This window comes from Bos javanicus, chromosome 7 (genome assembly GCF_032452875.1).
Source record: "Bos javanicus breed banteng chromosome 7, ARS-OSU_banteng_1.0, whole genome shotgun sequence".
Lineage (NCBI taxonomy): Eukaryota > Metazoa > Chordata > Mammalia > Artiodactyla > Bovidae > Bos > Bos javanicus.
In genome coordinates this window covers 45,162,783-45,233,145 of record NC_083874.1, presented here as the reverse complement: position 1 = coordinate 45,233,145, position 70,363 = coordinate 45,162,783, and the positions used below count along the sequence as shown (strand labels likewise).

Sequence of the window (70,363 nt, the reverse complement as noted above, 5' to 3'; positions counted from 1 at the left end):
ATGCGGGTCAACCGGTGAACTTGAGAAGCTTCTAAGAAGAAATGGACGAGACCTTCTCTGTCCTGTCTTGATTTGCTGAGGGAGATTGTGTGAATGGTCCAATTGGTACCCAGGGAGGAAGAGGAAAAAATGTCCCCCCTCCTGCAAAACACAGGATAAATTACAATAATATAAGTAGCGAGAATGAAAGAATTATATTTCTTGGAATGAGCGTTTCTTGTTCCTAGTTGTAGCGACCCCCATTTTCACCTTCTCACACAGTGCTGATTCATAAGAAATAGTGTAACCTTTACAAAAATTTCGTCTGAATGAGATATTTATTTGCAATGGTGTTTGAGTACTGTATTTTTTTTTTCCTGTGCATTAGGTTAGTGTCATAATATTGTCTTTATTTTAAGATAATATGCATGCTTTCCTGCCAAGGAACCTTTACACAGAAACAAACAAAAATTCCTTCATATTCTGAGAAAATGAGGCACAGCATGGAAAAGGAACAGGAAGGAGAAATCAGTCTCAACTTGGGTCACAGACATATGGCAGAAATGTCTGTAAAGTCAGTGTGCAAAGAAACAGTGGGCCTGGGTGAAGGGTCATGTTGGTAGGACCACTAAATAAAGAATAATCAAAAGATAAGGGGAAAAAAAGAGAAGGAAATGGAAGACCTTGGGAGAAAGTCATTCATGTGTAGAAGAAGGGGCACTCCTTCCCCTGTAATTGGGAGAACACCAAGAATTTCTCACTCTCCTTATTCTCCATTCCCTTTCATCTCTCCCCGCTGCCCAGAGGAGGGGGGATTCCTGGGAGGACTTGGAAGTGTAAATGGGGGCCTTTTCTCTAGCACATTCCCCAAAGGATTCACTGAAGAACTAAAGGGCTGAATAATTTAAAAGCAAACTGTACAACCAGTAGAAAATAGAATTATTAACTTTCTGGAAAGGGAAGATGTTTCAAAGATGGAAACAGTGGGTGAAAATGTAGACCAGTAGGTGGTGGATTGACTGGGTCTGAATTTCCATATGTAAACCAAAACCAAAACAAAACATAATTGAAGGGAAAACATGCCCGAAAGCTTTAAAAATGCACCATTTGAACCAGTAATTCAATTTCTGGGGAGTCTTTGCTAATGAATAGACATTACACATGGAATTTGGTTATGTATAAAGTTGTTTATTGTAGAATTATTTATGAAAGCAGGGGAAAAAAACAGAAAATAACCTGAATATGCTGTGATTGAGGAATAGCGCAGCCCATTGAAAAGAATATTGTGAAGTCATTTTAAAGGCTCTTTGTAAAAATGTTCTCTGAGAGGCAGTGATACAATGCATTTAGCAACACAGGCTTGGGGTCGACTGGACCTGGGTGAGAATTCAGGTGCTACCTGTGTAACCTTGGGCCTTAATCTCTCTCCCTAAGCCTTAGTTTATACATCTGTAAAATGGGGGATAATAATAGTAAACTACCTTAAGGGGTTATTGTGTCACATGAAACAATGTTGATAAAGTACTCAGCTCAGAGTAAGCCCTCAACTGTCACATATTATGATTATTATTACTTTTGTATAACATAGAAAAATGATCTCTGTTCACTCACCTTAATTCAGCAACTATTTATTGAGGTCCTATTTGTGCCAAATACCGTGCTACATACTGGAGCTATAGCAGTAAATAAATTAATGCTAAGTGAAGAGAAATCAGAAGGAAGGCATGCAGCATGAACACAAACATGTTAAAAAATAGAAGATGCCCAGGAGGAAAAAAAAAGATGAAAGAAAAATAAACCAAGGTGTTAGCTGAAATTTCTTTGGATAGTGAGGCCATTTGGTGGTCTGTCTTACTACCCATTTTTCTTTAATGGGTATGAATTTCTCTTATGAGTAGTGACAAAGTTCCTATGTTTTTAAAAAGTCAGAGAAAAATGATGGAGCACACTGATTAGCCTTTTACGGGCCAGTATCACACCATGAACTATGGAAATACTCAGTACTTTTGGTCACAAGACAGTGAGGAGGGAGCCTCGGGGGAGCGGCCTGGGAGGTCCTGATGTCTTTTCAGTCATGGAGTTCCCTGCTGCGGGGCTGAATGAGGACCTTGTGGCCTGGAGATGGGCAGGAGAGCATCTTTTCTTTCTCCAACAGGAATGGTCCTTGGAGGCCTGGCTCCACCCCCTGCCCTGGAAGCCTTCCCAGTCTCCTGGGAACCTCTCCTTACCCCATCCTAAACTTCTGTTTGGAGAGCGCTTGGCAGCTCCTCTGATGTCACCTCTCCCTTCCAGCTGTGGGACACTTACCGAATCTCTGGTGCCTCTGTGTGGGCAGCCCCCCGGGGGGCGGACCCCATGGACTTCTTTCCAGAGTCTGCAGTCAGGCAACATCCAGCTCTATGAATCGGGGTTTCTTCCCTGCACCAGCAGGTGGCTTTTCATGCAGAAAGCATCCGTTTGTTCCCTTTCTGAGACCCAGTTAGGTATCAAAGGCTTCCTTCCCTGGGGAGATGCCAAGAAAGTGGCCACCTCACTGCTCTGGGGAGGGGCTGGAGAGGGGCTCCAGGGGTCAAGGTCACTTCTTCAGTTGCCAGTCCTGCTGGGTGTGTGTGTGCCTCCTTCCCTCTCCTGGCCCTCACTTCATGCACTTCTAAATGGCATGAGTAGGGGGTGGGGCAGCTGGGATCACTACTGGGACTGGGACAGTTCAGTTCAGGCTCATTGTAAAGTCAACACGCCGTGGTGGCTCTCCTCATCACCCCACTTCACAGATGGGAAGACTGAAGTGCTGAGACATTAAGCTACATGTCCAAGGTCACCCCGTTAGTAGCTGGTGGAACTGGCATGAAAAGCAAACCAGGTGTGATGGGCCAGTCAGCGCAGCATATTTAAAGAGATTTAGCTTAGATTTTGGGGGCCAGCTTCTTTTACCTCTATCCTGAGGTGCTGCCCCAAAGGACATAGAACTGGGGCCCCGCAGCCTGAGTTCTGACCTTCACCAAACCCGTCAGACCTTGGGTAAGACCTTTCATTTCTGAGCATGGCAGGCAGGACAGTGTTTACCACCTGCCTAAAATGTCTGAGTCCTAGTCCCCAGAACCTGTGACTATGTTCCCTTACATGGCAAACGGGACTTGGCAGATGTGCTGAGTTAAAGATCTTGAGATGGGCCTGGATATCCCAGTGGGGCCAAAGTAGTCAGAAGGCTTCTTCAAGCAGAAGCCGGGAGAGTCTGTGGGAAGAGGGGACACACCAGAGCAGAGATGAGGGAGGTTAAAAGCCGCTACGCCCCAGGTGCTGGACGAGTTCAAGAGCCAAGGAAAGCTGGCTGCTTCTAGAAGCTGAAGAAGACAAGGAGCTGGATGAGTTCAAGAGCCAAGGAGAGCTGGCTGCTTCTAGAAGCTGAAGAAGGCAAGGAAATGATTCTTTCCTAGAGCCTCCTGAAGGAATGCAGGCATACTGACACGCTGATGTGTGGGCTTCTGACCTCCAGAGCTTAAAGATAATAATATTTGTGTTGTTTTGAGTCATTAAGGTTGTGGTAATTTGTTACAGCGGCAACAGGAAACAGATACACAGGGCCTCAGCTGTGCCCCTGTAAACAAGCCTGAGTGGCCAGGGGGCCAACACACTGCACTTTCTCCACAGGCGGCCCAGTCTCAGCCAGTGGGGCCTGGAGTTATTTGGACTGACTTTGTGGGTTTTCTTTGGGCTTCTTGATCCCTGGCTGCATTTCCTCATGGAAGGATCTGTTGCTTTGCCTCTTGTTCCCACTGGTTAGCCCTGTGATGAGGGCAGGGAGGAAAAGAGTGAGAGAGGCTTTGCAGGGTGGGCCTTGTTGGGGGTTGCTGGGCCCTGGCCTTGAGACCAGCCCCTCAAAGGTCAATACTGCCCTCTGGCTCCCATGCATAATTAGAGCCCTTGCTCTGGCCTCTCTCCCCAGACTGGCCTGGGTTGAGGGCACCTGTAGAGAGGGCTCTGCTCTCCATATGGCCCGGTTCTCTGTTGTGTTCCCAGCACGGGCGCAGCGACGCTCACGGAGCAGGTGGTCAAGAGTTGTTTGCTGAATGAGTGATACAGAGACACAGACACACAGCTCAGCAAGCCACACTGTCATCTCTGTACCTGGACACACACTAGGTACCTACATACAAGTGAGCACACAAACACACACCCAGGGAGGAAGGTGCACACACACACACATATAGGAATGTGTACACATGCACCTTAATTCAGCAAATATTTATTGAGGTCCTATTTGTGCCCAATACTGCACTACATACTGGAACTATAGCAGGAAATAAATCAATGCTAAATAAAGAAAAATAAGAAGGTAGGCATGCAACATGAACACAGACATGTTAAAACATAAAAGATGCTCAGGAGGAAAAAGAAGATGAGAAAAAAATAAAGGTGCTATCTGCAATTTCTTTGGATGGTGAGGCCATTGGGTGGTCTATCCTTACGACCCATATGCACACACACACATGTTGCTGAAATTCACATGTGTTGTTGAACTCCTCTACTTAAGGAAAAGGAATCTCTGTTTTGTGGAGACAGTTAGGATGCCAGCTAGCTTAGTGGGGCCTTGGAAGTTTTCATGAATCCACTTGTTGGGCCCAGCAGCTGAGGAGGACTAGGCAGGAAGGAGGGGGAAGATTTCCCATTGATAGTTGGTGGGTAGCCAGATGCTGGCTGCCGTTGGTGGGTACACACACCTGCACACCACGGGAGCTAGAGCTGGGTAAGAGGAGGGACCGGGACCCCCACAGATGTCTGAGTCCACTTTCCTCCAAGGGGAGATGAGCCCCTACAGGTTAGGCCTTCAATCATAACCCACCTGGGATCCTGGAGAAAGCCCAACATTAGGGCCTTTTCAATGTTGATATGATCTTTAAAGAGACAGGGCAGGGAGGCAGGGTACTGAACAGAAAAGAGCCTGCTTGGGATGGGGGAAAGGCTGGCTTTGAGTCCAGGCTGTCATTGACCAGCTGGGTGACCTTGGGCTGGTTGATGAGTGTCAGCTTCCTTATCTGTGAAATAGGCTGATGAAGGCACCAACTTATCAAGGGTAGAGGGAGGATTAAGAGTCAGTTGGTTAAGTTGTTGCCAAAGAACCAAAAAATGGTCATAGCTTAAGAAAATTGAGGCAATCAATACAAAATCTACTCAAGCCATCCTAGACCCAAATGACAGGGGAGGAGATGAGGAATCCCCACAGCCTAGAATCCTGCTCCAGGCAGGTTGAACCCTGGGAGGGGTATAACCCTCGCTGACCAGGTGCTGACTTGCTGTATGACCTTTAGTAAATTGCTTTGCCTCTCTGAATCCCAGCTGTCCCATTTGAGTTTATGAAGCTCAAATGAGACTGTGTATTTGAAACTTTTAGGATAAGCGAGGAATTCTCACTCAGCTGGGAGCATCTCTGGCCATCCTTGGATATTCATTATTTTTTTAAAAATTATTTTTTAAAAGTCTATTGAATTTATTACAATATTGTTTCTGTTTTATGTTTTGATTTTTTGGCCATGAAACATGCGGAATCTTAGCTCCCCGATTGACCAGGGATTGAACTCAAACCCCCTACCTTGGAAGGCAAAATCTTTAACCACTGGATTGCCCAGGAAGTCCCAGCCTTGCATTATTGATGATACCACTCTGCCAGGCCAGCTGACCCTTAGTCGCTGACCACAGTCCTCCTGCTGCCTTTCACAGCTGGCTCATGGTTGTTCACTGAGACTGTTGACAGGATCCAGTAGCACCAGCTGGGCCTCTGCAGGCCTGGCTTCAGTTGCTCCTATTTCCTCATCTAAACTCAGGAAGGCCCAGGAAGGGTCCCCAGCCAGCATGGCTCCCGGAGCCCACATGTTCTGGGTGTCAAGATGGGGAGTCCCCAGTCTCTTGGAACATCCTGGCTTCTGCCCTCTGTGAGCTCCCTCCTGGAGGTGGAAATATGGGGGAAATACAAGTCCTACAGGCAGATGAATCGGAGCCTGGCCAGACCCTCCCTGTGCCACCAGTGCTGAGGGGGTCTCACCTTCTGACCCTGTGCTCCCATGAGGCTGGGCTCCGGGCATGTTCACCTTCCTGGTTCCTCAGCGTGGCCTGTGGGTCTGTGGGCTGCTGAGACGGGAGTGGGTTGTCAGGTCCAGAGTCTCTGACCCGGTGTCCATTGCTGCGCCCTGTCTTCTCACCAGGCCTTGCTAAGCGAGGAGGCCCAACCCCCCAGGGCCTGGTCCCCTGCCAGGTCCGCACTGCCCAGGGTGATCGGGAAGGGTGGCTCCCGCCTTGCGCCGCGGTGATGGCTGTCCGACCTGGGTCACTGGTGCCGGGTCGGTGGGTAGCCTTGTCTCCGAGCCTGCCACGCCCTCCCTTGACTCATTCAGAGGCAGCACTTCCAGGAGGGTTTTTGGCCTCTGAATTCACCTTTGGTTTGGTTTCTGCTCGGGCAGCTCAGAGCAGTTTTGTTTTTAAGTGCAAACCCACAGAACTGCTTTCCCCTTTCTCTGATCCCCCAAAACAAACAAAGGATGTTGGTCTGCATTTTGGTTTGTTTTGAAGCTGAGGGAAATGGGTCACCTCAGGAGCTTCGAGGGTGGCCAGGCTGGTCAGGGAAGCGTGAGAGTGTCTGGTGAGGGCTGGGCGGGGGCCTCGGGTGGCGCCTCACTCCCTCCCAGGGCGGGCTGGCCAGCCCACCCCGTGTGGGCCCTGCTTCCAGAGGGTTTCCAATCACCAACAGGGATGCTTGGAGCTGGGGACTCCTCGTGGGGCCAGGAAGGGCCCCATGTTGACGGCAGGAGGCCTGGGTCTGAGGCATGCTTCTGAGGCCCCTTGCTGTGTGATGTTAGGCAAGGCCTGCCCCTCTGTGAACTTTCATATCCTCCCTGGTGAAACTGGAATTGGGCTCCACGTTGCACTCTGGGGAAGTGGGTAATTCAGAGAGAAATGCCTTCCTGGAGTCCCCTCCTTATTATTTTTGGAGTAGGCACTATTGGGTAACTGGGTTTTTCTCTAAAGGGCATTTGGAGGTGGAGAACTGGTGACTTCTCCTAAGGCATGAGCACTGTCTGCTTAGAGGGTTCTCTCTTGGTCATCAAAAGGGGAGGTAACTTTCTTGTGGACCCTGGGAACTAAGGCCCCACACCTGGTCCCAAGAGGGACCTATCTTGGTGTTCCTGGAGCTCCCTACCTACAGGGGGTGTGCTGGCACCCCTTGTTTTCTTAGTTGACCAGATCACAGGTGTGGGGGAATTTGCTTTGTATGTGTGTGACGGGGGCGCTCTTTTTGGGATCCCCTGCAGCCCACTAAGGTCCACATGGGCTCCAACCAGAAGCAATCTGAAAATATTGGGGAAATGTCTCTGGGCAGACACCCCACACTCTTACGGTGAAAAAAAAACAAACCATCTCTAGTGGCTGGAGGCTTGGAGAAGGCAATGGCGGCCCACTCCAGTACTCTCGCCTAGAAAATCCCATGGACGGAGGAGCCTGGTGGGCTGCAGTCCATGGGGTCGCTAGGAGTTGGACACAACTGAGCGACTTCACTTTCACTTTTCACTTTCATGCATTGGAGAAGGAAATGGCAACCCACTCCAGTGTTCTTGCCTGGAGGATCCCAGGGACGGGGAGCCTGGTGGGCTGCCATCTATGGGGTTGCACAGAGTCGGATACGACTGAAGCAACTTAGCAGCAGCAGCAGCAGTGGCTGGGGGCTAGTACCTTAATCCCTAGGATTTTGTCTCCTCCCTGCGACTCAGCAGCCCCTTTTGGCCCGATTCTATCGCCATCTGGTGGCCAATTTTCTGATAGCAACCGGGTCTCCACCAGGCTGTAGAAGGCTCTCAGCCCTGGCTGCATGGTAGAGTCACCAGAGATCTTTTCAAAATACTGGCCACCCCAGACCAATTAAATCATCATCTCTGGGGGTTGGGGCTGGCATTAGGGTTTGGTAGGGCTCTCTAGGTGATACCAATGTGACGCTGCGGTTGGATATTATTGTAGCACCAATAGTTTGTTTCCCTGGTCCTCAGCCCATCAGCTGGGAAGGGTGTGGGAAGAAATTCCAGACACTTTCTGAAGAACATGCTTCACTTCCCTTGTGTGGACTCACTCCAGTGCTCTGAATATTCAGAGGCAGGCAGATCAGTGAGTCATGACCAGGACCATGGAAAGTGTGGCAAATAAAGAATGTGTCTGTGACTGAGCCTTTACATCAGTGTCTGTTGACATTTTGCTGAGGGCCACAGGTTTTCTATGGGCATTTGTTCATTTTATGTCTTGTCTCAGTGATAATATTCACAAGTCAACATAGACATGTCTTGCATTACTTGGAGGGCTGTTAACTGACTCTCTGGTTGATTTTTGTTAATTTTGGGGGTATAAGAAATATTGCCATGGTTTTAAGACGCAGAATTATACAAAAAGATAAACTCAGAGAGAGAGCACTCCCTCATCATGACTTCTCTCCATTCCCCTTCCCTCCTCCTCATCATCCTTTCCCATCTTCCCTTGTAGGTAAGCAACCTAATTGATAATTAGTTTCTGCTTCCTCATTTTTTTTCCCAGAATGAGCAGATATACATATATTTTCTTATACTATCCTTATGATAGTCCAAAGTATCATACCATAGATACTCTTTTGCCTTTTTTTTTTTTTGCTTAGCATCTTTTGGGAATCAGTTTGTACTAATTTCCTCATTTTTGTTTATAGCTGCATACTATTCCGTCAAGTGGTCACATCAGAGTTTATTCAACTACTTTCCTATGCGTGAACACTTTGTGGTTTCCAGCGTTTTGCAATTACAAACAATTCCGCATCAAATAATCTTGCACGTGCGTATTTCACATTGGAGGTGTAGCTTCAGAGTAAATTCCTAGAAGTGGGCTGCTGGGTCAGAAGGAAGGTACACATGTAGTTTTGTTAGGCAATATATTAGTTTCCTAATGTTGCTGTAACAAGTTGCCACCATTTTGTGGCTTGTGAAGGTCTCTCAGTTGTGTCCAACTCTTTGCAACCCCATGGACTATACAGTCCCTGGAATTCTCCAGGCCAGAATACTGGAGTGGGTAGCCTTTCCCTTCTCCAGGTGATCTTCCCAACCCAGCGATAGAACCCAGGTCCCCCGCATTGCAGGAGGATTCTATACCATCTGAACCACCAGGGAAGCCTAAGAATACGGGAATGGGTAGCCTATCCCTTCCCCAGGGGATCTTTCTGACCCAGGTATTGAATTGGGGTCTCCTGAATTACAGGCAGATTCTTTACCAGCTGAGCTATCTGAGAAGCCCATGCTGTGGCTTAAAGCAGCATGAATTTACTATCTTAGAGTGTTCAGTTCAGTTCAGTTGCTCAGTCATGTCTAACTCTGCTACCCCATGGACTGCAGTAAAGTTCTAGAGGCCAAATATTGGAAATGATTTCGCTGAGCCCAAATCAATGTATTGTCAAGGTCATGTTCCCTCCGTTTCTAGGAGAGAGTCTGTCGCCTTGCTTTTTCCCGCCTCTAGACTAGACCTGCATCCTTCGGTTCCTGGCCTCTTTCTCCAGTCTTCAAAGCTAGCGTGTAGCGCTATTCAGTCTACTACAGGTAACGCATGCTTCCTTGAACTCAGTGGATTTGATCCTTACAGATTTATTCCAAGTCTTCATTTTCCCATCTATAAAAGGCAAGTATAAGACCAGAAGGTCTTTGAGGTTCTTCACTGTCTAAAATCCTATACCTGGGTTTAGTTCCCTCGTAATCAACTGGAATGGTCAGTAATGGCTGCTTCTAAATCTGACAAGGTGGTCATCCAGGGCTGCTTTGGGACACAGTGTGAGGTCCTTGTGGTCCATGTGAGGAATGACAAGTGGTGGTAATGAAAGAAGTGGTGGGTGACGAGGGCAGTCTTCCTGTGGGTCCCCTGGGCTCCCTAGGGGTGAGAACTTGTTCTAGAAAATCTGGGCCTACTTCATGATTCTAGCACAAATGGAGAGGTGAGGAGAAAACTCTTCTACCCCAAAACCTGCTGGCCTGAACTTTCTTCTTATTAGAGCTGCCAAACAGACCTTGAGAGGCTGTGAGTTCCCTGTCACCAGGAAGTTCTGAACAGAGGCCAAATGACTAGAAGATATTCCAGGAGGATCTGTGCATTGCTTAGGGCCTCACGGTCCAACATGTTAGGCACTAGCTACCTGTGCTATTTAATGCTTTATGCTTATCTCATATTTTAAAAAAACTTAAACTTTTTTGAAACAATTATAGATTTGCAGGAAGTTGCAAAAACACTGCAAAGAGGTCTCATGTACCCTTCACCCAGTTTCTTTCAATGGTTACATCTAATATTACTGTAGTACAATATCAAGACCAGGAAACTGATGTTGGTACAACGTGTGTGTAGTTCTATATCATTTGCTCACATGTGTAGATTTACGTAACCACTACCACAATCAAGATACAGAACTACTCCACGGCTGGGACTTCCCTGGTGGTCCAGTGGCCAAGACCCTGCACTCCCGATGCGGGAGACCCAGGTCCTGTTTGGGGATCTACATCCCACATGAGGCAACTGAAATGCCACAGCTAAGGGCTTCTCTGGTAGCTCAGTTGGTAAAGAAACTGCCTGCAGTGCAGGAGACCTGGGTTCAATCCCTGGTTCAGGAAGATCCCCTGGAGAAGGAAATGGCAACCCACTCCAGTACTCTTGTCTGGAAAATCCTATAGACTGTGGAGCCTGGCAGGCTACAGTCCATGGGGTTGTAAGAGTTGGACATGACTTAGTGACTAAACCACCAAGAACTGGCCTGGCGGAGGCAAAAAAAAAAAAGAAAGACCCAAACTACTCTATGGCTATGAACATCTCTCACAAGTTGCCATTTTATAGTCACACCCATCACTCTTTCCCCCACCATCCCTAACCTCTGGTAACTACTAACCTGCTTTCCAATCCATAATTTTGTCATTTTGAGAATGTTATATAAGTGAAATTATATATATATTATTATATATAATAATATATTATATATGATATTATATATATATGTAATCTTTAAAGTTGAATTCATTGAAATTTAAAAATCCAGTTCCCTGAATCTACCAGTCACATTTCTAAGCTCAGTAGCTACAACTGACTTGTGACTATCACGTTGGACAGCACAGATGCACCACTGTTTCCTCTTGCAGAAAGATCTATTGGAAGTGCTGCTTTAGGGAATAAGACCAGATCCATGGTTCACTCATGCTGATTCATAGCTCATGTCACCCAGGAGCATCATGAAATAAAGAGTCCTAAGCATATTGCTCATCTATTGCTGTTTAATAGATTGGCCCCAATGTAGTGACTTGAAACAACAGTCAGTACACTGGGACATAATAAACAACCTTTATTATCTTGCATAATTTCTGAAGGTCAGGAGTTAAAGAGTGACTCAGCCGTGTAAACAGGCTCAGAATCTTTCATGAAGTTGCAGTGAAATATTGATCAGGGCTGCGGTGGCAGGCCTGGGGCTGGAGAACTGGCTGGAAGGTGGTGCTGCCTGTTGGGGTGACTGGACTACTTGCCCAGGTCTAAGAAGTTTCCTGAGATGTGGGGTTTTAGTGTGAATTAATTCTAGGACTGTCCCAGACAAAAAGGAACAGTTGTAAGCAGGAGGACTCAGTTCCTCCCAATGTGGGCCTCTTTCAGGGCTACTTGAGTGTCCTTGTAACACAGCCATCTTCTCCCAGAGTGAGCAATACTAGGGAAACAGGGCAGAAGCTCTGAGGTTGTTTCTGAGATGCCTTGGAAGTCATATGGTATCACTTCTACTGCATTTTTTTTTTTTTTTCATGAGAAGCAAGTCACTAAATCCTCTGGTCCACATTCAAGGAGAGGAGAACTAAGATCCACCTTTTGAAGGGAGGACTATGAAAGAATAAGTTGATATATTTTAAATCCTCTGAAAAGTGAAAAAAAAGGGAAAGTATTAGTCAGTCATGTCTGACTCTGTCATCCTATGGACTGTAGCCCACCAGGCTCCTCTGTCCATGGAATTCTCCAGGCAAGCATCCTGGAGTGGGTAGCCATTCCCTTCTCCAGGGGATCTTCCTTACCCAGGGATCAAACCTGGCTTGGGTCTCCTGCATTGTAGGCAGATTCTTTACTGACTGAGCCACCAGGGAAACCCTTTTAAACCCTCTACACTGACCTATACTTGAGATCCACATTGGGCAAAGGGGGCAGAGCCCAGGAATCCATACTTTATCAAGGTTCCCTCTTGACCCCTGATATGAGGTCCCATTTGCCCATCTCAAGGTCCTGTCCCACCGTAAGATGGTGGGCATCCCACCTACCACAGTGGACACTCACAGGAGAGGAGAGGTGGAGGGCAACTCCAGGCTGGTGAGAGTAGTGAGCTGACTGTGATTCCAGAAACTCTTATTAGATTGCTAGGATGTCTTTTCCCATAGGATGAAAGAGCAACCAATGGGGAACCACTTAGAAAACTCTCACCACACTGAAACATTGAATGCTGTTACAAATAACCAACACCAAACTACACGGCAACAGGAAGAAAAAACTGGTGGCACGATATGTACATACTTGAGGGATGGCTGAAATGCTACAGCAGTTCAGGGTCAAGGTCTGGAGATGTATTTATTATATAAACAGGAACATAGCTGCAGTTACGGTAAGAGGGTGGGGACAGATGGTGAGTAATGCAAAGAAATGCGTGTTAGTATTACTTTCAATAAAAGAGGGTGGTTCCTTCTTCAGACTTCAACTGTCACCATTCAGAGGCCTTTCCAGTCTTCTTGGTTAAAGCTGGTTGAAGCCCCTCTAGTTTTTGGTATCTCAGTGTCTTGTTTGTGTCCACATAGCACTCGTTACATTTGAAAATATGCTATCTCTCCCTGCAGCCTCTGAGCTCTGTGAAAAAGGCAGGGAGCTTTCATCCCCTGCGGTCTCTCTGGGGCCAACACAGTGCCTAGGACATGCCTGCGGATCAGGAACTGTTGAGTGAGGTGTGAAAGAGGTGAGGTCTGTGAGGAGAGGGGAGACTGCAGGTGAGGGAAGCAACAGAGGCCTCTCATGGCTGCTGGGGGAGGGGAGGCTGGGAGTCAGCCTAGTCCAGTGGCCCCTGGTCTGTGGATGTCCGAGACCTCCTGGGGCACCCACTCCTGAGAATCTGATTAAACTGGTTTTCTGAGCTTCAGCACTGTTGCTCTTTTGGGATAGAAAACTCCCGCTGCGGGGGCTGTCCTGCGCAAGATGCTTGGCAGCGGCCTTGGCCTCTCTTCAGTATCCACCTGAAGCACATGCTCCCCTGTGGTGACAATTTAACATCTCTCCGGATGTTGCCAGATACTCCCTGGAGATTGCCCTTGGAGCTGGATGAGAAAACCAGCCCAGCACCCTAGAGGCCTGAAATCTTTGAAGATGAGCTGCCAGTGTAAATGCGGGAGAGTGATGCCTGTCTCACAGGAAAAGCTTCTTAGAGAATTTGTTGTTCAGAGGCCTCTTGGTGACCAGCATGACATGTGCTGCCACCTGTTGGTGGATGGCTGGGAGTGCACCCTTGGCTCAACCAGCCCTGGGACACAGGGAAGCAACTTGCCTACAGGTGGACTACAGCGGGGCTAGTTCAGGGCCTCTCCCTAAGGCTGGGCCAAAGTGAAGTGAAGTCGCTCAGTCGTGTCCGACTCTTTGCAACCCCATGGACAGTAGCCTATCAGACTCCTCTGTCCATGGGATTCTCCAGGCAAGAATACTGGAGTGGGTTGCCATTTCCTTCTCCAGGGGATCTTCCCAACCCAGGATCAAACCTGGGCAGATGCTTTACCCTCTGAGCCACCAGGGAAGCCCAAGGCTGAGCCAGGGAAGCCCCAAATGAGGCCAGCCAGGGTGTGTGGCAACCAGGGAAATTAGCGGGAATGGGACATTTTCCTATTATTTTGGTTAAATATTTAATGATGTAATTGTTAAAAAAAAATCAGGTCAACTTTATTGACTGCTCTCTGCTCTTCTCAGACTCTGCTCCCCCCATGCTGGTTGACGCCTCTAATAGTCAAACCCAAATTTGCTGTCTTTTCTATACCTGACCCTCCTCAGAGCTCCCAGCTCAGTACAGACAGCATCAGCCCCTTGATACACAGCCAGAAGGATCACCTCCATCACTGAGCCCTACAGGCTCATCTACCTTCTCCATTCTCCCCACCTTCACTGCTGTTCTCACCATTGTCTGAGCCACCCTCATCCGAGTGTGGCTAGGAGCCACACTGCCTCCTAGAAGTGGCTCAGCTAGGAGGTCCCTCTGTTCCATATTGTGTTGCCTGGGGTCATGCTTGTGATTGCATTTAGCTGGGAGCTTGGCAGAGCTGGAGATGGTTACTGGGGATGACAGTAGGGGTGGGAAGGCAGCTGGGCCTCTCTCTCCAGCAGGGTAGTTGCACTTCTTATTTGCAAGGGACCACCCTTTATGGCAGAAAGTGAAGAGGAACTAAAAAGCCTCTTGATGAAAGTGAAAGAGGAGAGTGAAAAAGTTGGCTTAAAGCTCAATATTCAGAAAACTTAAGATCATGGCATCTAGTCCCATCACTTCATGGGAAATAGATTGGGAAACAGTGTCAGACTTTATTTTTTTGGGCTCCAAAATCACTGCAGATGGTGACTGCAGCCATGAAATTAAAAGATGCTTACTCCTTGGAAGGAAAGTTATGACCCACCTAGATAGCATATTCAAAAGCAGAGACATTACTTTGCCAATAAAGGTCCGTCTAGTCACGGCTATGGTTTTTTCAGTGGTCATGTATGGATGTGAGAGTTGGACTGTGAAGAAAGCTGAGTGCTGAAGAATTGATGCTTTTGAACTGTGGTGTTGGAGGAGACTCTTGAGAGTCCCTTGGACTGCAAGGAGATCCAACCAGTACGTTCTAAAGGAGATCAGTCCTGGGTGTTCTTTGGAAGGAATGATGCTGAAGCTGAAACTCCAGTACTTTGGCCACCTCATGTGAAGAGTTGACTCATTGGAAAAGACTCTGATGCTGGGAGGGATTGGGGGCAGGAGGAGAAGAGGACGACAGAGGATGAGATGGCTGGATGGCACCACCGACTCGATGGACGTGAGTTTGAGTGAACTCCAGGAGTTGCTGATGGACAGGGAGGCCTGGCGTGCTGTGGTTCATGGGGTTGCAAAGAGTCGGACACAATTGAGCGACTGAACTGAACTGAACTGAGGCTATAAACTGTGCTGGGTCTTAGCTGCTGTGTGGGCTTTTCTCTAGTTGCAGCGAGTGGACACTGCCCTGGTCGCGGTGCATGGATTTCTCATTGTGGTGGCTTCTCTTACGGTGGAGCACAAGCTCTAGAGCACAGGCTTCAGTAGTTGTGGCGCGTGGGCTTAGTTGCTCCGTGGCGTGTGGAATCTTCCTGGACCAGGGGTTGAACCTGTATCTCCTGCATTGGCAGGCAGATTCTTTACCACTGAGCCACCAGGGAAGCCCAGATCCCCAGATTTTGGGCCAGTGTCTGGAATAGAGCAACTTGCAGTGAATACTGGCTGAATGAATGAGTGAGAGGGACAGGACGAGGGCAAAAAGTAAAGCATCTTCCTAGACAGTCATCCTTCTTTACAGCACATAGATCTTGATGAAGAGGGGTATTTAAAAATGTTCTGAATTGATTTTATTTAATACCTCAGGGAACTGGTGTCCAGAGCAGCCACACCCTGAATTTCTTCCTGTGAAGTTACGTAAGGTCACAGCCATTCTCTGAGGCTGCTGTTCCAGGATCACTCAGGGTGCTTGTGAAAAATGCAGCTGCTTTCCCCACCCCAGAAATGTTAACGAAGAAGCTCAAGGGGGAGGCCCAGCCACTGCACATCCCGCCAGCCCTCCAGGTGACCCTCACATGCACTACATTTTCAGAAGCATCACTTTTCCATTTCTGTGGACTAAGTTTGGATTTTCTTGGGCTGGTTTTTCCTTTAGGCCACCTGTGTGTCTTCTAAGACATTGGTGAGTTGATTTATTTATTTTCCCTGAAAGGCTTTGTGAATAAGCCATCCATCCCATAACCCCTGGAAAACAAAGTGTGTTTCCTTACCTTCTGCTGAGTGAGCCTGAGGCTCAGGGTCATGAGGAGGTCATGTCATCCAGTCCTCTGTGGTTGGGTAGGATGATGCTGAAATTACACCAGGCAGGGAGGAAGCCAAACTTGGTTCTCTTCTTCTTCAGATTTACTGTGGGTGGAATAATGAATTTTGCATTTGGGGCTTAGGGAAAGGAGGGGTGAGCTCCTTGGGTGGGGGTGGAGGGTTAGTACAGTTACGGGGAAGCAAGGATTTTCCCAGAAGTGAGGAGGAACTGGGGAGCAGTGAGAGAGGGAATAAAGGGCCTTATCTTCTTATGTAAGACTCATAGAGGAGCTGGTGTTAAAATACCAGAGTGGCAAGGATGCTAAGTTTAGATTTGAACCTGAAACTTCAAAACTTTGAGAGGCGTTGGAAGCTGCCGTCTTGGGCTGTGCTAGCTGAGGCCGGAACTTTGTGGCTCTGCAGTCCTTTTCTGGGTCGCTGGGGGAGCTGGTGGGCAGTGGAAGAAGGAGGGTCCTAACAAGTTTTAGGAAAGCTCAGGCATTTCCAGAGAAAACCCTTGCTGGTCAGTCCATCCTCCGCAGTCTCCTCTCCAGCAGACTAGAGTAGTCACAGAGGAGGAGACATGAGAGACTGGGGAGGGGACAACGGCAGGGCCACCTGGGCTTCTAGCCAACTTGGCTGCTGACTTGTCTACCTGTCACTGCCTACACGGGAAAGAAAGTTCTTTCCGGTGGCTGGGAAAGAGGAGTAGAGGAAGCAGCTACTCTCCAGCTCCTGGAGGAAGCCTTGGGGAATAAGAACCAGCAGACGGTGTGGTCCCAAGCAGGGCAGACACCTGGTCTGACAGCAGACCACAGTCAGCCAGGAGAAACCAGGATAGGCCGGTCCTCGGGCTGTGTGTGTGTGTGTGTATGTGTGTGCGTGCGTGCACGTGCAGGCGTGTGTGTGCGCATGCACATGGGGGGGTTCAGGGCATCTTGTGTGTGTGTACATGGTGGGGGGTTCAGGGCCGTGTGTGTGTGTGTGTGTGTGTGCGTGCACGTTGGGGGTTCAGGGCACTTTTTGTATGTACATGGTGGGGGCTTCAGGGGTGTGTGTGTATATGTGGTGGGGTTCAGGGCTCTGTGTGTGTGTATGTGTGTGTGTATGTAGTGGTGGGGTTCAGGGCACTCTGTGCGTGTGTGTGTGTGTGTGTGTGTATGTGTGTATGTAGTGGTGGGGTTCAGGGCACTCTGTGTGTGTATGTGATGGGGGGTTTAGGGTACTGTGTGTGTGCGTGTGTGTGTGTATGTGGTGGTGGGGCTCAGAGCACTGCGTGTGTGGGGGAGGGTTCAGAGCACTGTGTATGTGTGTGTGTGTGTGCACGTGTGTGTGTATGTGGTGGGGGGTTCAGAACACTGTGTGTGTGGGGGTTGGGGTGGCGGGGTTCAGGGCAGTGTGTGTGTATGTGGTGGGGATTTCAGGGTACTCTGTGTGTGTGTGTGTGTTGTGGTAGTGGGGTCCAGAGCACTGTGCATGTGTGTGTGTGCACATGTGTGTGTATGTGGTGGAGAGTTCAGGGCACTGTGTGTGTGTGTGTGTGCACGTGTGTGTGTGTGTGTGTGTGTGTGGTGGAGAGTTCAGGGCACTGTGTGTGTGTATGTGGTGGGGATTTCAGGGTACTCTGTGTGTGTGTGTGTGTGTGTGTGGTGGTGGGGCTCAGAGCACTGCATGTGTGTGTGTGCACGTGTGTGTGTATGTGGTGGAGAGTTCAGGGCACTGTGTGTGTGTGTGTGTGTGTGTATGTGGTGGGGATTTCAGGGTACTGTGTGTGTGTGTGTGTGGTGGTAGTGGGGTCCAGAGCACTGTGCGTGTGTGTGTGTGTGCACATGTGTGTGTATGTGGTGGAGAGTTCAGGGCACTGTGTGTGTGTGTGTGTGCACGTGTGTGTGTGTGTGTGTGATGGAGAGTTCAGGGCACTGTGTGTGTGTATGTGGTGGGGATTTCAGGGTACTCTGTGTGTGTGTGTGTGTGTGTGTGTGGTGGTGGGGCTCAGAGCACTGCATGTGTGTGTGTGCACGTGTGTGTGTATGTGGTGGAGAGTTCAGGGCACTGTGTGTGTGTGTGTGTGTGTGTGTATGTGGTGGGGGGTTCCAAACACTGTGTGTGTGGGGGGTGTGGTGGGGGGTTCATGACAGTGCAACATTAGATGGAGTACAGTCCACAGAATGATTCCCACTGTTGATACGAGTTGCAAGTTTGGGGCTCTAAGACAGTCTTTACATTTGATAATTCACTAGAAGAACTTGCAGAACTCACCGAGGGCCGTTAAACTTCCTGGTTGGTTACACAGAAAGAATACAGATTAAGATTAGCCAAAAGATGAGACACATGCATGGGGCAGAGTCCAGGAGGGCTGCAAACACAGAGTATCCAGCTGTCCTCTGCCGGTGGACTCCCGGACACCCTTAACTCCTCCAGCAGTGATGTGTGACAGTAACACATGGAATACTGCCAACTGGGGAAGTTCTCTCAAGCCTTGGTGTCCCAAGATTCACTGGGGCTCTGTAATCGACTGCCCACTCAGCTGAGAGCAGCCTCCAGTCCCTCTGAACGTCCAGCTGATATCGTGAGAGTCAAAGCCCTCACCCTAAATCACACTGCTAGCTTATCCTGCATGGCCAGTCCCCACCCTGAATCACATTGTTAGTTTATCCTGTGTGGCCACAGGATAAACCCTGTGGCCTAACCCTTGCCCTAAATAAAGATACTCCTATCTGGCATGACACTACAAGGGCTGAGATTTCTTTCCAGAAGTCTAGGGCAAAGGTCAGACCTTTCTTGGGTGCGGATTAAATGCTTAACTACATGGACAAATTAAGCAGTCCTAGCCTACTCCATGGCTGTGAGTCCATTCTTTCCAGAGGATTCTCGATACATGGAGCCTGATTCCTAGATGTCCAGCCATTAGGACAGAAAATAGCAGTCCCCAAGGTGTGCAACCTGCAAAGAGGGCTGGTAAGTGACTCCAATTCAGTCCCCTTTCTTTATGCCCCATATCCTTCAACACCTGCAATGTGACCGGCACTCATTCTAGTTGGGGAGGGGGGAGGACAGATAACAGAGAGCAAACCAACTATTAAGTCATTTTACTTAATTCAAATTTTTATTTTTATTTTTTTATTTGGCTGCACTGGGTCTTAGTTGCAGCACACAGGATCTTAGTTCTGGCACACATGATCTAATTCCCCAACCAGGGATTGAACCCAGGCCCCCTGCATTGGGAGCACGGAGTCTTAGCCACTGGACCTGCAAAGGTCTAGGGAAGTCCCCTATTAAGTCATTTAGAATGTGCAATGTGCTATGGAGGGGGAAAGGGCTGAGCTCCAAGGAAGGGTGGAGAGGAGAAAGGAAACTGCCTGAGCCTGTGGGTGGGCAAAGGCAGCTCTGAGAAGGCGCATGGAAGCTGAGGCCCAGAGAATGAGAAGCCACCCGCTGTGGGAAGAGCAGCAGACAATGCCTGGCAGAGGGATACATGTGCCTTAGCTGCCAGCTGACACATCCGAACAGATTGTGAAAAGTTGCCCAGAAGCAAAAACACAGGCCTTTCCTTGTGGTGGACATAGTCTTATCGGGACCCAAGGCTCCGTGAACTGTGCGTGGCTAGAATTTCAGCCCCACGTATCCCCATGGCTTGTGCATGTGCTTTGTGTAAACCACTCCTCCCTACGTGGCGGGCCTGGACAGGCAGTGCCTGGAAGCCAGCACCTCTGGGCAGCCCTACCAGGTTGGTGTCAGATACAAAACCATTTAAACTACATTTGACCTCATTCACGATTTAAATAAAAACAAAACCAAAAAGCAACCAAGTTGTGCCTGTTAGCAGAGTCTGTGATGTAGAAATTGCGGGACTTCCCTGGTGGTACAGTGGATAAGAATCTGCCTGCCAATGCAGGGAACACAGGTTCCATCCCTGGTCCGGGAAGATTCCACATCCTGTGGGGCAACTAAACCCATGCTACCGAGCCCTCGCACCCTGGAGCCTGTGCTCTGCAACAAGAGAAGCCACTGCAATGAGAAGCCCGCTCATCACAACTAGGGAAAGCCTATGCACAGTAACGAAGACCCAGCGCGACTAAAAGTAAATAAATAATTTTTTTTAAAAAAAGAAAGAGCAACGCTTGGTTTAAGTTGCTGGCACAGAGACTTCTCTCAAAAGAAAAAAAAAGAAACTGGAAATTCTTCATCAGGAAATTCTTCATCAAACCCCAGACCCTCTTTCAGTGAATGTAAGTATGCAAGCGCTGGGGAAGAGGCAGCTCCTTTTCTGCCTTTAGGGAAAAGCAGATGTGTCCACTCACTGGTGGGGTCTGGGAAAGGGTTTCCTAGCCCTTGCAATAAAAGAGGGCCCTAGCTGAATTCCCCCTGGTATTCTTCATCTCTCTAAGGGGCCAGCACACGCCGAGCAGAGGAGAAACTCTTGCTTCTCTTAGCTCAGAGGTCTCTGGTAGGATTCCAGGACACGTCCATCCTACTCACAACCCTCACTCCCACCCCCACAGCCCACACCCATGTGCACAGGCACACACACTGGTGTCCCTCGTAGGGGACTGGACAAGTACCAGCGCAGGGCCTGGATAGAGGCCTGGGTTGGCCACACAAGGGTAGGAAGGTCTGTGCTCCAAAGTGCAATTAGCTTTATATAGCAGGAGTCCCTGCCTCTTTTTATTGCTGTTTGATTTTTATATGTTTACCACATTGTTTAAAAGTTGGAAAGTAGAGAACGTAAAAGAGAAAGTCACTTGGAATCTTGCCATTTATTATGGACGGCATGTTTGTGCTCCATGCTCCCACCACCCCTGCCTCTGCCAATTCAGTTGTTGAAACCCTAATCACCAGTTTGAAAGGTCTTGGGGGGAGTGGCCTTAGAGAGGTGATTAGGTCAATAGGGTGGGCCCCCACAATGGGATTCATGCCCTGATGAAAAGGAGAGGAGACACAGGATCTTTGCTTCCGCATACCAAGGAACACCCTGCAGGGACATAACTAGGCAGAAGGCTCTTAGCAAGAACCTGGGCATGCTAACACCTCGATGTCAGATTTCCAGTCTCCAGAACTGTGAGGAGTAAATGGCTCTTGTTTAAGCCACCTGGTCTTCTGTTACATATAGCAGCCTGAGCTAAGACAGCATTCCGATAAATCATTTTTAATATGGTCTTCCAGGGGTTCATGCATTAGTCTCCTATTGCCATCATAACAAACTGTCATAGGTTTAGAGGCTTAAAATAATTGAGATTTATTATTTTACATTTCTAGAGGTCAGAAGTCCAAAATCAGTCTCACTGGCCTAAAGTTAAGGTATCAGCAGGGCTGGTTCCTTCTAGAGGTCCTAAGGGAAGAATCCATTTCCTTGCCTTTTCCAGCTTCTCCAGGCTGCCTGCATCACATGGCTCATGGCCTCCTCTTATATCTTCAAAGCCAGCCCTGTAGCATCTTCTGGCTTCTCTTTCTCATCGATCTCTGTTTCTATTGTTCTATCACCTTCTCTCACTCTGTTGTTGTTGCTGTTGTTCAGTGGCTATTAAAAAGCAGAGATATCACTTTGCTGACAAAGTCTGTACAATCAAAGCTATGGTTTTTCCAGTAGTCATGTATGGATGTTAGAGTTGGATCATAAAGAAGGCAGAGCACCAACGAATTGATGCTTTTGAACTGTGGTGCTGGGGAAGACCCTTGAGAGTCCCTTTGATTTCAAGGAGATCAAACCAGTCAATCCTGAAGGAAATCAAGACTGAATATTCTTTGGAAGGACTGATGCTGAATCTGAAGCCTCAATACTTTGGCCATCTGATGTGAAGAACCAACTCATTGGAAAAGACCCTGACGCTCAGTTCAGAATGATTGAAGGCAGGAGGAGAAGGGGGCAACAGAGGAAGAGATGGTTAGATAGCATCATGGATTCAATGGACATGAATCTGAGCAAACTCCAGGAGACACTGGAGGATACAGGAGCCTGGCATGCCACAGTCCATGGGGTCCAAGAGTTGGACATGACTTAGCAACTGAACAACAACAACTCAAAGGAGGAAGAGAAGGGTCATTCCTCCAAAGGATAATGTTTAGACTTGATCTAGTTTGCAAGAGAGGACCTGATTGGCCACTCTTGGTGCCCATCCCCATCCCAGTCAGCTGTGGCAGAAGGAGTGGAGGTGGGCTGGCAGAGTGGCTCTTGGCAGTGTGGTGAGTCTGGTAGGACAGGCTACCTTTACTTAGCTCTTCTGTCAGGTATACGGTGGGGAAGGGTCAACACTTGGACCTGAGGGCTTCTGTGACCAGCCTTATTCCTTCAGTTTTCTGAGTGTTTACTTCTATGTCTCCCATTTTAAACTCACAGTCAGTCACTCAGTCATGTCCGACTCTTTGAGATCCCACGGACTGCAGCACACCAGGCTTCCCTGTCCATCACCAACTCCTGGAGCTTGCTCAAACTTATGTCCAGTGAGTTGGTGATGCCATCCAACCATCTCATCCTGTCATCCCTAACTCTCACATTCATACATGAGCAACGACCCTCTAAAGTTGAAACTGAGAGACTAGACCTCTTGCTCAGGGTCACACAGCCAGTAGTATGTGACTCAAAGGGCACTCAGGTGGCAATGGCACCCCACTCCAGTACTCTTGCCTGGAAAATCCCATGGATGGAGGAGCCTGGTGGGCTGCGGTCCATGGGGTCACTAAGAGTTGGACATGACTGAGCGACTTCACTTTCACTTTTCACTTCATGGATTGGAGAAGGAAATGGCAACCCACTCCAGTGTTCTTGCCTGGAGAATCCCAGGGGCAGGGGAGCCTGGTGGGCTGCCGTCTATGGGGTCGCACAGAGCTGGACACGACTGAAGTGACTTAGCAGTAGCAGCAGCAGTACTTAGAGGAGCCCCAGAAGCATGGGGCAATCTCCCCAGGCCAAAGGTCATGGAAGGAGGATTGACAGGGAGGTGCTGGAGGGGAGGAGCACCTTGGACATTTGATTCAAATGTCACACCTGGGCTTTACTGACCCTGGGCAGGCAGCTGCTCCTAGCTCAGGTGAGGTTTCTGAAGCCCTGTCTTTTCAGAGTCTGGTCCTGCCTGCCTCCCTAAAGTCTTCTTGTCTTCAACTCTGCCTCACTGCACTGGTGGGTGACTCAGAGGCTTTCTCTGTCAGCCCCTCTTCCATGAGTGGGCTGTGGAGGTGGGGACGGCCAGGCTGGGGAGCCCAGAGTCCCCAATTAATCATGGAACAGATCATGGGCCTGGGGAGAGTTGTGGCATCGGTCTTCTATTCTCCAGCACCTCAAGGGGTCCAGGAACTCCTCCTCATATTTTCAATAAGACCTTAGCCCCTAAAGGGGCCAGGGCGCTCTGTTCTTCTCCCCACTCCCTCCCCCGCCCCCAGCCCCCTGCCTAAGCTGCCTTCTTTCTCAACACCCCAGGACGATGTAACTAACACCACTTGCCACTTGGAAGCCGCATTGAAGCTGCCGCCTCTTTGCAGCAGCCTGACCTGATTGCCTTTCCCCACGCCCCAGTTGCCTACTCCTTTAATCTGTGCCACAGTTGCTTGTGGGCGAGTGTCCTGATTCTATAGACTGGCGCCGCCTCCAGGGGGGCCCGGGACACCTCAAGCCTTGGAGAACGTCTGCTGGCTGAAGGCGAAGGATGTGCAGAATTTTCACCTGTCTAGGAATTCATTACTTCTCGAAGTCCGCTAGGGGTGGGTCTCGCAGGCCTGGTAGGGAGACTGCGCACTCTTTAACCACGCCGGGAGGGGAGGCAGGCCCTGTCCGGACAAGGGCTGTGCGAGGAGCCCTCAGCTAGTCCGCGCGCCATTGGACTCAGCAGAGGACATTCTTGCAAAACGAGATTTTCATTTCTCAATGCGATCGGTTTAAATCGTCTGCCCATCTTGAGTGCATGCTCGGCGCACTGGGGTTTTCTCGGCGCGCTGGGTTCCAAGCCCCTGTCGGGATCCGGATCTGCGAGCCTAGAGAGGCAAGAAGCGGGGTCGGAGGCGCCTGAAACATTGTGTCGGGAGCTGGGAGCCAAGAGCCGAGGAGCTGCCTTCGTGGGCGCCACTCTGTATCTGCGCCGCCTCGGGCGCCCATTACTCTGGCCAGAGCTGTAACTGCCTTCAGGGTCTCGGAACCCGCTTTAACAGCCCGCGCGGGCTCTGCTGGCGAGAGGTGGGGGACCTGGGGGTCACTTCTTCCACCCAGGCCAGGCCGTGGTCCAGCGCCCCCCGCCATATCAAGTCCCGGGGGAGGGGGGTGTTGTCTCCCAGCCCTGAGGCCGAGCAGGAGGCCCAGAGCCCCGCGTCTTCTGTTGGTGCAGAGGACCTCGGCCACTGCTTAGCTAACCGGAGGACCCCTCCCTCCCTCTCCGAATCCTTCAACCAGGCGAGATTTCCAGCAGGGACGGCCGGCGCGGGCGGCGACAAGCGTGTCCCCGCGCACGCACACAGCCCTGAGCACGTCAGTCCCACGCCGTCCCGCCGCCCTGTGCCCGGGCGCGCGCAGGCAATCACGCGTTCCCGCTCACGCCCGTGGGCACAGCATCCGCTGCAGGCCCCGGCTGGGGTGGGGGCGGTGCCTGAAAGGTCGGCACGCGGCTCGGGAGCTGGACGCGGACTCCGGCCGGACCCGGGCGGTGTCCCGGGAGGGCCCAGGGGGCGGAGCTCGCGGGCCGGGCGCGCTGGGTCGGGGCGGGTCTGCGCCGCCGCCGTCCGCGCCGCCCCGCCCTCGGCTCCGCCGCTCGCTCCGTTCCTCACGCTGCAGCCTCCGCCGTAGCCGCCGCGGAGCCCACTGCCAACGCTTCTGAGGTAGGCGCAGTGGAGAGGGGCCCGGGCTTTGCCTGCGCCCTGGGTCGCGGGCCGACCCCCGGGGAGCTGGGGAAGGAGACGGTGCGCGGAGCGGGCGAGGGCGAGGGGCCTAGGGCCCGGCCGGGGCGGGGAGCGGGAGCGGCCCGTGCGGGCCTGGCGGGTCAGCAGCGGGCAGTGCAGGCCGCGCGGGGCGGGCGGGCGGCGAGCCGGCCCGGGCGCGGGAGCGGGAGGCCAGACATCCCGAGGCGCCTGCGGCTGGGGACCAGAGCCAGCGGGGACCTGCGGGCGGAAGGGCACGGGCTGCCGCGTGGAGGCCCGGCCGGCCGCCGGTCTAGGTGACCTTCCTCGGAGGCGCCCTCTGGCCCTCGATCCCGCCAGCGCGGGTCGGGCAGGGGCCAGCCCGCCACCTACGTTCGCCGGGCCGGGCTCACGGACCTGTGCAAGCCATACTGTCGCCTCGATCGTGGTCCCGCGGTCCGGCCCTGCACGCCCTGTCGGGTCCACGCCCGGAGACACTGGCCTCCAGCACTGTACGCGCGTGCCAGCGCCTTTCGGGAGGAACGGGAGGCTGACGGTCGAGTTAGGCCGCGGCGACCAGGGCCGGAGCTGGGACCTGGGTAGAAGGTTAGGCGTTGGAAAAGGAGGTCCCGCGGGGAGCCCAGTGGTCTCCTTGGCCTTAGGAGAAACTCCTGTCTAATTCGATGGCTCATTCATTCACCGAATGTAGTGGTGGATTCAGGAAACTGGTTCCTAGTCCTTCGGATTTGAGGCCGACAGCATTAGTGACTTGTCCAAGGTCACACAGTGGGGAAGAAACCAAACTTCAGTTTTTTCATCTGTAGAATGGAGCAATCATCCCTCTTCTTCATTGGGTTTTTGGGAAGAATGAGTTGATTAACTTCCAGTGTGCGGAACGGTGCCTGATATGGAGAAGGCCTTGGACGAAACCTTGACACTTACCCTTGAGGCTTTTTGGTGGAATCTAGCCCAACCCCTGCAGACTGTTTTGTGCCACGTGGTGCTCTGGAAAGGGTTCAATAAAGGTAGCCCCTATTATTTTAAGCATTATTATTACACATTTGTGTGCCAGGCATTGAGTAACTTTCAGGATAATTCATCGAAAAGCCTTTAAGTTTACAGACAGCCAAGGTCAGGCTGGAGCAGGAAGTTGAATGTGGCTGCAGACTTGGGCTGAGCCTAAGCGTGTTCCACCTGAGGCCTGGAGCTGCCGAACCGCCTCCCCTCTCCGGGGAAATAGGGAAATGAGCTCCTCCTTTGCCTAAATATGCTGTTGGTAAGACCAGGGCACATTGCCCAGGGTCTGCCTTCTTTCCATCCCAGCTCTGAACTGAGTTCCTACAGGGTCAGACTTAAGCCTGATGCAGCTTTGTTTTCAGTGCTTGGAGTGGTGCCACTTGGCAGTAGTAGGTACTTGAGAAGGGTCTCTGGGGGTAAATGTACTCTTGTAGACCCACCCTTTTGACAGAAGCATAGTTTTTTTTACCATTCCAACGTGTGACTGGTAGTAGGTGCTCACTCAGTATCAATATTTGTGGGATTATTGAACGGTTATATATAGTGGCTGCAGGCCCAGCCCATAGTCCCTTGGTCATGGACATCCTCTTTGAGGGACACACATCTCATTCACTTCCAGAAGATAGCCTTGCCTAGCAGAGTCACAAATAATTAAGGAGCTACAGCAGTGTGTCCAGCCCTAGAGTTGTGAGAGGCAAAACTCTTTCCTAATTTGAAATAATTTCTTCGAACATGTTATCCTCCTGTGACTTTCCAAGTCCTTTGGGAAGCTTGTTGAACTGGCGTTTCTGGCTTGTAGGGGAGGGTGACATTGGTGAAGAGGATTCTCCTAAAGCCCGTGGGCCTGGTGCCTCTTCCCTCTCTGATGGTGAGTGGGTCAGAGGCTTCTGATGGAGTTGTCCTAAATAAAGTGCTTGACCCTGGGGTTGGAGGCTGTTCCCAGTTGATTACTTTATTTCTGCTATTCTGTAGGCATGGGCTGTTTGTAGATAAACAGAGGAGCTCAGGGGAGGACCGGGAGTGGGGAGTTGTCTGTGGGTCTCTGGCCCCATTGGATGCTAGGCAGATGTGGACAACCACCTCCAAGCTGGTGGTCATGGGGGATATTCACCCCTACCTTTGCTGGTAAGATGCTTCCAAAGTCCACTTTGCTGTCAATGGGGATTTCTGAAGGAGTGACATCTTTGGTAAGAGAGGCACATGTGCCTGAGAGTCAGCCCAAGCCTGCAGGCAGCCTCTCAGGGTGCTCAGGGCAGCCTTGGGCTCTACTCTGGTCGCCCCTCAGTTGCACTTGGGCACAAGCTTCCATTTCACTGCCTGCTCTCCCAGGGCTGAGGCTGAGTGGGAATCTTAGCTCTTTACCTGGAACTATGCTGGAAAGAGTCCTGGGGAGCAGACTGAGCTCGTGCAACACAGCTCTGACGTGAGCCGCAGGGTCTAGTACAGGCCGAGTTACTTGCTCGTTCCTGTTTCTCTGCTGTAAGAGTGTGATGATGATCGTTTCAGCCATTCTTTACTGAGGGCCTGCTCAGCACCCTCCTGGCCGGTTGACACATGAACTATGATGTTGAATCCACTGCCCTCCAAGCCCTGGGGGAGGAGTACTGTTGTTTCCATTTCGTGGGTCAGGAGGCTTGACACAGAGTGGTGAGATAACCATCTCAAGGTTACACAGCTCAGTGGGAATGCGTTGGAATTCAGGGTCTGGGCTGGCCAGCCCCGAGTCCTGGTGCTTTCACTCTGCAGCTGCCGCTCCAAGGTGCCACTGAGCAGCTAATAGATTTGCTTGCCTTTTGAAAGGTGGACCTTGCTGTTCAGAGGGGAAGTGTTACTCTTTTACACACTGATCAGAGTGAGTGTGTACCTGAGTGGGTGTAGGCCAGCTGTCAGTGAGCAGCAGTCAGTGGAGTCACTCTGTTTATTGCAAGGGCAGTGGCTCAGGGTGTTTGCCAGGAGAAGGGTCAGTTTTTTCTTGGGATGAGGAGGGAGGCATTCTTCCAGGACCTGGCTGGACAGTATTCAGCTAAACAATGCCTCATTATGGTTGGGGAGGAGTCTGGACCCTGTGATTGAGGATGACCTTTTGGCAACCTGCCCAGCAGCTGTAATTATGATAGGAAACATATAAAATGACAATCTTAAATAAATACTACCTGTACCTGTTACGTGTTTTCTGGGTACCAACTACTGTGTTGTTGTTTAGTTGTTTCTGTACTAAGTTGCTGCTGTACGAAGTGCTTTATACCAGCAATCTCATTTAGTCCTTGAGAGGCTGCTGAGTCAAGTACTCTTACCCTGCACTGGAACTGAAGAGAAAGGAGATGCAGATAGGTTATGACCTGCCTAAGATCTAAGAATGAGAGAGTGGTGGTGGAGTAGAATTGGAACTCAGGTGTGCTGGACTCCCGAGTCTACCTGCCCAAGCACTGTCTGTTTTATCCCCACTGGGGCAAGCCAGGCAGCGAACCTCCTGCTCAGGCAGGAGCCCCAGGGGCTCCTGGGACCCAGACCTTGGCGTGCTGCCTGCCAGCCCAGGTCTCCTCCTCTTGATGGATGGGTGGGCAGGCAGGGTGTCCCTAAGTCAGCTACATTCTCTTGAGGCTTGTGGAAGGCTGTGCCGGTGGTGGCCCCACTTCCAGGGTGTTTTAAAATAGAAGCGACGCCTGGAAAGCCTGGCTGCCCTCTGTGAGACACTCTTGGAAGGGTGGGGGGAGGAGGACAGCTGCACTGAGAGCGCAGACCTCCCCGAGCCCGGGCATTGCTTTGCCAGCATCCCGGAGATCCAGTCAAAGCCATTCTCCTGGGCTGCCTCTTCTGGTGAGAAAGTGAGGGGTAGGGGTGTAGCGAGGCTCCTGATGGTGTTGGCCTCACGTGTTGGTTTTCAGAGCAGCTCTTGCCTCCTTGTGGAGAAGTTTCTTTTCCTGGTCCCCAGAGTTTGGAGGAGTTGCTTTTGCTCTAATCCCTGGCTGGTCTGATGCTCCTCTTACAGGCTGGCCCAGTTCTGCCGTCACAGATTGCGTAGAATGGCGGTAGAAATAGCAGAGCTGCGACTTCTCTGGTGGTCTACTGGCTAAGACTCCGTGCTCCCAATGCAGGGCGCCCGGGTTCGATCACTGGTAAGGAAACTAGATCTCACATGCTGCAACTAAAGATCCCCCACGCCACAAGGAAGATCGAAGATCCTGAGTGCCACAACTAAGACCCAGAGCAGCCAAATAAATAAATATTAAAAAAAGGAAAAAGAAAGAGCAGAGCCAAAGGCTTTTGTACAAGTCTCCCTTCCTAAGGGGAACCAAAGATGGTAATGCTGATGGTGATGATTGTGTGTGGATTCAGGACCTGCGGGAATCAGATGTACAGTCCCATGGCGTAATTAAAGAAAGAATGATGAACGGATCATTTGCAAAGTTGTGGACAGAGTGTGGGGACCTGAGAGGGAGTGTGGGCCTCTGGGTCCTTTAGAACCAGGAGGGGGCCCTTTGGCAGGAGATGTGGCCTTGAGTAGGGGGAAGTCACTGCCCACCTGAGGCCCAACAGGGAGGGATGACGTTGGGGAGATGAATACCCCAACTTCACTCTCCCATCTTCTGCTGGTACTCCCTATTGGCTGAGCCTACCCCACAGCCGCATGATCAGTTCTTGGGGCACAGATTAGGATGGAGGAGGAAAGTGCATCTGGCGGGGCAAACAGAGAATATCAAGAATAGTGGCCTGTGGCCACACTACCATTTCACTACCATTTATCAAGTACTCACCGTGTGTCAGACAGTTCTACGTGTTCTGTTTGCCTTACTCAATCCTTGCAACAATGGCAGCAGAAAGACTCTGTTAGCCCCATTTTAGAGATGAGCAAAATGAGACGCTAGGCGTACAAGTGGCTTGTCCAAAGTCACACAGCTGGAACCTCTGCCAGTCTCGTAGCCCCTTCCATTAGTCACTGTGCCCTGCTACCTGGGTATGCAGATGAGTGGAAAAATTCCACGGCAGGTGGCTCTTGATGTTTAGATCCTAGTCCTCGTATACCCTTGTCATTGAAAATACCGTCTCTTGACTCACTGGGTGTTACCTGTGTTCAGAAGACTTGCTCTCAGCTGTTCCTGCCTGAGCCCTTTGGACCCGTGGCCACCCCGCTCTCTGTATCGGCCACTGCAGTGGTCATTGGCTCTCTGAGGGCATCAAGGCTCTGCTGCCTGGATCCTTCCAAGGGAGCTTCTGCGGAGAAAAGAACATACTTCAAAGTGGGGGATTCTGGTGGGTGTGGTGCGGGGAGCCAGCCCACTCTTCTCCATGGCATCTGAGGGCTGCCCTGCCTGTGTGATAAGCAGTGAAAGGCTGCTGTGGGGGGGAAGGAGGCTTCTGAGTCAGTGCCTCAGGCGAGTCACGCACACTGAAGTTAGGGAGCTCTGCCCTCCTCCTGCCTTCTGGGCAGGGTGGCCAAAGCTACAGCTGGTCACCTGAGGGTTGAATGTGCCCCCCACAGGCCTTACCTGTTAGCCCTGCCACCTCTGTGATTTCAATCCGTTCCTGGAACCAGTATAGACACTAAGAGAGCTTTTCCTTCTGGTACTTCTGCTGCAGCAGCCTTTTGCAGTGTGACTTGTGGCATCGTGAATGCTGCATGGCTTAATTTCAGACACATTTGTTAGGTTTTTAAATTTTCTGTTCCTAGCTTAGAAAAAAATTATCAAGTGCCCAGACAACTTAAGTGATTAAATAGAATCAAAAATGAAAATGCTATTTTCATCTCACTCCTTTCCTAAGCCCCTTTTTTTCTGTTCTAGAAGCAGCTCCGAGGTAGCTACAGTAAATTTTCCTTCAGTCACGTGGAATTATACATATTCTGTGACTTGCATTTTTCATTGACCTGTTAGGGGCTTTCTGTGCCACCATGTGGAAATCTCCCTCATTCTTTTTGATTACCACACGGTGTTCCTTAGTTTGCAAGCACTGTAATTTTTATTCATTTGTTTCTCTGTTGGTGGACATTTAGGTTGCTTCTGGGTACTGTGTTAAAAATAACCCTGCAGTGGGCATCCTCGCGAGCATTGGGTGCCCTGCAAGTGTGTTCCTAGCAGTAGAATTGCCACTGGAATTACTGCATGTCCACTTGGGCGCTGCCAGCAATGGGCTCCTCGGGGACTGGACTGTACTATACTCTCCTACTTGGCGAGAATGGGAGTGCGCGTTTTCACCAGCAGTAGATACTGTCGTTTATATTTCTGCTAATCTGTTGGTTGAGTGAGCTTCCCAAACACAGATGTGTCATCTCTATAATGTGGCTCCTTGAAGCCCTTTGAATAAAGTCCATGCTTGGTTCTGAGGTTAGCAGTGGCAGTGCTGTCTTCTGAAGGCGCTTGGTTGGTCTCCTCAGCTTGAGTTCAGCATTCCTTAGGACATTGTGAGGATGGGGCATGTTAGTTGTGGGTCTCCCCAACATCCGTGGTGGGCTTGCTGGGTGGCTCAGCGGTGAAGAATCCACCTGCAAGGCAGGAAACACTGGTTCGATCCCTGGGTCAGGAAGATCTCCTGGAGCAGGACATGGCAACCCACTCCAGAATTCTTTAAAAAAAATAATAATAATTTTTATTTACTTATATTTTGGCTGCACTGGCTCTTTGTTGCTGCATGGGCTTTCCTCTAGTTGCCATGAGAGGGGGTAGCCCTGCAGTTGGGGGGGCACAGGCTTTTCCATGCTGCGGCTTCTTGTTGTAGAGCACACACTCTGGGCGCACAGGCTTCAGTAGTCATGGCATGTGGGTTCAATAGCTGTGGTTCCTGAGCTCAAAAGCACAAGTTCAATAGTTGAGGCGCACAAGCTTAGTTGCTCTATAGCATGTGGGATTTTCCCAGATCAGGGATCGAACCCATGTCTCCTGTGTCTCCTACATTGGCAGGTGGATTCTTTACCACTGAGCCACCTGGGAAGCCCCCACTCCAGTATTTTTGCCTGGAGAATCCCATGGATAGAAGAGCCTGGCGGGCTACAGTCCGTGGGGTTGCAAAGACTTAGACATGACTTGGGTCCACCCCTGGCAGCCACCCCCACCCACCAGAAAAGCCCAGCGGAGGTGATGGAGCCCATGTCGCCCCCTGCAGAGTCCCTCTGAGCACGCGCGTGCCCCCACCTGTGGCGGTGCTGCAGCTTCCCCGTGGAGGGAGCTCCTGCCTCCTGGTTACATTGTTCACTTAGTCCCTGTTATCAGATACTGTTTCCTTTCTTTTCTGCTGTAAAGATACTTTGATGCTTGCTGCACATTTACTCATTAAACAGACATTTATGCTGAATACCTGCCATTTACTAGGCCTTGGCATGTTTGTACACATAGCCTTTTCCGTATTTTGGATAAATGTGCGCATGCTAGGCTCTGGGATGCTTTGAGTTCAGTGGTGTGATCTGGGGGTAGGTGTGCATTTTGTAGGGGTAGTGGGGCACTGGGAGCAGAGAAGCTGTCACTGTCATGTAGCTCATGAGTCCAGGAGGATATGTCCCCCCATGATGGAGGTTACATAACTGTTATGCAGACCATGCTGGGCGATATACCATCTCTCCCCTCTGAGCTTCCAGTATGGGCTGGCTTTTCATTCCTCAGCTGGAGTGGAGCTTGCATAATCTGTTCAAGGTCAGCCAAGGAGTGTTGGGTAGGTAGGCTGGCAGGCAGTGGAGGGGAACCAGCGATTCCTGTCTTCTGGTGTGACTTATTTGTCTTTCTCAAAGTCATCAGTGACTACAGGCAGGTCTGCTCAGCCTGACCTGGCCATTTCTTGCTTCCCACTTATCTTTGGGAACCAAGCTCCCAGGCTTTGCCTTGAAGCCATCACCCAGGTAGAGACCTGGGGTCTTGCCTTCCCCTTTTGATTTCCATCTGTCCAAGGCTGGCTGCCTGCCCATGTCAGAATATCCTGTTTTATGCTCAGTCTCTGGAAGCTGAGCCTCTTATAACAGTCTGTGTTTCACGTGTACAACCATATATTCCTACTTCTGTATCCACTGCGGTGTGCTCACCACCAAGAATTTAGTTCCTATCTGTCACCATATAGTTGATCCTTCACCCTCACCCCCCGCGCCCACCCACCATCCTTTTCCCTTCTGGTAACCACTGCCCTGTGTTTGTTTGGGTTCATTTATTTTTGTCTCTTTTTTTTGCACTCCACATATGAGTGAAATCATAGGGGATTCAAAGAGGATATGTCCCTCCAAGATGGAGGTTACATAAAAGTCTTCTCCGTCTGACTTATTTAATTTAGCATGATACCCTCAAGGTCCATCCATGTTGTCATAAATGGCCAGATTTCATCTTTTTTTTTTCGCAATGGCCGAGTAGTATTATGTCACGTGCGTGTGGATGCACACACAGACACATACATACACACACGTGCCACATCTTCAGTATCCATTCAGTTGCTGATGGGCTTGTAGGCTGTTTCCATTTCTTGGCTGTTGTAAGTAGTGCAGCGACGAGGATAGGAGTGCATATGTCTTAACGGATTAGTGTTTTTGTATCCTTTGGATAAATACTGGAAGTAGAATTGCTGGATCATGTGATATTTCTAAGAATCTCCATACTGTTTTCCGCAGTGGTTGCGCCAGTTTACACCCTCACCAGCAGCACTTGATGGTTCCCTTTTCTGAAGACACTTGGACGGATGCTGCAGAGACGATGGGGAGTGGTCTGGAGCCGATCCAGGCGGCGGGAGGGGCCAGGACCAGGGTTCAGCCGGCGAGTCAGTGCAGGCAGGCTGTTAAGTGAGAAAGCAGGACGCTGAGTTCCCTCCCCATCTAGTCCTGGCCTGAGAAAGCACGGGTGGCAATCATTATTTCTACAGTGAGATTGTTTTTGAAGCAGGTGCTGAGGACTGTGCTGGGTGCTGTTTGCCGCTGTAAGAAGGCTGAGCTCAAACAGGCGGAACTGCTTCAGTCCTGTCAGATAAGTGCAGCAAGAGACAAGAGGTAGGCAGAGAGGAAGACTGCAGGAAGAGCAGAAGCGGGAGCTACAGCCACACAGTTGTAGGGAGCCTTTGGCGAAGAGGGCGTCAGGGTCATGCCCTCCTTGGCGGTGTTGCCTCAGGCTGAGGAGCGGGTTTGGCTCCACTCAGCCCGTGGCTCCTGTGCACCCTCCCTGCCAGCTGCTGCGCTGGGGACGCAAGGAGAGCCTGGTCTTATGAGCGCTCGCTCCGCCATCCCACCTCTCTTGTCCTGGATGGTAATCTCCTTAGTGGCCACTTTAGGGTGATTTTTGCTGTGGGTGGAGTGTGTTTTGACAGGTGGCTTTGCTTTTCAGTTTTGGGGATTAGGGATAAGCAAGGGCATTTGGGGAGCATTAAATGATGAGTGTTCTGCCTCTTTCCTGAGGGATGGACCGGTCCAGATGTGAAAGCTGCGTGTGCCTGGTGAGGTGGGTCCTGGAGCCAGGGGAGGGTACTTGGGAAGGCCCTGACCCCTGAGGTACAGGGGGTCTTAGCTGACCTGGAGATGTTGGTATGGACTGTTCTCTCTGTCACCTGGCTGGGGCTGAGTTTGTGGCCCAGGTGGGAAGGGGACAGCACTGAAGAGGGGTCCTGTGTCCACTGATAACTGTCAGTGCTGGTGTGTGTGCAGAACGTTTGGGGCCCTTTGCTGAGACATTCTGCATGTTTCCTTGGGGCTCTGTTACCTCAACCTTCAATCCCTGGTTGTTTCCTTCTCCTGGGAGGGGCCCAGGCCCATCTGTGGGCTAAAGCAGGGAGGGCCTGGTGGTTGGTTTCCTGGTCTGTCCCTGGGGGGTGGGGTGTGCCTACAGGGTTCGTTTGGGGTGAAAGGGGAACGGGTTGGGAGAGGGGAGTCTGCAGACTTGGGAAAAAACCAGTCGAAGCCGCCTAAAATGGGTCTTCCCCCATGTTCTTTGTGCCCTGATCCTAATGTGGACTGAGTTGCCTTTGGTTCCAGCCTGATCATGTGCGAGAAATAACAACAGCAACAAAAATAGGATCACGTAAACAGCTTACTGGGCTGCTCCTCTCTGCTCTGATACAAAAGGGAGCTGGGACAGAGCTAGCAAAACCTCTGAAAAAAAGTAAACTAGGACTTGGACCACAGTTTTAGCATTTAAATTGTGGAGGCTTACAGGTTTGTTTGTTTTTAAACATTATGCTCATTGGTTCTGTGTGCTCCCTGCAGAGTCTTTGAAGTTAAGGCTTTGGTCAGGCTGAACTTGCACTTGTGATCCTGCTCCCCTGGGGTCACTTGGACCACTTTTCATTGGTTTCCCACTGAACCAGGAACATGCCCTGTGGATGTTTATTTATGTGGGTACATTTGTATGTGACTTTACATGGGTGGATGCAGCTCCAGTTTGGTAATTTAGGTGTCCTGTATGTAAAATAGATACATCTTTGGGTTACTTGAAGTTTTGGGCAGTTGAGGCTAACAATTTTGGAGATGAAGAAGATGCAGAAGATAATGCTTTCTCCCGTTCCCCTCTCCTCCTGGGTGGAGCACGGGGTGTGTGCCATCCAGATTAGAGTCTTAATTCTGGGTACATAATGTGTCAATGCGGAGGCTCCCAGCAACACAGCCTGGTCCTTAGGGTGAGGACTATTTGAAGTTCTTGCCTTCCTTGAACACTGAGGTGTTTAATATATGCTTGTTGACTGACATAGTGATATACATCAATCCCAAGTAGTACTTTGATAGTTTTAAAAATAAAGTCACATTGGCACTAAGTAGATGTTTGTTCGAATTAAATTTGGGAGGGATGTGTTTGCATTTCCTTCCATGGGAAAAAGTTGCCTAGTTAGGTAGGTAGGTTTTACTCTTTCCTCTGTGAGGAATATGATACTCTAAAAGTGGGTTCCCATAAAATACAAATGTTTTATGAAATGTTGAGTCCATTCTGACACATAGTAGGTACTCCATAAATGTTTGTTGAATGAATGAAATCAGAATTGTCTGGAAAATATGATACTCTGAAAAGCCCTGATTTCTATTCAGTGTATTTAATGTCCTAGCAGTCAATATTTTGTAAGGAGATAATGTCTTATTGGCAAGAGTCCTGCAGTTCAGTAAAGTAGCTGGCTCATGGGAGTGTGTCTTTGACAATCAATTCATATAGCAAATACTGACTGACTCCTGCCATATTCTGGGCCTGTGCTTAATCCTGGGAATACCTAGGAGAAGAGGTCTCCAAGGTCAGACTGGTCTGCTGTCAGTAAAAACCTACTGGGTGTTTCCACTTCTGGCCGCACAAGAAGCAGGAGACGGCACACACCTGGGGGAAAAAGGTACCTGGAAGTCAGTGCTGATGATTTTTATTGGTGGAAAATGAATATCTGTAATTTCCAGGGTGTTTATTATGGTGATTCTTTTATTATAGCAGAAGATGGCTGTGCCTCCCACGTATGCTGATCTTGGCAAATCTGCCAGGGATGTCTTCACCAAGGGCTATGGTGAGTGTTGCATGGAGTGGCCTTTCAGCTCAGAGACTGGGTTTGCTTGTTTGGTATTCTACCCGTCACAGTTTGAGAGAGCTGGGTCAGTCAGCTCTTAGAACCTTCATGTCAGGGAAAAAGGATAAGCCTTCTGTGGCTAGTCCCGCAGTTTTGGTCGTGCACCCAGTCCAGGTAGGCTAGCGAATTGCTCAGACAAGTGGACCTTCCTGTTTCCTCTCCCAGGCGGGAGCAGGTCTGGGTGCCGCTGCGGTGGACTGCAGCTTCTAAATTTAGCCTGTCCTTAGGCTGGTGCTCACGCTGTCACACACCTTTTTCTCAGACTCCTCTGGGACTGCAGGTGGGGCTGTGCCTGTTCTATCTGCCACTGTTCCGTGGCAACCAGGCTCCATGGCAACCAAGCTCCACCCACAGAGGCAGGCAGCAGTGGAGACTGGTACCCTCTACACTCATGGCATTTTTAAGATTTCCTAAGGGAGGCAGAGATGCTGCTCTTGAGTTATTTAATCTATTAACAGTGACCATGTTCTTTCTTTAGGATTTGGCTTAATAAAACTTGATCTGAAAACAAAATCTGAGAATGGACTGGTAAGTTGTCTGGCCCACATGGAGTATGGATATTTATTGTAGATCAGTAAATAATAAATAACTTCCATCTGAGTGGCAAACAAAGGAACTTTTCTGATTGTGGCAACTTGTGGTTGTCACATTTATTGCATCTTCTGTGGAATGGGTGGTCCAGGGGAACCAAGCTACTAGGTCCCCAATTCAGCATCTATTACTACTCATAGGAATATGAGGCAGGCCTCTGATTTATTTTTCCTTATGTATCTTATTTCAAAATTGACCTGTGTTCCATACCACATGATTATTAAAAGAAAAAAATTAGTAGTTTCTTTTAGATTGTGCATGTGGTGATTGTCGGCAGGAAGAAGTTTTGGGTAGAATTACTGCCATGTCCGCTTTAGCTCAAAGCTTTTTCTCTGTGTGAGCCTGGAGACAGGCTGGAAGGAGGACAGGATGCCTTCCTGTCCAGACTGAAGACTTGCAGGGGAGGAAGGAAGCTGTCTCCTGATATAGAATTCTCTGTAAGATTCCTTTAGTTAGCGGATTCCATCTTTAAATAGTTGTTTAGTTGCAAAGTCGTATCCAACTCTGCGACCCCATGGACTGTAGCCCACCGGGCTCCTCTGTCCTTGGGATTTCCTAGGCAAGAATACCAGAATAGGTTGCTATTTCCTTCTCCAGGGAATCTTTCCAATCCAAGGATAGAATTCGCATCTCCTATATTGGCAGGCGGATTCTTTACCACTGAGCCACCGGGGAAGCCTTTTTGACACTTTAAATATCTAATTGAATTATAGATGGAGCTTTGGCACCCACACATTCAGGGTCTCACCTCTTGCATAAAGGAAAGTGCAGTCCATTTAGGGGTGGAGTGATGCAGAATGAAGTGCTGGCATGCAGGCTGTGACTGTCTTCTTTAAAGGAATTTACGAGCTCAGGTTCAGCCAACACCGAGACCACCAAAGTGACGGGCAGCCTGGAAACCAAGTACAGATGGACTGAATATGGTCTGACGTTTACAGAGAAATGGAACACTGACAACACGCTGGGCACGGAGATTACTGTGGAAGATCAGGTAATGCTCACCTGTGGAAAAACGCAGTTTTATCAAGTGACATCTGCTGGCCTGTCTTGTGACTAAACCTGTTGGTGAATTTCTTTTCTGTTCAGCTTGCACGTGGCCTGAAGCTGACCTTCGATTCATCCTTCTCACCAAACACTGGGTAAGAATTTCATGTTTTCTCCTTAAGGACACTTAGCAGTGTTTTATAGTAAGGTTCATTCTGTGCTGTTTGTTATTGTTTTCCTGGCCTCAGCTGAGGAGGCTGCAGGACTTCTGGTCCAGTGATGCTCGATTCCTTGTGAGTGAGGCTGCTTGTAATGTTAAGAGGCCAAGGCTATAGGGCAGTGTTTGGAAGCAGGGGCTAATGGGTCACTGTTGCCAGCCTCATTTTTTTCAGGCTGGAGAGCCCTTTCCCCAGCTTCCTACTTAGGGACACTGAGAGTGTGTGGGCTTAATTGCAAGGTGGCTCCTGAGGCTGCGCTTTTCTGCTTCAGGCCCTCCAGCCACAGGCAGATTAGGCTTGCTGGTTAATGAGGACCTGGGTCTTCCCTGATGGCTCAGCAGGTAATGAGCCATCAGTGCTGCAGTGCAGGAGACACAAGATGCAGGTTCGCTCCCTGGATCAGGAAGATCCCCTGCGGGAGAAAAATGGCAGCCTATTCCAGTATTCTTGTCTGGAGAATCTCATGGACAGAGAAGCCTGGCGGGCTACAGTCAATGAGATTGCAAAGAGTCGGACGTGATTTGGTGACTAAGCATGGCATAGCACGGGAGGCAAGAGGATGTGTTGGTCTGCCTCAGCTCCTGGAGCTTTTCATAGTGGCTGAGGGAGTTGTTCTCCTCCAGAACACACTCTTGTTTTTTTCCACTCAGCAGTTGGGTCTTTTAGATCTGGGAAGGTTGTTTTGCACACTGATGATAAGCCTCAAGGGCGTGTATTGAATTTCATTTCCTAGTTTTTTTAGTTTTTAAAAATTATGGTAAAATGCACATAAAATTTACTGCCTCAACCATCTTTTAGGTGTGTGGTTCAGTGGCATTCTGAATTCCATTTTTTGCCATTTCATGTTATTTTCTTCTCTCTCTCCTTCCTTTTTCTTCTTCCAATGAATATTTATTAGAGGGAGACTCTCCCGAGTTCAGACCCTGTGCAGGGTGACCACAAGGACTGGGCACATTGGGATCCTGCCTCTAGGTTGTAGTCTTTTTATAACTTGATTATGGGTGGTCTGAAGATTATTGGCCAGGAGTTGAATTTACCTTGTTCTCATCTCTACTGGAGTTTCTCCTGCAGGAGCATGGCCTTCCTGCTTGTCTGCTTCCCCCAGGCACCGTGATGGGAGAAGTTATCCAGAGAGACACTGATAGCAGGAGGGCTGGAGGATGTGCCCACATGCCTGAATTTGCTGTTTAGGACTTTGCCTGCTGCCCTGAGGTGGCACACTTTGGAATTTGTAAAGGGTTTTCTCACTGCCTTTGGGGAGTTTGCAGAGATGTCTCTAAGACGTGCAGTAATATATACATAACTGAAAAGTTTTTTTATTTGCATATTTAACTATTTTTATACTTAACATATATAAAAATGTTGCACAAATAGTGTACAGAATCCTCTTATATTCTTTACTTGCCTTCTCCTAATGTTAATATCTCATATAATTATCAGACCAGGAGATTTGTTAGCTAATCTTTTGTCCTTCTGATGTCTTATTTCTCGTTCATGATCTAGTTCAGGATACTACATTGCTTTTAATTGCAAAGTCTCCTTTGTCTCCTCTAACCTGGGGCATAGTCTTTATCTTTTATGACTTTGTCACTTTGAAAGATAATTGGCCAATTACTTTGTAGAATCCTTCAGTTTGGATTTGTCTGATGTTTTCTCATGGTTAAACGCAGGTTATGCATTTGTGACAACCACAGACATAATGTTGTGTTCTCTCCATCTTGGTGTATGACATCAGGAGGTATATGTTAATGTGCCTCCTTACTGGTGATGGTACTTGGGTCACTTGATTAAAGTGGTGTTTGCAGATTTAGCTGTAAAACTAATTTTTTTCTCTTTATAATTAACAAGTATCTTGTCTGGGAGATGCTTTGAGACCATGCAGATATTTTATTTTTTATACTTTGACTCAACAAGTATTAGCATCCATTAGTGATTCTGGCCTATAACAATTATGTTTGGCAAATGGTGATTTTCTGTTCCCATCATCCCTTTTACATTTATTGAGATTTTACTGTGAAGAAGAGTTCTTCCTTCACCACCTTTTATTTATTTGATCAGTTATTTGTATCAGTATGGATTCTTAGACATTTATTTTACTGTACAGTTTATAATCAGTACTATAATTTAGTTTCTCATGCTGTCCCAGGTATGGCCATTGGGAGTGCCTTCAAGTTGACGTCCTGTGTGTTTTTGACAAGCCCCTGTCCTGAATACTTCTTCAGAAAATGTCCTTGTCCTTTTCTAGTCCTGCTATCAGCCATTTCTCCAAGAAGCTTTGGTTCCTTTTATTGAGGAATGGTGTTTAGAAACCAAGACTGTGGGCACAAGATGTACTCATTGCTATTGGGTATTTGAGGAAGGTTTTGATGACTTGGTGAAGATTGGAAATGAAAGCTGTCTTTCCAAGTGTCTGAGGGGTACAGCCTGGGAAAGCATCCTGGCTTCCTTTAAGGAGCTAAACATCACCACAGCCGGATGAGGCTGCAGACGACCTCATCAGGACACTGGTACCTGCCACATATAAAGCCAGCTCATTAACCACAGCTTAGACTATACCTTTCCGGAGAAGGCGATGGCACCCCACTCCAGTACTCTTGCCTGGAAAGTCCCATGGATGGAGGAGCCTGGTAGGCTGCAGTCCATGGGGTTGCTAAGAGTCAGATACGACTGAGCGACTTCACTTTCACTTTTCACTTTCATGCATTGGAGAAGGAAATGGCAACCCACTCCAGTGTTCTTGCCTGGAGAATCCCAGGGACGGGGGAGCCTGGTGGCTGCCGTCTATGGGGTCGCACAGAGTCAGACACGACTGAAGTGACTTAGCAGCAGCAGCAGAGTATACCTCTCAAGTGCTTGTCAAATTAGCACCATTGTTTAAATAGCTTCAAAAGAATCCCAGTAATATCTAAAAGGGGAAAAGGTCCAAAGGTGTGGAATGCTGCCTAGAGCCAAGCCTGGAGAGAAGCCTGAGTCACCGCCCCAGCAGTGCGCATTCCCTGGGACCTGGTGCCTCTGGCCAGAATCCATGGAGGTGATACGTGGAGGCACCTTGTAACTGTCCACTGCGGCTGGTCCACACCCCTAGTCAGAGCCCCTGTCACAGGTGTTGTATTTTGTGTCAGCAGCCGCGTTTTCCCTGTGGTCAGAAGATGCCTGCTATGTCCATGTCTTGGTTTCTCCCTCTTTGTAAATGTCAGCCTCTGAGCAGCTGTTTTTTCCATCAGTTACCCTACCCTGTTTGGTGCCAGTTAGGTACATCATCATAACCCAGGTTTCTTCCTCTAAAGAGCAGGCAGACCTAAATAGGTTTGTTTTCTTTTTTTCCTTTTGGCTACCCCGTGCAGCTTGCAAGATCTTAGTTCCTTGACCAAGGATCGAACATGTTCCCCCTGCGTTGGGAGCATGGAGTCTTAACCACTGGACCATCAGGGAAGCCCCTTAAGTTTTTCTTCCTGAGAGAGAGAGAGTTTGGCTGGCACTCCTTTTCTTCAAAGCTTGCGAGAATGCCCAGAGGCAACTTGAACAAAAGTTGCAAGTTTCACTGTCACTAGGGAAGGCTGTTTTATTTTCACCTGTGATCTCTGAAATTTTGACTCATTGAAACTTGGAGTGTTTAATCTTTACATTTTTTATTACTGAAAATTTCAAACATGCAAACGAATGCCAAAAAGTATATTATACCTTCATCATGTTTTCATCACCGAGCTTTTAATAATTATCATCTCGTGGCCAGTCATGTTTAATTTATACATCCATAATCAATCCCTCCTACCCTCAGATTATTTTGAATAACAGATATCACATAATTTTATCTGTGTATATTTTAATATGTATCTTTAAATAAGATTCCTTTTGAAGAAAGCATAACCACGATATTACGTTGTGAAAATTAATCATAATTTCTTCATATTGTCTCTTCAGATTTAGCTGATTTCATGAAACTTTTTTATAGAATCAAAAATTGTCTATACATAAAGATTGGTTCATATGGCCCCTTAATCTTAGTTTTTAAGAATCTTGTTTTTTTTTTTTCCCCCTTGAGATTTATTTGTTTAAATGAGATCATTTGTTTTCTAGAATTACGCATAAATTTTGCTGTTTATATTCTGTGGTGTTGTTTAACTTGTCCCCCTGTCCCCCACATTTCCTGTGGATTGCTAAGTCTAGAGGCTTCATCACATTTAGAGTCCATTGGGAGAGTGTGGTGCTGAAATATGCTTCCATAAGGATGCACACAGAAGTTTGGTTTTTCTCTTTGTATGTTAGTGCCATTCATGATCTACTCAAGGGGTTACAAATTGGTGATATTTCTACCTTTATCTTTGCTTCATTTTTTTTAGCTGGAATATTTCAATAAAGAAAAACTTCTCATCAACTCTGGTTATCTTGCCGTATAGTTAGTATAGGAAAGGTGGGTTACATGTTTGGTGCCTTTTTTATTAACTGTTTTCAAAACACATTGGTCCACTAGTCTCTAAAGATGACCAATGTGTATGTGTCTTGAGTTCATAGGTTGAAACATTTGATACACTTCGATCCATTGCTCATACTGTCCCATGTTTGAAGCCCTTGGGAGCCTCTTCACGTTAGTTCTCAATCCTTTTGCTCCAACATCAAGTTCTTTGATAGCTCCCATCAAGCTCATCCTGCACCTTTCCTGCCTCAACCTGTAATCTGCAGTTTTCTGAGGAGTGTTGGTTCCTTTTAGGAGGGAATGGTATTTAGGGCCCACAGTCTGGGTGTTGGAGGTAAAGCTTTAATCTCAGTATGAATGAAGTTGGGGTGGACAGGGCTATGTGGTTCTTGATCCTTGAAGCATACCTGCTTTCTCCTGTGGTCTCCACTGGAAGTGTTCTTGTTGTGGAAGATGTTCATTTTGCAGTTGAATGACAGAAACTATCTGGTGGAAATAGTCAATTTTATTGGATAGATATGATCTTGTCTCTAATGCTGATTTTTGGTAAAAGGCATGATGATAATGTATTTGCAGGTGACACAACTCACCTGCACTTCCTGAGAAATGCTGGGTCTTGTGAAATAGGGAAGGGAGGCACTGATCTGGTCATACATGCAAATCTGGGGTCTTGTCCAGACTACAAAGGCTTCCTGGCCCCTTATGACTGCAGGAACCCAGGTTCTACCTCTCTACCTGATTCTCTGAAATCTATACTCATTGGAATAGCATGGGTACTGAATTAAAAGCCACCTGTTGAATTTACTTAGAAGGGATCTAGTATTTATTTATTTACTAAGTGAGCCACATAGTAAAAGCTGCTGTTTAGGGACTTCCCTGGTGATCCAATCAATGGTTAGGACTTGGTGCACTCACTGCTGGGGCCCCAGGTTCAATCCCTGGCTGGGGAACTAAGATCCCACATCCTGTGGGATGTGACCAAAAAAGAAAATTGTTGAAAAGGAGCTGCTGTTTAGATAGCTAGCTTCATGACAGATTTTTTTTTTTCCTCAACAGATGTGGAAAATCGCAAGGATGCGTCTGTTTCATAATTACATGGTGACACTCTACCTAATGAATGCCTGTGTAGGTCACTACATTAAGCATAGGGAGATGCTAGTAAAAATCACTTAGTGTTTCTTTTACAAGCCTGTGTTTTCACTTCATTAAGGTGGCATTTCTGCATTATTTTGGATTTTGGTTGAAGAGAGGTTGCAACAGCTGCTTAAGGAGATCTGGGGCCCTGCTTTGCCTTCCTACCCCCCTATTCAAATAGGGATTAGTTTTTTAAAATGTGTATTCTAGCGTGGTTGTCATGAAATGAGTTAACTTCTGATTTTAATATGATTTCTTTTCCTCCAGGAAAAAAAATGCTAAAATCAAGACAGGGTACAAGCGGGAACATATCAACCTGGGCTGCGATGTGGATTTTGACATAGCTGGTCCTTCCATCCGGGGCGCTCTGGTGCTGGGTTATGAAGGTTGGCTGGCTGGCTACCAGATGAATTTTGAGACTGCAAAGTCTCGAGTGACTCAGAGCAACTTTGCAGTTGGCTACAAGACTGATGAGTTCCAGCTTCACACTAATGTGTAAGTGTACATGAGTGTGTGCAGTCTGGGGATTGTTGTTCATGATTTTTTTCTAAGCGCAATTTTTAATTACTGTGAAGTGAGTTTGTTGGAATCAGATGAGCCAAATGGCCTGCTGCTGTTTTTCTTATTTCTCACTTACCCGTTTCCCAAGGTGATGTAGGTTCTTCCTATTCTGTGGAGAGTAAAATGTTGCCCCTGGTGCACACAGAAAGACTGATCAGTTATGGCAAGAGTGTGATGTCAGTCCACAGGAGCATCCCTTCCCTGCAGTGTTACGGACACTGGCGGTCTTTTCATTTTAGTTAATAGGATGGGGGTGGGGAGTTGTAGCCCTTTCTCTCTTTCTCTGTATACTGCCTGAGAACCAGCTTGCTGTACTGAATGGAATGTTGGCATGGGAGACAAATTAGGAGATGACTGTCTCAGTTAAATACTGTCTTCTCTGCATGGCAGTCCATTTAAAAGTTTATTAACTGGACAGTATTGTGAAGGGAAGAGAATATTACAGAGTAGGTTAGAGAGGACCCTTTGTAATCAAACTTGAGGGTTGAAGTAGAGTACTGATTTAGATTGGAGGGAAACAAAAATTTCATCCATGATATCTCTGTAGATCCAAGAAACTAATGAGTGGTATAAGTTGGGTACGACTTTACCAGATTTCTTTCTTTCCACTAGAGGTCACTAAAGAAGTGACTTAAAATTTACAAAGTAAATGGTATTTGTGTCTAAACTAGTAACATTTCTATTAATAAAAAATTTGAGTCTTTTTTATAATAAATTAACATAAAGATGTATATTAGTATAAAAAATTAATAAAATGTGAGTCTTTTAAAACTAAAACGTCAAAGGAAAACTATAGAGATGGACAGCCCAGTGGTTGAGAGGGGAACAGGGAGGGTGTTATACAAAGAGGCACACAGGGGAGTTTGACTGTGGGACTGTTCTATATCCTGGCCACACAAGTTTGTCTATAAAAACTCACAGAAGTAAAAACTCAAAAAAGGTAAAAAAAAAATGTAAATTTAAAAAAGATAACATGCAGGATAGTCACAGGAAAAATATCACAAGCATAGAAGTATTTTTTAATTGAGAATTTTGGCTGATTCGGAAAGTGCTTCCTTGGTTTGGAATTGGGAAATTGTACAGTTCTAGGAAGAACGATGACTGTTAGCTGTTTTTCTTATCTGAGCCTCAAGGCTTTCAATAAGTGGACATGGTTCATTTTGGAACTGACACAGCTAGTTTGGGTTGCCGTGGTCTTGCAGAGGCCCAGATGTGTAACAGATATTCTGTATGCTTCATACAGATGAATTCTGTACAGCGAGTTCCCCTCTGTCTATGGTTTTAAGAGTTCAGTACAGGAAGGCAGTGTTGCTGGTTTTAGAATGCATTGAGAAATCTAACATTTAAACACATTTAAGCCCAAGAAAATTTCCCTCTTTGCGTTATACCACAGTCACTCCAGACTCTATTGTGTTTGACAAGCTGCTGTTTTATAGCATACTGACCTTCTGAAGAAGTTAGATTCCCTATGAATCAGGTGGTGTCGGCTCTTCCTGTACTTTTTGGAATCACAGTGTCTGACTGGCTGAATGTCAGGGGAGAACTTAAGAACTTAGAATGTGTTCTGTGAGCATCTACTTTAGGAGCGTGTATTAGTGAAGAGCAGAGTTTGTAATGAAACAGCAACAATTTTTTTGTTGGGTTAGTGAGTTCTAGGCTCTTTGCTGGACTCTGCCTTAACAGTTTCCAGTGCCGTTTCCACTGGAGACACCCAAAATGATGGAGCAGAATTTTGACATTGTATTTTTATATTAAAAATGTCAGGGAGGGGAAGAGGGTATTCCTAGAGGCTGCGAAGAGAGGAAACAGTTTGGCCTGCTGGGTTTCATTCCATGTTTGAAAGACAGAAACATTTTATAATATGGCAAGTTGCTCCTTTTCAGGGCTCACCAAGACTATAGGTGTGGCAGCATGGGTCAACAGTATGCATTGGCCAACGGGCCTCAATTATAGGTTAAGTTCTTTTGTAATTGCTGTTCCTCCTACTGGCCGTGCATCCTCAGCAGTGGGTGCAGCTGCTGGTGCTAAGCACTGGCTATAGGCTGCCTTCTGAGGAGTATGAATGGTCTGGACTTTGTTACCATTTCTGGCTTTGTTCTTGATTCTATGTTTATAATACAGCATTTCATAAATGCAATAACTTTAGCAGCTGAAGGAAGAACTCACTCAGAATTCACAATCCCATTGCCCTAGTCACCATTTTTATTTTAAAGAATATTTTGGAAGCAAACTTCAAGTTCCATGCAGCCCGAGTAGTTGACTGAGCTGCCTTGCATGTTCCCAGTGATGTCTGAGATAGCTTTTACCTTCTGTGAACCTTCCCAACCCTGGTGTCTGTGCCATTCCTATCAGGCTTCCTGTAATTTGGTGCCTGTTTTGTGATCAGTTCAGACCATTTACAACATTCCCATCCTCTGTTAAGACTTAGTTGGCTTTGCCCAGCTCAGCCCCCCTTGCTAAGCTGCTTGGTATCTGTGCTGTGCTTATTGCAGAAATGATGGAACAGAGTTTGGTGGCTCCATTTATCAGAAGGTGAACAAGAAGTTGGAGACCGCTGTTAATCTGGCCTGGACCGCAGGAAACAGCAACACTCGCTTTGGAATAGCAGCCAAGTACCAGATTGACCCTGATGCCTGCTTCTCGGTGGGTGCCTGTGGAATCATGCATTGCTGAGACCCCACCTGATCCCTTAGTTGGAATCCTCTTGGGCTGATGGAGTTCCATGCTTCAGATGGTGATTTTTCTCACTGTGAAAGGGTTTACCATGAGTAAAACAATGAGAGTAATAGTACTTACTGTACTTCCTGTGGGTGCCAAACACTGTATGGAGCCTATTACATGTGAATTACTGTATTTAGTTCTTATACCACCCACTTGAGATAGGTGCCATCCATGTTTTCACAAATGAGGAACTGAAAGCTCAGAGCAGCTGAGTGACTTCCCCAAGGGCAGGAGTTGGTAAGTGCTGGGGTTTGTGTTTGACCCAGAGTGCCTTGCTGTGGAGCCTCCTTCTCTAACCAGTCCCTAGTCCATGCCGCAGACGGTAAACCTTGAACCCAAGGTTTTAAATGTTCCTTTCCCCCTCACTTTTCATTCTCTTGCCCTGCTCCCGTACTGCACATTAAGAAATCAGGTCCTCGTACTGACTGATTGGCCTCTTATCTTGCAGACCCCTGTAGCATAGCTCGTGGACCCTTGGGTTGCTGCAGTTTTTGCATTACATCTTGTTGAACTCATCTCTGTTGTCACAGGGCGCTGCCAGCTGTAGCCCTTTTGGGGTGAAATGAGGAAATCTCATGTTGCAGGATGCTTTCTGGGCTGGCTGTGTAATTTACAGTCTCCTGAGATAGGAACTGAATTTGGCTTCTTTAAGTTTAGGCACTTTAAAACAAAGGAAAAGGGGCCATGTTATTTGGATGGCATGGGCAAAATGGAACAGCTAGATGGGGCACTGCCTGCCTGGAGGCCTTCCTTCCTCTTTTCTTCTGTGGGAGATGCCAGGTCTAAAAACAGCATGTGAGCGGGAAAACACGCACCCTGGTAGCTCTCGCTTTCGCCAGGACTCGATGTTCTCACAGCCTGAGCTTGCTCTGCTGACCTCTCATTTCCCAGAAAGGGGTCAGGGAGAGGCCCAGATTTCCCTACAACTCAGGCAGGAGAATAAGGGGAAAGTTATTATTGACTCACTTGCTTTATTGATTATTAATCAGCACTCACTAAGTATAAGATTTAAGTCATTCTTCAGGAATTCTTTTGCTCCAAATATTCAGGCTTGTCTGTGCTGCATTTCCTTCATGTCATTATGGTTTTTGTTTCTGTTTTTCATGAAGAGAAAATTCAAACAATGTTCTGCCACTTAACAAAAGCTTCATAACCTCATCAGATATTTGCTCTGTATCTCCTTATCCCAACAAGTAGATCTTGAAGAACTCTTTTATACAAGAAAGTCTTTTAGGTCTCTGGCCACAAATGAAGGTGTTCTCACCTGCTCTAACTTAAAAATACAGATATACTCAGTATAAATGGAATTGGGTCACATACCATAAGGAATCAAATGTAAATAATAACTTCCCTTTAATTGAAAATGGTGTTATCTCTTTCTGTTACTTTCTGAGACGTAGTTCCTAAACTTAATGTATTTCATATTGAATTTAATGAATCCTGTAAACAAAGAGGTCATGAAAAAATAGAATTTGATGCTGAAATCCAGAGTTGGTTGGTTAAAAAGCTCTTATTCAGTTCGGAGACGGTAACATGAAGTATTTAACATTTTCACTCTTACCTTTTCCTTGACTAGGCTAAAGTGAACAACTCCAGCCTGATAGGATTAGGATATACTCAGACCCTAAAGCCAGGTATGTATTGGTGAGATTAGCTGTCTTAAAATGTGGTGCTGGTTTTGCTGCTTTAGGTTAATTGCTTATAAATAACTGTACAGAACATTGTAAATGAGTGTATATCACATTTTATAGTTGAATGTTTATAAAGGAGTGCTGTCATTATAAAACATTTGGAGAACAGGAGAGGTGATAAGTAGGAGAAAAAAGGCCAAGGCTAACATATATTACATTTTTAGTTATTTTCTTCCATTCTTTGTCCCAGTGTATACCTAATACTTGATACTTATTTCCAGCAAGTTCATAAAACCAGCCTATCGATCATCCTCATTGTAAAACTGGTTTGCAGGTTTCTTCTGCAAAGTTAGCTAGGTCAGTCCATCGAATTAATGTTACAGCTATAGGAAATAATACCACCTTGAGGTTAGTTTGATTAAATTGGGGCTTTGAATTCTGGAGATCTAAGATTACATGATGGCAGAATCAAGCTATTCTAGAGAAAATAGCATTTAGTTGTGTATGTGTGTATGTGTGTATGTATCCATGCTGTGAGTGGGAGCCTAAGACCTTGGAGTCTGATTCATGGCTAGGGTTTTGTTTCAGGGGGCTTTTGCTAAAGAAGTTTACTGCATGGTGCTGACTATAGCAGGGATATTGAGAGGATAGAGGAAAGCAGAGTCCCTTAAGTGGCTTTGGGTGAGCTGTGGAAGAATCATTATTGTTTTATCAGCTCATCCTAGGCTGCCTAGTCATTAGTCAGATGGTGTTGAGTAACAGGGATTGAGGGCCCTGTGGTTTTGCTCCTGCTGATCACACACTGCTGGAACAGGTTTTGAACCTGATGTGGTGTCTCCAGTGTGCTGCAGTGACCCTCCTGAGCTAACCTTTCTTCTCCTTTCTTTTTTACCTCTCTCTTCCTTTCCTCTCCCTGATTTCTCCTGCAGGTATCAAACTGACACTGTCGGCTCTGCTGGATGGCAAGAACGTCAATGCTGGTGGCCACAAGCTTGGTCTAGGACTGGAGTTTCAAGCATAAATGACTATTGTACAATCGTTTAATTTTAAACTATTTTGCAGCATAGCTACCTTCAGAATTTAGTGTACCTTTTAATGTTGTATGTCTGGGATGCAAGTATTGCTAAATATCATGTTAGACTTCCAGGTTAAAGATGATTCAGCTTTAGGGTGTTACCCTTTCAGAGGTACAGAAGAAACCCAATTTCAAAAAAGGTCCTTTCAGCTGTAGACTTGGTGGGGAGCTTGCTGGCCCCATTAGAGATGTCAGGTTTCTTTTTTACCTAGAAATGGCGGCAAGTGGAAGCTGATAATTTGTAGGCACTTTGTAAATTCCTATTGAGTAACTGAATGAAATTGTAACTTCCTGAGAATTGAACCTTGGTTTCCTCCCCTAATTGATTGAGGAGAGGCTCTTTGTTTGATGGTGTGTACAAACTTATCTGAAAGGGACTTTTTTAGGCAGGGACTTTTTCCACCTCCATCCATCACCTCTTTTACACAAAAAGTAGTCTGCAGGGTGTGGTAGCTGTTTCTTTTGTGCCATTTTGGGGTGGAGAAGTTGTGATGAAGCCAATAATTCAGGACTTAATTCCCTCTCACGTTGTGGTTTTTTTGCCCTTGCACCAGAGTATGAAATAGCTTCTAAGAGCCCCAGCTGCAAGCTGGGAAGAGTCTCTGTGACTGTAATCACATGGTGACAACACTCAGAATCTAAATTGGACTTCTGTTGTATTCTCGCCACTAAAGTTTATTTTTTAGCAGTTTAATGGGTACATTTTAGAGTTCCATTTTGTGTGGAATTAGATTCTCCCCTTCAAATGCTGTAATTAACATCACTTAAAATAAAACTTGAATAAAATATTGAAACCTTATCCTTTTTTGGTTGTCTTTATTAATAAAAGTGTAAATAAACAGGGCATATGTTTGTCATGTTTTTCAGCTTCTTGCTGTGGTTATGTATGTGTGATATTTTTAATTTTCTATTGCTGCATAACAAATTACCACAAATTTAGTGGCTTAAAACAATACTTACTTATTTCACAGGTCTGTCGGTCAGAAGTCCAAGCACTAGGTACCTGGGCTCTCTTAAGATTCTCACAGTGGTGAAATTAGGATGTCAGGCGAACTGTGTCTTCATCTTAGGCTTGGGGTCTTCTTCTAGGCACATATGGTTGTAGCAGAATTCAGTTTCCTTTAGTTGTAAGACAGTGGTTTCTACTGATATTTCTTTGCCAGCCATCAGCTAGGGGCTGCTTCAGCAAACACAGACCATCTGCATTCCTTGCCACGTGGTCTTCTCCATTTTGAAAGCTGGAACAGCTGGAACAGAAAAATTTCACCAGCAAATCCTTGCCACACTTCTTATTTCCTCCAGAAGAACCCAAACACCTAATTCTTAAAAAATTTTATTTTTAAAATTAAGATATAATTGGCATATAACATTATGTTAGTTTCAGGTGTACAACAAATGATTTGATATTTGTATGCATTGTGAAATAGTCACCATACCTGGATGTCCAGTTAACATCCATTACTTGTACAGAATTGTTTTTTTGCTTGTGATGAGTTTTCTTTTTTTTTTAAATGTTTTTATTTATTTATTGGACACATAGCATGTGGGATCTTAGTTCCCCAACCAGGGATCAAACCCATGCCCCCTCCACTGGGAGTTCAGAGTCTTAACCACTGGACCACCAGGGAAGTCCCTGATGAGAAGTTTTAAGACCATTAATTATGGTCGCTGTGCTGTACATTACATCCCCATAACTCTTTTATAGTGTCCTAATCCTTTCAAGGGCTCGCCTGATTAAATCATGTCCACTGAGAATAGTCTCCCATTAAAGTCAACTGTCCACATAGCATAGCCTAATCACAGGAGTGCTAGCTCACATTCACCTGTCCCTCCCAAAGGCAGGGGATCATATAAAGGTATGGATCACTGGGGATGGATTCTGCCATATGTATTTAAAAATAACTTGTGGACTTCAAGCAATTACAAAACATGAATAGAATAGTAGCTCTGTGTGTGTATTACTCAGCTTCATCAAATGTAAACTTTTTTCCTATTCAGCAATAAATGGTTTTAGGCAGAATTCCTTTTTATGGATGTTTGGAAGTGGCAATCCAAACAGGTATCAGATTTACTTTTAGCAAACTGGTCACCCCAAACCTGCTGGCCTCCGTATTTGTCATATTTCATCAGGTTCATAAAGACCTGCAGCTATTTCAAAGAGAACTTTGTTAAATGTGTTCAGAGACTGTGGTGCATAAAGCTTGTTGGGTACATCCAGTCAGATGCCAGGTACAGTAATGATATTTTGAAAGGTACAAAGGGCTGAGGGAATATTTTCCATTTATATATTGTCTGTTGCATGCAGCATGTCAGAATATTGTGCAAAATGCCCTGAGTTCATGATACACCAGTAGGAGAATTGGAACAATCTAGCACGGGGACAAAGGAACAAAGGGGACAAAAAAGAGGACTGAAGGTATGTTTATTACAGGGAAAAGGCCTGTTTAAGCCTGAATCTCCCAACATGCAGACACTAGAATTGAGACTTATTTGTAAAACTGCGTGATGGTTTTTGTACTCACAGAGGGAAAGCTCTAGGGAACTTGGGAGGACTTTGAACCCTGGCTACCCTGAAAGTTTTGCAATAAGGGTACCATTCAGTCTATTTGGGCTTGTGGCTGGCTTGGGGAAATGAATAGATGAATGACCTTTTAGTTTTCTTAACAACACAGAGTTTGTGTGTTTCTGAGCGGTCACCAGGGCCAGATAAATGTTAAGGGAAACCAGATTCAGAACACAGGCCCTCTCTCCTCAGAGAGGCAGCTCAACTGTATATGGGGGAGGAGTAAGCTTCTTAGGGAATCATGGAGACCAGAGTGGAGAAGCTGTGGGGTAAAATGAATGTCTTGTTTCATGACATGATTTTCCTGCAAATCAATCAAATGTAATTTTATGACCTGAAGCCTATATACATTTATTAAGAAAACATTTTCACAGAACATACAGACCACAGCATTATGGCTGGGGCCTTAAGGGAACTTCCTGGAAGCTTCTAAATTTGCATTTTCATATACTGGGGGTTTTAAGTTACAGGATTTAAAAATAGAAGCTTACTCCTCTTTCCTAGCTCACTTCTCTGCTTTTCCTTCATAATACCCTTATCATTATATATAGTAGGTATTTTACACTATAGTCTCCCTCACAAGAAAAGAAATTCCACAAAGGTGGGGAGTTTCTTTCAGTGCTGTATACTGAAATATGGAGAGGTGCTAAGTATTTGTTGAAGTAATAAATGGTTATGGGGAAAGGTAAAAAATAAAACATTAACCTAAAATTCCACCACCCACTCTTAATATTTATGTTTCCTTTGCCTTTGGGAGTGGGAGGGCAGTTACTTCTCTTTTGGGATCACTCTATTACGAAGTTGAATACTTCTAAAAATGTTCTAAAACAATTAGCTGTATAGTAGCTCATCACGTGGGAGGGAGAGGCTTGCTCTGACCCTCTTCACACCTTACAAATTACATCCGTAGTTTGCAGCCGTCTTTGAGGTGCTCCCCCTTGCCCCAAATCCCTCTGTGCCTTTCTCGTTTCCAGAGCTCCATTCCTGGCCGCAGCGTCATCACGCTGGGACGCAAACGCCTACGGACGCTGCGATGCTTTACGCAGTGTCTGATGTCACGACGCAGAGCCTAGCAACCGCGCAGGCTCGTAACCGAGACCGTTATGGCTGCCGCCGCCCGGAGGAGGATGAGCGGCGCGGAGCAAGCAAATCTGCTGCCCAGGCCAGGTGTCCAGGTCCCCGGAGGGCTGGCGCGGCCGCTGGTCCTGGCCCTCCTGCTTGCATCCGCCATCATGCCCAGTGGTAAAGGGGGCGCGGCGGCAGGGCGGGCGCGGGAAGACGGGGCGGGCCCCGGCGCGGAACGCCAAGACGGGCCCGGCCAGGGAACGGGCGATTCCGAGTGTCCGGAGCAGGTGGTGGTATCTAGAGGGGCAGGGTCTCTTCAGCCCTGGCGAGGCTGTCTGAAGGTCTGTGGTAAGGGAGGCTGTTTGAAGGGGTCTGTGAAGGTAGGGTCTTTAAGAGGCCTCAGAAGTGGGCTTGAAAGCTCCGGGGACCCGGGGAGCGAGTGTGTAGATGGGCGGGGAAGGAGGAGTGGCCGTGGTGTCTAGAGAGTCTTAAAGAATGGGTTGCTACAGAGAATGGCTGTGATACGGTCTCCAAAATTCCCTGGAGGTGTGGTGTAACAAAACAAAACAAAAACACAAAAAACGCACAACTGTAAGAGCTGTGAGTTGAGTTTATTCAGTGTCTTACTAAAGGTTGTAGCGGGTGGAGCCAGCTTTTCAGTTCTGAGCAATTGTTCGAAGAGGTCAAGAGAGGAGCCAGAATATGTATGAATTTTTTTTTTGCTGGGACATGTAGTCGAACATCAAAAGATTATTGCTAATAACAACAGATCTGAAGGTTATAATTTTAGTGCTTTTCTCTATATGGGAAGACACAGGAATCTGGGGTTATTGAAGTTTTTACTTAAAGAGGCATTTCCTTAGATAGGACCCGTATATCCAAGGCAGAATACTTCATCCTGTTTTTCTCTATCCTGAATTCCCCTCAGGCCCACTGTGATGGGCACTTGCAATGGTTAATGGCTGGATTCTTGTGGAACTGGGATGGCACACAGCTTTTTTTTCTTTAATTATTCTTTTTCTTTATAGAGATGGGAGTTATGAGGGTCTAAAAGAGAGGACAGAGGGAACATGTGCTGAAGAGTTTAGAAGGTGTGACATCCAGAGAGAGTCCCAAGGTCAGGGGTGGGTGCCCGGGGGTTTAGCTGGGCCAAGGGACAGTGAGATCAGCCATAAAGACGAAGGTGGGTAGGGGTAGTGATTGGACTGAGCTGATGGAATATTTTGGAGAGCAAAAGGGAAAAGAACTATCTTTGAGTACTGTTGCCTCTCTGAGGACTGGGAGGTTCTGCTGCTGCTGCTGCTAAGTCGCTTCAGTCGTGTCCAACTCTGTGCGACCCCATAGACGGCAGCCCACTAGGCTCCTCTGTCCCTGGGATTCTCCAGGCAAGAACACTGGAGTGGGTTGCCATTTCCTTCTCCAATGCGTGAGAGTGAAAAGTGAAAGTGAAGTCGTCCAGTCGTGCCCGACTCTTAGCGACCCCATCGTGCTTGGTAAAGAGCCAGAATGCTAGAGTATTGGACTTCTGAGGGGCTTAGGAGGACAGGAGTTCTGGGACAAATTGAGATTCTCTGTAAACGTAGTCCCCCTTCTCTGTGTCCCTCTGTGTCCTAGATAGCCCTGCTTCATTTTGATGGATCTATAGGATTTAAGTATTTCTTTTTTAGTTTTTTGAGTCATGATTGACATATTAGTTTCAGGTGTACAGCATAATGATTTGATGTTTGTATACACTGAGATCACCACAGGAAGTCTAGGTGCCATCCAGCACCCTGCATCGTTAACAACAGTTTTTTTTCTTATGATGAGGACTCTGAAGATTTACTTTCTTAGCAACTTTCCAGTATGCAGTATTATTCATTATGGTCACCATGCTGTACATTGCATCTGCATGCCTTATTTAATTTATGACTGGAAGTTTGTATCTTTTGATTCCCTTCACCTCCACTGTCTCCCCCTGCCTCCCCCACCATTTTGTTTTCTGTATCTATGAGTTTAGGTTTTTTGTTTTGTTTTTAAAATGCCACATGTAAATGAAATCATGATATTTGTCTTTCTCTTACTGACGTATTGCACTTCAGTGTAATGCCCTGCATATCCACTCACGTTGTTGCAGATGGCAAGATTCCATTCTCTTATTTCTCAATGATAATTCATCCAGTATATATACCTCAATTCTTTATCCATTCATTGATTCATGAGCTCCTTGGTTGTTTCTGTATCTTGGCTATTTTAAATAATGCTGCATGATTAAGTATTCCTTTTCTTAGAAATGTTACATTGTTAATCAAGATATTGAAGGCCTTATTGAGAAATGAAACCTGTAAACCATGTTCTGAGACTTGGGAGGAACAAATGCACTAATAAGAATTTATAATCCATTTAAGCAGTATCTTGTGTGGTAGCTCCTTTTTATTTTCAGGCCAAGGCGCAATCCTTCTTAGGCCTAAATCTTTTCTAAGTTCAGATGGAAAACAGTATGAATGGGATAGTGTTCACTTATTTGCCAGCGGGGCTGTCTAGCCATACATTCCTCTGCTGCAGTGCTGTGGTTACTTACTTGGGTTTCCCCAGCAGGACTGAGAGTGTGTGGACCACCCTCCCAGAAGTGGTTGTAAGTCTGGGGAGGGACTGTGGTTCATTTTCCCAAGGTCCTTTCATAGCTAGTAAATAAGGGGGATTTCTCTTGTTGATGCAAGTATTCCTGTTCCTAAAGTACTTAAGTAGTATGGTTGTTTTGGTCATTAATCATCTAAGAAAAAACTGACATATAAACATTTATATTTCTTGCTGGAATGCTTAAGATATATGGTTTAGGGGTATATGTAGCTGGTAACTATAGTTTCAGAAAAAACAGCTTTTTAGGAGATGGTTGAAAATCTTCTGACATGTGCTTTTAATAGGGAGGCAGCTCCTTGCAGTACAGTGTAGCATGTGTAGAACTTTGGCTAATACAAATGTTCTTTGTAGGTGTGCCTTAGGGTAGAGTGATTTCAAAACAGTTACTCTTGTCAGAAGAAAATGAAAGTCTAGCTGGAATGTATTGAGTTTCAAACTTCAAGTAACCATAGAATGTTAGAAAGTTGCCATATCAGTTTTATTTAAACTTGTTCCCTGTTAGATTTCTTAAACTTTCAGTGCTTGCTTGGGTGTATTCTTGGCAATCTCTGAGACTTTTTTAGTTTTATGTGTTCGTTTTGAAGAGTTTAACAAAACTAATGTAAGCATTATTTTGGATTATGGGATACTCACTGTAAGACCAAGTCTGCCATGCTATTTCAAAAATGCCTCCTTTCTACATTCTGCCATCATATTGCTCCCAGATGTTGCCTTAATTTATTTAATATGTAATGTATTCAATTTTTAAGGCATTTTTTTCTCAGAATTCAATGTGTGAATGAATTATCAGAAATATTGATACAGTGTAAGGAAGTTTTTAAAAAGGGACCAGTAGAGAGCAATTAAAAACTTTTAATTTTTAAAAAGTTAACTTTTAACTAGAGAGGTAATATCAAATAGGGAAGGATAGAGATGGAACATATATTTAGAAATTTAAAATTATATATATATATAAGCTTGAACAAGTAAATCAGTGAAGTCAGAGTTACCACTTTGTTCTGAATACACGTCATAGCTGACTGGATCAGCCTCTTTTCTTTGAAGGAGTGGTGGTGCAGAAGGTTGGTCTAATTTACATCAAATGTTTCAGATGAATTCCAAGTTTGTTTTCTTGGATGTAACGTCTAGTGTTTTTATTGTTTGGATGCACTGCAGGGCGTGTTAGATCTCAGTTTCCCAACCAGGGTTCAGCCCGTGCCCCCTGCAGTGGAAGCACAGAATCTTAACCACTGGGCCACCAGGGAAGTCCTGTTTTCCACATTTTTACTCCTTGAACAATATTTATTAACTCTACTCCTACCTGGAGCTTCCCCGGTGGAATCCTACCTGATGCTAGGTATTGGAGTTACAACAACAGATAGGGTGATGTTGGAGATATCCTTAGAAGAGTGAGTGGGGTTTTACCTGGCTAAGAACTATGAGAAAGGCTTTTGAAAGGGTGTAGTCCGCACAGAGTTGGACACGACTGAAGCGATGCAGCAGCAGCAGCAGCAGGTACAGAAACACTACTTGGGAAGCAGTGTAGGATTTGTGGTGAGAGTTGGGTCAAGAGCATGTTCAGTAAGTGTTTATTGAATGCCTGCTATCTGTTAAGTAGGCAGTGGGGATAGAATAGTTTGGAAGATTAGTAAGAGGTAATAGCATTGAGATAATGGGGACCAGATCATATAGGAGCTTATAGGCTATTATAAAGGCTTTGAATTTCACTTTTGAGAGAGCTGAGAGCTACTAGGTAGTTTTAAGCAGAGCAGTAACATCATTTAACATAAGGTTTTACAGGGTGACTCTGGCTGTTACGTTGAGAGTGGACACTGGGGATTATGGTAGAAGCAGGCAGATCATTTAGAAGACTACTGTAATAATCTGGGTGAGATGATGGCTTGGATTAGGCAGTAGCAATGGAGAGGTGAAAACTCTTCAAATTCTTCATATCTTTTGAAGGTAGGGTGACAGATTGGATGTGGAGTGTTAAAATAATGACTGCAAGGCTTTAGGCTTGAACAACAGAAAAATGGAGTTGTCATAACTGAGAGTGAGACTGTACATAGAGCAGGGTTTTTTTGTTGTTGTTGTTTGTTTGTCTTTTCGGAGTGGGGAGTAAAAATTCATGTCTTTAACCTTTTCATCTTGAAATAATTGTAAATTCACTTGCAGTTGTAAAAAATAAAAGACAGAAATTCTGTGTACCCTTTACCCAGTTTTTCTCAGTGATAGTATCCTGCAAAACTGTACTGCAGTACCACAACCAGACACTGATATTGATACAGTCAAGATACAGAGCATTTCCATCACCATTAGGATTTTTTCTGTGGCTCTTTTAAAAGTCACCCTCACTTTTTCCCTATCCCTACTCCCTCCTGAATTCCTGGCAACCACTAATCTTTTTTATTTCTATAATCTTATCATTTTGTGAATGTGCTGTATGGAATCATATCATATGTAGCTTTTGGGAGTTGGCGGTTTTACCTAGTATAACGTGATGTATGGAATCATATCATATGTAGCTTTTGGGAGTTGGCTGGGTTTACCTAGTATAATCTTGGGAGAATCATCTGAGTTGTTTCATGTATCAGTAGTTTGTTCCTTTTTATTGCTGAGTAATGTTCCTTGGCATGTATGTGTACTACACTTGTTTAACCCTTCATCTATTGAAGGACATCTGAGTTGTTTCCAGTTCTTGGCTATTGTGAATAAGGCTGCTATAAATATTTATGCAGAGATTTTTATGTGAACATAAAAATTCATTTCTCTGGGATGAATGCCCAGGACTGTAACTGCTGGGTCAGGTGGTGTTGCACATTTAGTTTAAGAAACTGCCAAACTGTTTTCTGAAATGGTTGTCACATGTTATGTAACCACAGCAACATGTGAGTGATCTTGTTACCCTGCATCCTTGCCAGCATTTGACATGGTCATTATTTTTTATTTCAGCCATTCTGATAGGTGTATGGTGATATCTCATTGAGATTTAATTTGCATTTTGCTAAGGGAGAAGGCAATGGCATCCCACTCCAGTGGAAAATCCCATGCATTGGAGAAGGAAATGGCAACCCACTCCAGTGTTCTTGCCTGGAGAATCCCAGGGACGGCGGAGCCTGGTGGGCTGCCGTCTATGGGGTTGCACAGAGTTGGACACGAATGAAGCAACTTAGCAGCAGCAGTGGTTAACATCTTTTCATGTGCTTGTTTGCCATCTGTATACTCTTTTTGGTGAAATGTCTCTTTATGTCTTTTGTCCATGTTCTAATGATTGTTTGCTTTTTCACTTTTGAGTTGTCATAATTCTTCATGTATTCTAGATATTAGTCCTTTGTTGGCTATGGGGCTTACAGATACTTCTTCCACTTGGTAGCTTGTCTTTTCTTCCTCACAAAAGTCTTTTACTGAACAAAAGTTTTAAAATTTCGACGGAATCCAATTTATGAATTTTTCCTTTTCTGTATTGTGTTTTTGGTCTAAGAATTTATCTAGTCCACGATTCTGAAGATTTTGTTGGAGGTCTTTTTCTAAAATCTGTGTAGTTTAAAAAAAATTATTATTTTAATTAATTTACTTAAACTTTGGTAGTGTTGGGTCTTCGTTGCTGCGTGAGGGCTTTCTCTGGTTGTGGTGTGTGGGCTTCTCTTGTGGAGCACAGGCTCCAGGCGCATGGGCTTAGTTGCTTCACGGCACGTGGGATCTTCCTGGACCAGGGATTGAACCCATGTCCCCTGCATTGGGAGGTGGATTCTTATCCAGTGTACCACCAGGCAAGCCCCTAAAATCTGTGTAGTTTTACATTTAAACTTGTGATCCATTTTTTAGTTAATTTTTGCAAAAGGTGTGAGACTTAGGCCAAGGTTAATTTAGCTTGTTAGATTACATTGATTTTTGAATATTGAGGCGATCTTGCATCTCTGAAATAAACCTTACTAATCATGGAGTATCGTTTTATATATTGGTGGTTTCTTTTTTCTTTTTTTTTTTGGCTGTTCCATGTGGTTTGTGGTGTCTCAGTTTCCCAGCCAGGGATTGAACCTGGGCAGTGAAAGCTTGGAATCCTAACCACTAAGTCACCAGGGAACTTTATATTGCTGGTTTCTATTTGTTAGTATTTTGTTAAGAATTTTTGCATTTCTGTTCAGGAAGGATACCAATATGTAATTTTCTTTTTCTGTGGTGTCTTTGGTTTTGGTTTCAGGAGCTTCATAAAAGGAATCATGAGGTGTTTGTTCCCTATGCAGGTCTCTGGAGGAGGTTGTATAGAATTGGTGTTAACTCTACATTAAACATTTGGTAGAATTCTCCAGTGAAATTTTCCAGTGAATTCTCCATTCTTATGTGGGCAAGGATATTTAATTTTGGGGAATTTTAAAATTAACAATTCAGTTTCTTTAATAGGTAAAGGTCTAGTCAAATTATGTATTCCATATGTGGTAAGTTGGGGTACTTTGTGTTTTTAAGATTCTGGTCTTAAACTTTCTCTTTTAGTTGCTTTTTATGACATTGCTCTGACGGGGAGGTGGGGGTCGATGCACATTACTTGCAGTTAGAGCTAGAAATCTAAGGGCTCTACTTGATCTGTGTTGAACCTTAAGGACAAGTGGTGGTTCTGGCAGCTCTGGGCAGAGGTGGGAGTTTCGGCTCCTCTTGTGGCCTGCGCTGACATGTTGGTGGGGACAGCCTCGTTACTACGGGGCCATGGCTAAAGTCTTGACTGTCCACTAGGCCTCCTCAGCAGAGAAGGCAATGGCACCCCACTCCAGTACTCTTGCCTGGAAAATCCCATGGATGGAGGAGCCTGGTAGGCTGCAGTCCATGGGGTCGCTACGAGTCGGACACGACTGAGCAACTTCACTTTCACTTTTCACTTTCATGTATTGGAGAAGGAAATGGCAACCCACTCCAGTGTTCTTGCCTGGAGAATCCCAGGGACGGGGAGCCTGGTGGGCTGCCGTCTATGGGGTCACACAGAGTTGGACACGACTGAAGTGACTTAGCATAGCATAGCATAGGCCTCCTCAGACACATCCTTTTATGGACGCGAAGGGGCACCTCATTGCAGCTTGGTCAGGGTGATAATCTAGGTTCCCCACTTGGTCTTTGCTGCTGTAAGTGTGAGTGGAGAGTGGTGCTCTTTGTTTGGAGAGAGTAAGAGCAGTCGTCTAAAAGTTCTCTTTCTTGCTAGGCTGCCTCTCTCCTGATCTTCTGGCGAGAGAGCAGGCTTTTTTGGGGGCCCGTTTTGTCCATACTCTTGGGTGTTTCCAGGTTACTGGATTCTTCAGCTCCAAGTCTGGAATACATGAGGTAAAAAGAAAGTTCAGGATAGTCAACTCTGGGTTGTTTCTCAGGTCCTGAGGTCTCTGATCGCTCTGCCTTATTCTTTCCACCTTTCACAATTGTGTTATTTTATATGTAATAGGAAGAGTTTTATTTGTTTTTAGTGGGAAGAATAGGGAAAAATACATTTACTCCATCTTCCTAGCAGTGAAAGTCAGAATTTCATTTTGAACGTGTTAGTTTGAATGACAAATCTAAGCAGACATGTCAGGTAGACAGTTGGACTTATGAGCCTAGAGTTCTGGTAGTTTGTGGACCTTCTCTTTTGAGGGCTTCATTTTTCTAAGAGAAGTCAGGAAGTTATATGAGCCTTTGACAATGAGGACAACAGAAAAGGTTTTAGAAATTTGAGGACAGAGCAAGCTGTGAATGGTCTACTAAGAAGGGTGAAGAGGCTGGGAAAACACAGTATAATTGCTGACAGCATAACAGGTACATCTGGATTTGGGTGTTGCATTTAAAATGAAATAAAAAAATGAAAAATAGAAAATGAAATATTCATCAGATAACAGTTGCCTTGCCAGATAGTAAGAACTTAAGCAGCATAGGAGACCTGTTGCATTTCATAGCCTGCCACCATAAGAAAAAGAAAGAATAGAGAGGGGTCTGACTTTAGGTCACAATGGCAAAGTCCACACAGAGCTTGTGCCCTCTGTTCTAATTTCACAAAGGTTGGATTTCAGTACCTGCAGAACAGAAAGGTGACTAATCCTAGCTTAGTGAAAAATACAGGTGTATTTCCTTTTAGCTTGGTGGAGATAAATTAGGAGATTTCAGTGTAACATTTCTTTCTTTACTTATTTTAGTTCGATCACAGATTGAGTCATTGAGCCAGCCTGTACTCACGTCAGATGTTTCTACTCCACATATGAATGCTTTAACAAATGAAAACCAAACCACACCTTCTACTTCCCAAATCAGCACCACTCTCCCTCCCACAACTAGTACAGAAAGAAGTGGAGTGGCGTCCGTGTCCCCTCATCCCTTGCCTACTACTGCTCTGTCCCAAGAGGTTGATAACAATGAAGATCCTAGCATAGAGGAGGAGGATCTTCTCACACTGAACAGTTCTCCGTCCACTGCCAAAGACACTCTGGACAACGGGGATTATGGAGAACCAGACTATGACTGGACCACCAGCCCCCGGGATGATGAGTCCAGTGAAGCCTTGGAAGAAAACAGGGGCTACGTGGAAATTGAGCAGTCAGAGAGACCTTTTAAAACCCCACCCTCAAGTATAGAAGAGGAAGATAGCCATTTCTTTTTCCACCTTATTATTTTTGCTTTTTGTATTGCTATTATTTATATTACATATCACAACAAAAGGAAGGTAAGTTTGAGCTTTTTTTCACCCCCTCTAGTTGCCCTCTGTTATCTCAGTCATACTTCTTATTAATGCTTTTGCTTATTCAGAGGTCTTTTTTCCTCTTTTAATCAGGTTTCAGTTGATGGTAAAATACTGTGATATCTCATCAGCTTGTATGTCGTTGTGGATTTTAACAAATGACAGAATGCTTTACTGCATGTGAGTGAGTGAGTGAAAGTTGCTCAGTCATGTCTGACTCTTTGCGACCCCATGGACTATACAGTCCATGAAATTCTCCAGGCCAGAGTACCAGAGTGGGTAGCCTTTCCTTTCTCCAGGGATCGAACCCAGGTTTTCCACATTGCAGGTGGATTCTTTACCATTTGAACCACAAGGGAAGTCCAGGAATATTGGAGTGGGTAGCCTATCCCTTCTCCAGTGGATCTTCCCAACCCAGGAATTAAACCTGGGGCTTCCCTGGTGGCTTAGAGGGTAAAAGCGTCCGCCTGCAATGTGGGAGACCCGGGTTCAATCCCTGAGTCGGGAAGATCCCCTGGAGAAGGAAATGGCAACCCACTCCAGTACTCTTGCCTGGAAAATCCCATGGATGGAGGAGCCTGGGAGGCTGCAGTCCATGGGGTCACAAAGAGTCGGACACGACTGAGTGACTTCACTTTCACTTTCTCCTGCTTTGCAGGTGGATTCTTTACCAACTGAGCTATCAGGGAAGCCTACTACATGTGCTTTTAAAAAAAAAGAAGCCAATTGATTTTGAGCAAAACCAAAGCCCGATCATTTTTTTTTTAAAGATTTTATGTCTTAATTTGGCATTGCTACTTCATTGGGAGTACTTGTGGAGAGAGATGTTAATTTAGGACTTCTAATGTATTTACATTGAACTTAATGTTATTTTGATAACTTTTTCCCCTGGTTGTTAAAGTATTAGATGTCTTTTTTAGGGACACAGAAAAATATAGAAAAGAAAATGTAAGCTACTACCCAAAGCTGAGCATTATTAACATTTTGGTATATTTCTGGCCTGTAAATGTGTGTATAATTCAGATATATATGTGTATGCTAATAATTTTTAAATGAACTTGATTTCCTATAGAGTTTTATATCTTGCCTTTTACCTAACAAATCATGAGCACTTTTCATATCATTAATATTCTTTAAAAACATGATTTAATAGCTACGTAATTTAACTTTTTCCTGTTGAGTATTTAGATGGTTTTCAATTTTTGATCCGGAAACAATAATATGATGAACATTGCTGTACTAAAATTGGTTTGTTGGATTACATGAGGCAGAGGAGGCATAAATAGGACTCTATGGATAATTTAGTGTGAGGGTTCATCTGGGCGCTCTGCAGTCCCTGAGCTAAATAGTTAAACTTTTTAAATACTTAAAGGGAAATCAAACACAGTGTCCTTTTTAATACTTACTGGTCAGGAAATCTCAGTTCTTGACTTTGTTGTAACTTGCTTTGTGATTCCTAGCACCCACTTCCCCTTAAGGACGTTGATTTTCTCACCTGCAAAATGATACAAAGGTAATTTCAGAATGCCTTCCAGCTTAGAGAATCAGTGATTCTAATAACTCATTTGTGGTTTTGAGTTGGTTTATTTGTGGTTTAGTGGTCTCTCAGTAGCTCTGTAGGTATTTGTAGGTGGATGAAATTTTGAATGCCAGTTATGTTTTATTCCACTGTTCAGTGTGGGACCATCTCTATTACAAACACCTAAAGAAAGAAAGTGAAGTTGCTCAGTCATGTCTGACTCTTTGCGACCCTGTGGGCTATAGTCTACCAAGCTTCTCCGTCCATGGGATTTTCCAGGCAAGAGTGCTGGAGTGGGTTGCCATTTCCTTCTCCAGGGGATCTTCCCGATCCAGGGATTGAACCTGGGTCTCCCGCATTGCAGGCAGACGCTTTACCATCTGAGCCACCAGGGAAGCCCTAGGGACTTAAACACCTAAGGGACTTGTTAAACAGGTAGGTTCCTGGACTCCACTGCTATCTCTTAGCTCATCTCTGAAGAGAGAGGCCAGGAATCAGTCTTTAACAAGGACTTCTGTATACATTAAAATTTAAAAAGCACTGTTTCAGCTTATTTACAAGATGGAAAACAAAATAGCCCTTTTGTTGTTGACATTTTACTTTTGTGTTTGGGAACCTAGGAGACAGATATTTCAGTTATAAAAACTTAGCATGTCCTCTATTTTCTCTTTTGAATATCTGATTTGTTTTATTTCAGATTTTCCTTCTGGTTCAAAGCAGGAAATGGCGTGATGGTTTTTGTTCCAAAACAGTGGAATATCATCGTCTTGACCAGAATGTTAATGAAGCAATGCCTTCTCTGAAGATTACCAATGATTATATATTTTAAAGCACTGTGATTTGCATTTGCTTATTATGTAATTTTATTTGCTTGACTTTTTATATGATATTGTGCAGATGTTTGCCATTGGCAATTCATACTTAAATGAGAGGTGGGCCTCTCTTTATTTTGCCTTGGTGCTTTGGAAATTAAGTATCACAAACAAGGAGTATATAATTTTTTATCTACATTTTTAGAGGTAAATTCAATCAGGTGTCCAAAATGTGGAGCTAAGCATTACCTGTTAGTTTTTTATTGTTTTAGATTTCTTTATTGTACTTCTTCTGGAAGTGTTAGTAATGCTACTTTAAAAAAATCCCAGACTTATAATAAATTCTAACACATCTGGTATTGCTGACTCAGATTCTCTTTCTGCCATCCAAATACTGTTTCTTAAGCACACATTTCTTTGTGCTGTCAAACTGTAATCTACAAGGATGTATGTAATAATGCTTTACATATAAGTAACATTTTTTTCTTCCAGGACTCTCTGCTTTGGATATTTTTGGATAATTTATGTATAATTTATTCTCATTCTGACCACGATTTTAAGTAGCACATTAATAAATGTGTCTAAAAATTCTGGCAGTAGAGACTCTGCAGTTTGCAGTAGACGTAAATAAAATGTTATAGATAGCTTTTTTGCTTTGAATTACTGAATTAAATTTAGAGGTAGAAATTGTTGTGAAATATTAAATACACGTACAATTGCTTTTACTTAGCAATTGATTGTAGCACGGGTTCCTCCAAGCTTTCAAGCAAGGGGCAGAGTTTAAAATTATATCATATTTGTTCACTCGCTTATTTTTTATAGTAAGTTTGAATGAATTTTAGGAGACATTGTAATTTAAATAATATTGGATCTAGGTCTTTCAAATGAAAATTATACCTGTTTGTATACATAAAGGCTGTATCTGTACACTGGCTCTTTCTCCCTTTGTGCTTGTTTGGTTTCTTGTTCTTTTTTAATAGCAACTGGAAATTGCTTACTTTATTTAATTTTGACTTGTCTTTCTATCTTAAGGAGTTGATCAGTATGTAAATATATGATTTGAAACATGATTGACTTACAGGTGTCACAACAACTTTTTAGAAAACATAACCCCTAATATGTGTTAAACGCCACTCACAAAACCCAGGTGAGCTAGTGGGCATATTGTTTGTTAGAGATGGAAGGGGCAGGGCAGTCCATCGTTTCTCTTGGGTGGACCGTTTACTGTTTCGGTAAGGAAGGGAGGCACAGTGGAGGTACACCTGAACTGTTCTTGCAGTAATTTTTTTCATATCTGAAATTGTATTATTTAATATTTTGAATAAGATTTTAAAAAATAAATGGCAAAGATATAAATTCATGATTTTATGAGCACATTTCATTTTAATGATGCGTCCTTCACTGGGTGGTGATAGATGGGTAGTGTATCTCTGGGAGGAAAAAAAAAGAAAATGTATTAGCTTGCTTTTGTTTTAGCACCGGGACTCTGCTTCTGTGAATTCCACATAACATTTCTAGATCCTACTTTAGATCTAGTTTATGGCTATGTACTGTGGTTCATTGAAAACCATAGCAAAGTAGGATTGCAAAGGAAAGTAAAGCAGCTAAATCAGTGTGCTGCACTTCTGGCATCCTGCTTCCTTGTCGTCTTCCTGTTGAAGCCTCTCCCGTCCTGGAGGATTGCCCCCCTTAGTGGATCTGGGGTTCTTTGGTGCTTCCTGATGGCACAGTCTTTGCTACCTATGTCCCAGTGCTGCAATCAAATAGCCTCTGACTTGGAGCATCAGATTGTACATTGATCAAAAATGCTTCCAGTGTCTTACAAAGGCGCCCAAGTCACTGGTCTATAAGTCTGTGTATAATTCAGACATACATGTGTATGGTAACAACTTTTAAATGAACTTGACTTCATATTGTTTTGCATCTTGCTTTTTACCTAACAGATCATGAGCATTTTCTATGTCATTAATATTTTTTAAAAACATCTAGTAGCTGCATAATTTATTTAACTATTTTCCTCTTGACTGTTTAGATCGTTTCCAGTTTCGGCTCAGAAATAATATTGTGGTGAATATTTCTGTATTGGAATTGGTTTGTTGGGTTAAATGAGGCAGAGGAGGCATAAATAGAAATGAATGGCACAAAGAAGACCTACATTTGAGTCTTAGAGCACCAGTGTATCCTACTCACATGTGGTGTAGTCTCTCAGTATCGTTTCTGGAGAGACCGGAGGCATGGCTCCCAATGTTGGTACTAATGGCGTAATAGATAACACTTTAGTTACCGTTTCTCTGTCTTATCTGAAAAAGAATGTGTTGAAAGTCGTGGGGCAGGCAGAAGCAGACATTTAGAATTTGTGCCGGCAGCCATGTCTGTCTCTTTTTTTTAAAGATTTATTTATTTTTGGCTGCTCTAGGTTTTCGTTGCTGTGAGTGTTCTTTCTCTAGTTGCACTGTGTGGGCTTCTCGTTGCAGGGCTTCTTTTGTTGCGGAGCATGGGCTCTTAGGTTCAGGAGTTGTGGCACACCGGCTTAGTTGCTATGCACCATGTGGGATTTTCCCAGACCAGGGATCGAACCTGTATTCCCTGCAGATTCTTAACCAGTGGAGCACTAGAGAAGCCCCTCAGGAGGGCAAGCATGTCTTGACTGGGTTTTGACTTTGTTTTTAAAGATTTTCAACTTTGTTTACTTTTTAATATGTATGTATATTTATTATTTAAAGAGATGGGAATACCAGAACATGTTACCTGCCTCCTGAGTAATCTGTATGCAGGTCAAGAAGCAACATTTGGAACCGGGCATGGAACAATGGACTGATTCCAAACTGGGAAAGGAGAACATCAAGGCTGTATTGTCACCCCACTTATTTAACTTATATGCAGAGTACATCATGCGAAATGCTGGGCTGGATGACTCAGAAGCTGGGATCAAGATTGCCGGGAGAAATTTCAATAACCTCAGATATGCAGATGATACCACCCTAATGGCAGAAAGTGAAGAGGAACTAAAGAGCCTCTTGATGAAAGTGAAAGAGGAGAGTGAAAAAGTTGGCTTCAAACTCAACATTCAAAAAATGAAGATCATGGCATCTGGTTCCATCACATCATTTCAAATAGATGGGTAAACAGTGGAAACAGTGTCAGACTTTATTTTCTTGGGCTCCAAAATCACTGTGGACGATGGCTGCAGCCATGAAATTATAAGATGCTTGCTCCTTGGAAGAAAAGCTATGACAAATCTAGACAGTGTATTAAAAAGCAGAGACATCACTGCTGACAAAGATCTGTATAACCAAAGCTATGTGGTTTTTCCAGTAGTTGTGTACAGATGTGAGAGTTGGACCATAAGGAAAGCTGAGCGCCAAAGAATTGATGATTTTGAATTGTGGTGCTGGAGAAGACTCTTGAGGTACTCTTGGACTGTGAGGAGATGAAACCGGTCAATCCTAAAGAAAATCAACCCTGAATATTCATTGGAAGGACTGATGCTGAAGCTGAAGCTCCAATACTTTGGCCACCTGATACAAAGAGCTGACTCATTAGAAAATACCTTGATGCTGGGAAAGATTGAAGGCAGGAGGAGAAGTGGGCAACGGGATGAGATCGTTGGGTGGCATCACTGACTCAGTGGACATAAATTTGAGCAAGCTCTAGGAGATAGTGAAGGACACCCCCTGGCATGCTGCTGTTCATGGGGTCACAGAGTCTGACACGATTGAGCCACTGAAAAACAATGAAACAACATTATTTATTTGGCTTCCCCAGTTCAGTTCAGTTCAGTCGCCCAGTCGTTTCCGACTCTTTGTGACCCCATGAATCGCAGCACGCCAGGCCTCCCTGTCCATCACCAACTCTTAGAGTTTACCCAAACTCGTGTCCATCGAGTTGGTGATGCCATCCAGCCATCTCCTCCTCTGTTGTCCACTTCTCCTCCTGCCCCCAATCCCTCCCAGCATCAGAGTCTTTTCCAATGAGTCAACTCTTTGCATGAAGTGGCCAAAGTACTGGAGTTTCAGCCTTAGCATCATTCCTTCCAAAGAAATCCCAGGGCTGATCTCCTTCAGAATGGACTGGTTGGATCTCCTTGCAGTCCAAGGGACTCTCAAGAGTCTTCTCCAACACCACAGTTCAAAAGCATCAATTCTTCGGCACTCAGCTTTCTTCACAGTCCACCTCTCACATCCATACATGACCACTGGAAAAACCATAGCCTTGACTAGATGGACCTTTGTTGGCAAGGTAATGTCTCTGCTTTGCAATATGCCATCTGCTGCTAAGTTGCTTCAGTTGTGTCTGACTCTGTGTGACCACATAGACGGCAGCCCACCAGGCTCCCCCGTCCCTGGGATTCTCCAGGCAATAACACTGGAGCGGGTTGCCATTTCCTTCTCCAATGCATGAGAGTGAAAAGTGAAAGTGAAGTCGCTTAGTCGTGTCCGACTTCTAGCGACCCAATGGACTGCAGCCTACTAGGCTCCTCCGTCCATGGGATTTTCCAGGCAAGAGTACTGGAGTGGGGTGCCATTGCCTTCTCCAATATGCTATCTAGGTTGGTCATAACTTTCCCTCCAAGGAGTAAGTATCTTTTAATTTCATGGCTGCAGTCACCATCTGCAGTGATTTTGGAGCCCAGAAAAATAAAGTCTGACACTGTTTCCACTGTTTCCCCATCTATTTCCCATGAAGTGATGGGACCAGATGCCATGATCTTAGTTTTCTGAATGTTGAGCTTTAAGCCAACTTTCTCACTCTCCACTTTCACTTTCATCAAGAGGCTTTTTAGTTCCTCTTCACTTTCTGCCATAAGGGTGGTGTCATCTACATATCTGAGGTTATTGATATTTCTCCTGGCAATCTTGATTCCAGCTTGTGCTTCTTCCAGCCCAGCGTTTCTCATGAGGTACTCTGCATATAAGTTAAATAAGCAGGGTGACAACATACAGCCTTGACGTACTCCTTTTCGTATTTGGAACCAGTCTGTTGTTCCATGTCCAGTTCTAACTGTTGCTTCCTGACCTGCATACAGATTTCTCAAGAGGCAGGTCAGGTGGTCTGGTATTCCCATCTCTTTCAGAATTTCCCACAGTTTATTGTGATCCACACAGTCAAAGGCTTTGGCATAGTCAGTAAAGCAGAAATAAATGTTTTTCTGGAACTCTCTTGCTTTTTCCATGATCCAGCGGATGTTGGCAATTTGATCTCTGGTTCCTCTGCCTTTTCTAAAACCAGCTGGAACATCTGGAAGTTCACGGTTCACATATTGCTGAAGCCTGGCTTGGAGAATTTTGGGCATTACTTTACTAGCATGTGAGATGAGTGCAATTGTGTGGTACTTTGAGCATTCTTTGGCATTGCCTTTCTTTGGGATTGGAATGAAAACTGACCTTTTCCAGTCCTGTGGCCACTG

At 46.0% G+C, this 70,363-nt stretch overlaps 2 protein-coding genes and 1 long non-coding RNA gene across 5 annotated transcripts; 2 read left to right on the top strand and 1 right to left on the bottom strand.

The window, feature by feature from the left end:
- The first annotated feature begins 24,752 nt into the window (after window positions 1-24,752).
- VDAC1 (voltage dependent anion channel 1) lies at window positions 24,753-50,513 on the top strand. Of its 3 annotated transcripts, none has more exons than XM_061423487.1 (9): window positions 24,753-24,868; window positions 36,253-36,325; window positions 36,864-36,913; window positions 37,815-37,967; window positions 38,063-38,115; window positions 43,994-44,221; window positions 46,780-46,930; window positions 48,585-48,642; window positions 49,569-50,513. In XM_061423487.1, the coding sequence occupies exons 2-9, from the start codon at window positions 36,259-36,261 to the stop codon at window positions 49,658-49,660; spliced, it is 852 nt and encodes a 283-aa protein (XP_061279471.1). In that variant the 5' UTR covers window positions 24,753-24,868; window positions 36,253-36,258; the 3' UTR covers window positions 49,661-50,513. The 3 variants fall into 3 exon arrangements, with proteins under 3 accessions (XP_061279471.1, XP_061279473.1, XP_061279470.1); XM_061423489.1 differs by having other exon boundaries at window positions 24,786-24,868; window positions 36,256-36,325; XM_061423486.1 differs by lacking the exon at window positions 24,753-24,868 and adding an exon at window positions 28,898-29,019.
- On the bottom strand, window positions 50,041-53,268 carry LOC133251269 (uncharacterized). The gene is made up of 2 exons (XR_009737555.1): window positions 53,168-53,268; window positions 50,041-50,961 (listed from the first exon to the last, which is right to left on the bottom strand). It is a non-coding gene; the product is annotated as an uncharacterized LOC133251269 (long non-coding RNA).
- Window positions 53,269-53,313: 45 nt separating this feature from the next.
- C7H5orf15 (chromosome 7 C5orf15 homolog) lies at window positions 53,314-66,319 on the top strand. The gene is made up of 3 exons (XM_061423490.1): window positions 53,314-53,519; window positions 62,087-62,610; window positions 64,842-66,319. The coding sequence occupies exons 1-3, from the start codon at window positions 53,381-53,383 to the stop codon at window positions 64,971-64,973; spliced, it is 795 nt and encodes a 264-aa protein (XP_061279474.1). The 5' UTR covers window positions 53,314-53,380; the 3' UTR covers window positions 64,974-66,319.
- Window positions 66,320-70,363: the final 4,044 nt, after the last annotated feature.

Coding starts and splice junctions, on each gene's coding strand:
- VDAC1 (XM_061423486.1), top strand. CDS start 28,993: ATGCAGGGCGCCCGGGTTCGATCACTG. Junction 29,020..36,252: donor GCGCCCGGGTTCGATCACTG/GTAAGGAAACTA, acceptor CTTTTATTATAG/CAGAAGATGGCTGTGCCTCC. Junction 36,914..37,814: donor CAAAATCTGAGAATGGACTG/GTAAGTTGTCTG, acceptor TCTTCTTTAAAG/GAATTTACGAGCTCAGGTTC.
- C7H5orf15 (XM_061423490.1), top strand. CDS start 53,381: ATGGCTGCCGCCGCCCGGAGGAGGATGAGCGGCGCGGAGCAAGCAAAT. Junction 53,520..62,086: donor ATCCGCCATCATGCCCAGTG/GTAAAGGGGGCG, acceptor TACTTATTTTAG/TTCGATCACAGATTGAGTCA. Junction 62,611..64,841: donor CATATCACAACAAAAGGAAG/GTAAGTTTGAGC, acceptor GTTTTATTTCAG/ATTTTCCTTCTGGTTCAAAG.